This window comes from Abrus precatorius, unplaced genomic scaffold (assembly GCF_003935025.1).
Source record: "Abrus precatorius isolate BTA unplaced genomic scaffold, Abrus_2018 Scaffold8, whole genome shotgun sequence".
NCBI lineage: Eukaryota > Viridiplantae > Streptophyta > Magnoliopsida > Fabales > Fabaceae > Abrus > Abrus precatorius.
This window is the reverse complement of record NW_020874428.1, coordinates 32,374,058-32,435,005: the sequence shown is the minus strand read 5'-3', so window position 1 is coordinate 32,435,005 and position 60,948 is coordinate 32,374,058. Positions and strand designations below refer to the sequence as shown.

Here is a 60,948-nt window from a genome sequence, read left to right as displayed (position 1 = left end):
TTGCAGGCTTCTCACAAGCTTCACTAGCCATCAAAACCACGCACCTCAACTACCATAGTTACATTAAAGTCTTTGCCTGCCATCTTTTTTTTCAATCTCAATAGAATACAAAAGGCATTGTGAACACATAAAAACAGAAGCCCGTTTCTCTTATTCCCCCTTCTTATCTATTGTAGTGTTTTTAAATGAGTGAAGGAGACAAAAGTTCATTGCTTTGAGAAACAGACCTGTTATGGGTTCACGGGTGCTAATGGACAATTTACTGCTGAGGGGAAAATTTCACATTCTTCTGTTATTTTTGTATGTTTGTGCAGTCACAGCCTCTGTGACTTATGATCACAAAGCCATTATTGTTAATGGGCAGAGAAGAATTTTGATCTCTGGTTCCATCCACTACCCAAGAAGCACACCTGAGGTACTCACTCACTCTGGCAACATATACATATGCTGCTTCAAATTTATTTTTCTGAATTATTCTTTCTGTCACAAAAGAATTTTCACCTCTCTGGTGTTCACTGTGATGAGTTTCCTGTTTCTCATTGCCTCTGTGTGGCTGCAGATGTGGCCAGACCTAATTCAAAAGGCCAAAGATGGAGGCTTAGATGTTATACAAACCTATGTGTTTTGGAATGGACATGAGCCTTCTCCAGGAAAGGTGGTGCAATTTTTTTTCTGCCTTTTATTTTTTTCCCACTTGTCACATGTTTTTTCCTTCTCTCAACGTGTTTTTTTTTTCCAAGTGATATATGCTTGATTTGACTTAAAATAAGGTTTTATTTCAACTTTATGTACAGAAAAAAAAAGAAAAGAAAAAAGAAGCAGCTAGCTCTATCTTGTTATGTATAGTTTAAGTTGTACAGGGTTTCTTTAGTCTAGACCAATAAAATAAAATAGAAAGCTCACTCTTTCCTTTTTTGTTTTATGCAAATTTTGGTTAAAAAATTGCAGTATTATTTCGAGGATAGGTACGACTTAGTTAAGTTCATCAAGCTCGTGCAGCAAGCTGGGCTTTATGTTCATCTCCGCATTGGTCCCTACATATGTGCTGAATGGAACTTTGGGTAATGATTTTGATTATTTTTATAACCCGCCTTACAATTGTATATAATATTCAGAATATAATTCATATTTAAATTTTGCTATAATATTCAGGGGATTCCCTGTTTGGCTCAAGTATGTTCCGGGTATTGCTTTCAGAACAGATAATGAGCCTTTCAAGGTTGGAATGGATTTTCGATTTTGGGTCATAATTAATTTTATTATTATTTTTGTTGTCATTTGATTATGAAATTCTGTCAATTTTGTAATGATGTAGGCGGCAATGCAAAAATTTACTGGGAAGATTGTCAGCATGATGAAGGCAGAGAAATTGTTTCAGACGCAGGGAGGTCCAATAATTCTGTCTCAGGCGAGGAAATGGGATTTAAATAAGATATTAACTTTCAATTTTGCAATTTGTCATGTTATTTTTTTTTAATTACTGGAAAGTTTTAGTTAGGCCAACGGCCAACCAATTTTTCAATTGTGATGATTAAATAATGTTTTATTTTGTTCAAATTGAATATGACAGATAGAGAACGAATTTGGACCAGTGGAATGGGAAATTGGTGCTCCAGGAAAAGCTTATACACAATGGGCAGCTCAAATGGCTGTAGGTTTAAATACTGGTGTCCCCTGGATTATGTGCAAGCAAGAAGATGCTCCTGATCCTGTTGTAAGAAACTCACAAGAAATCTTATTTTTTCGAATAAAATTATGTGTCCCACCTATGTTGTGTTTTTTTTTTGGGGGTACATTTTTCAACTGTGTTTTGCTTATTTTGTGGTGTTATTTTGTTGGGTTAAGGTTGTTACATTTACTATTGATATTGATATTTTGATTTGGTTAATCGGGCCCCTTGACTTTTCTCTGTTGTAGCCTTTTTTTTTTTTAAAAGAAAAATCAGCAAGTCCTTTTTTTAATTCACTTTTTTCTCTTAACTTATGGGTTATTCTATAGCGGTAATTAACGTTCATATGTCTCATCCACCCCTGAATGTCTTGGGAAAGTAGCAAAATTAGTTGCAATTTAACTTTTTTTGGAGATCTACATCTTGTTGCAAATTGATTCTACTCCCTTGCATCTTTCTCTCTCTTATGTGTTTACCCTGTGCAATAGATTGACACTTGCAATGGATTCTACTGTGAAAACTTCACTCCTAACAAGAAATACAAACCCAAAATGTGGACAGAGAACTGGACTGGCTGGTATGGTATACAAATAAATGATAATAATAGCTGATCCAGATCCTGTGTTTAGTTTTATTTTCCTGTTTCTATAGGTACACTGAGTTTGGTGGTGCTGTCCCGCGTAGACCAGCAGAAGACTTGGCATTCTCTGTTGTGAGATTCATACAGAATGCTGGTTCATTTGTTAATTACTATATGGTAGGTTGACCCATTGCAATTATGAATGATTTTACCTACTGTTGTTTTCAATAAATATTTCCCACCTTTTTGTGTGCTATATGTATTAATGCTGTGGAAACTATGGTTGGAGTCTAATGTGTATCATTTTTGGATCCAGTATCATGGAGGAACTAACTTTGACCGGACATCTGGTGGCCCCTTCATTGCCACCAGTTATGACTATGATGCTCCCATTGATGAATTCGGTATGCAAAGGATATTAAGTTATATTTGTAAACATGCTGGGGATGATGACAGCATATCACATTTAAATCTTATAAAAACATATACAATTTTAAAAAGAACTTTTTTTTGGGGGGGGGGGGGGGGGAGGAGATGATCACTATTTTTTTAGCAAATTGAACATATCCACTATAGGTTAGGCATCATTATATTTTTCACATCACTCTGAGGTTATTCAACTATATCAGGGCTTCTAAATGAACCAAAATATGGGCATTTGAGAGATTTGCACAAAGCAATAAAGCTATGTGAGCCGGCTTTGGTGTCTGTAGATCCCACAGTGACATGGCCTGGAAATAACCTGGAGGTAAAGTCTAAGCTAAGCTGTGTTATGAAGATACTCAACGGGCTCAATTTTTAAAATTTATTTACTTATTTTTATTAATGTCATCTTAGGTACACGTGTTCAAGACTTCTGGTGCTTGCGCTGCGTTCCTTGCAAATTATGACACCAAATCTTCTGCAACAATTACATTTGGAAATGGACAGTATGACCTACCACCTTGGTCTATCAGCATTCTCCCTGACTGCAAGACTGCAGTTTTCAACACTGCAAGGGTAATTAAGACAATACTGCTTGCCATGTTAAATGTTTGTGTATTTTTATTTTATATTATATTTAACAATACTGCTAGCCTCATTTATTTAATGATGAAATCTAAGCTAAACTTCAAAAGTTGTGCTGTTCTTCAAGGACAGAAATATATTAAATAGTATTTTGAGCAAAAATCCTTTGTATTTACCATATTGAGATTTGTTTTTTCAAATATGAACATTCATCATACCAATTTTATACAGCTTGGTGCTCAAAGCTCCCAGATGAAGATGACTGCCGTAAACAGTGCATTTGCTTGGCAGTCATACAATGAAGAACCTGCATCATCTAGTGAAGATGATCCCGTCACAGCATTCGCACTTTGGGAGCAGATTAATGTCACCCGAGATTCTACCGATTATTTGTGGTATATGACAGAGTAAGTATCTTTCAACTGATATTGTCTTTGACTGCTAAAAGACATTGGAATATTCATCTTCTTGATACTTACTGTTTATGTGTTCTCCCCATCTCATAAATATTAGTATCTCTTGTTCAGTGTCAACATTGATCCAAATGAAGGTTTTATAAAGAATGGAAAATATCCTATTCTCACCGTAATGTCAGCAGGCCATGCTTTGCATGTCTTCATTAATGGCCAACTTTCAGGTGAATGAATTAGCAGTTTTTTTCTCAGTTTAGTGTTGTTATAATAAACTCCACTTTTACCTATCCGTCTCTTGTATGAATGCAGGAACTGTGTACGGGGGATTGGAGTTTCCTAAATTAACATTTAGTGACACTGTTAAGCTGAGAGTTGGCAATAACAAGATTTCTTTACTTAGTATTGCTGTGGGTCTCCCGGTTAGTTCAATCACATTTCTAACATCTGTGTGATTTCTATAACAATTTCAATGTTCAGAACTTTTTAACATTTTTAATCGTATATGTTTGATTAATACCAGAATGTTGGTGTGCACTTTGAGACATGGAATGCTGGGGTGTTGGGGCCAGTCACACTGAAGGGTCTTAATGAGGGGACCAGAGACTTGTCTCGTCAGAAATGGTCTTACAAGGTTTGTTTTGTAGCATTGTTTTGCTTAGTAGTTACATTGAATGGTTTTATCATAACATGAGTGCGTACAACCCGCAAAAAGGTAAAGATAAATACTGAGGTGAAGACCACAAAATGAAATGAAGAATGAGATCATAGAAAAATAAGCATCTGTGCCATCTAAGGATTCACTCGATTAGGAATTTAGGATGTAACTTCTAGGATGGATACGAATGCATGAGTTAAACAAAATTGAAAAATCGTGTTGGAACTAACTTGTGCAGCCTTTAATAGAAAAAATTTTAAGCATTATGTACATTCTTGCATCCTTTTGGCCTTGAGCACTATGTTGTTGAGCATATTTTGGTGCATACTTTTATTTTCATTCCTCTTTTCATGTAATTTTTGCTTTCTGGAAATAGCAGCAGTTAGAGATTTTCACATTTTCATGTTGTTTGGCAGGTTGGTCTCGAGGGTGAAGCCTTAAATCTTCACACTGTAAGTGGGAGTACATCCGTTGAATGGGTCGAAGGATCATTATTGGCTAAGAAACAACCTTTGACATGGTACAAGGTGAGACCAAATTTTCAACATATGTTGTATTTCTATCACTGATCACTTAAGTCTAAATTTATTCTGACTCATTTTTTTGCTCTAATGTCATTAGACAACTTTTAGCTCACCAGCAGGCAATGATCCATTGGCTCTAGACATGATTAGCATGGGAAAGGGTCAAGTATGGATAAATGATCGAAGCATTGGACGCCATTGGCCAGGATATATAGCTCATGGTAGTTGTGGGGATTGTTATTATGCTGGAACTTACACTGACAAAAAATGCGGGACAAATTGTGGAGAACCCTCCCAGAGATGGTAAGAGTTGACCCTAGTTGTTTACAATAGTGAATGATGTAACTTAAAATTTCGCATGATTCATGACAACCTATATTGTTGGCATTGACTAGGTACCATGTTCCTCGGTCTTGGCTGAACCCAAGCGAGAACTATCTGGTCGTGTTTGAAGAATGGGGAGGTGACCCTACTGGAATTTCTTTGGTAACAAGAACAACAGCAAGTGTGTGTGCTGATATATATGAAGGGCAACCAACTCTAAAGAACCGGCACATGCTAGACTCTGGTAAAGTTAATAGACCAAAAGCTCACTTGTGGTGTCCACCTGGGCAAAAGATCTCTCAGATTAAATTTGCTAGTTATGGATTGCCAGAGGGAACTTGTGGAAACTTTAGAGAAGGAAGCTGTCATGCTCACAAATCATATGATGCTCCTGAAAAGGTATTTTGAACAAACAGGAATTATTAGATATGTTATTTGGTTCTGATTCTTCTGATTGATTATAGCTTTTCTGATTAGCTTTAACATCTGTTATGCGTTATGCATCACTTTCTTGCTTTAACATTCTTCTTCTGATGCTTATTTATTGTTCCTGTGTTTACTATTATTATTTTCAGAACTGCATTGACAAGCAATCTTGCTTGGTGACTGTGGCTCCTGAAGTTTTTGGGGGAGACCCATGTCCAGGAATTGCAAAGAAGCTCTCAGTTGAGGCACTATGCAGCTAGGATCATGTTCATGTGATGCAACAAGTTGCCAAATAAATGTGGAGCAGATTTATTAGGTTCCGTATAGAAAGTATTTGAAGTCCAATAACGATACTCCTTCACTTTGGGTAGTTGAATTCTACACATACAGAATGCGAAGAGCAAATCATGCACTAAACAAATGTAGATAGAAGAATATGGGCTGCAAATGTTGTACATAGGCTATTCTGCTGATTATTACTTCATACACTACAGGGCTTTGAACAAAGAAGCATTGAGCCCCTCATACATATTTTTTCTATAAAAGGGTAGTTGGACATGGGAAAGGTGTCACTACAACACCTTCATTCCACCATAAAACAATCCCTTTATTTTTCTATTAAAATTTTATGTAAGAATAAATTGAAAGTAATAAATAGTTGATTCCAAGTGGGATTTGGAATATTTACCCCATTCCTTCATAGCAGAATTTTAGTTCTTAGTGTTTTATACGCTTTGTGTACGCGTCAAGAAATCTTAATTGAAGATTTGAGGTTGAATTATGTTGTAGATGAACTAGATCAAGGTACATGCCAGCACAAACCAAACCTGCTAAGGAAAAATTAAGTAAAGATATTCTTTCAACCATATATATGTGAACCCATAGTAAGATTCACCCAGACAACCAAACTGCATTCTGTGTGCGAGATTATGTTTTTCTAGAAAAATAATCAACTTCACAATCTTTATGAAATCTATTAAAATAGAATTTGGGCTTTGGCGTGTTGCTTTTGTTACAATAGCTTTCACATCTTGTTTTTTGTGCGATGATTAATATTTTGATGATAAAATTTCGCATGTTACTTAACCTGTTTATTTATAACCTCCTTGTCCCAGCTATGCAACTTCGTAGGTTAGAATAGAAAGGGCTGAAGCTTATGCTGAAATCGATTCAAGTTGGCCCATCATGGAATATAATATAATATTATTGAAACTGATAATAACTGCGTAGAAAACTGAGTTCTGGATAAGGGACTTCCAGTGACTATAGGATGAATTATTAACATAGACTCGTAAAACATAGTTAATGCGATTAAATGCTGCGGCTAAAATGTAGAGCTGGATTTATTTAATTTATTTGGATTTGGTTTATATTATATGATATTAGTTTGGAGAATGAAATTATCAGATGGTACTAAATGCAAATACATATTACAGATAAATATATCATTTGGGAAATTTCCCTTTCATTTTCATGCCAGTAGAGAGGCAAGCCCCCAAAATAAATAAATAGCCTATAGTAACACCCTCATTCTACCTTCCATAAGATGAATTCTGCGATTACTGTGGGCTACTGGCTATTGTAATTTTTTTTTCAGAAGGCTTAGTTGATATTGGTGTATAATAAAAGATTAATAGAGATTGTTTTAGTTAAGAAGTGTATTACACATAAAGCAACAACTTATAATTTAAATATTTGTTAAGAAAGACATTCATATTTAATATTCGACTATGAAATTGGATCACCTGTGGTTATATTTTGACTGCACTTCCCAACAGTTGAAAACTAAGGGCTGAAAGTTTTAGTATTTTTGTTTTTTTAACTTATAAACATAAAACACACAAAATTAAAGATGAGAATCTATCCAATTATCTTTTAAAATTGCAGAGGATCCTGATCCTCCAACTATTCCTTAAAAAAGATTATCTTAAGAGAATACTTATGGAAAAAATTGAAAAAAGGTGTTGGATATAGGCCAATCAATCAAGGGATTTGAGAATTATTTAACCCACAAGACTTTATTTTACTTTCTTGTACTTACTTGGAAAAGAAAATAACCTTTGTGTTCCACTGAGCTTTAGACACAGGAAAACCCCACTACCCATTACCCAACAAAGTAAAAAGGGGAAAAGGAAAAGAACTTTGGTTCATAATATTTTTTCCCCAATATAATACTAACTGTGTCCAAAATGATTGGATTATTGCTCGTCATATCACAAATCAGATTTCAAAAAGAGACTGATTCTCAACTCAATTACGGTCAAGGACATGTCCACTTGGCAATTGTCATTTAAAATACAATTTTATTAACTTTAATTCTCCAATTTATTTTTAAATATTTTCTAAATTTATTAAAACTTGTTATACTTTTACTTTCAATATGATAAATATTTTTAAATAAAAATATATTATTTTAATTACTTATAATTAACTCGAAATTTCTTTAAATACTGTGCTTTGTTTCAACTTCAAGTATCTTAAACGTTAACGCGGGCGAGAGATGCTTGCACATGTTTACGTTTGATTAATCTTTAGAAAATTATTTCACGCATTACGAAAAAGTGTGAAAAAATGACATTGGACTAAAGGTTACTAAATTTAATTTTAATGGAAAATTAAATTTGATTAATCTTTAGAAATTATATTGATTATTTTTAAGGGTAATTATGGTTAATTTTTAAAAAAATATTTATTCATATTTTAATTTATGCATAATTTTAATATTTTAAATTTTAATGACTTAAACTTGATTTTTATATTTTTAATTATTAAAATACATCTTTTATCAAAATATTTTATATAATAATTTATAAAAGTATAACCCTATGGATTTAAATATGTTCACTATATATATGTGTGTAAAATACTAAAATGTCTTGTAAAATATAAACACAGTCATAAACATGCTAGAGTATAATAATAAAAGATATAATCAAATAAAAATATGAGAAATTTTAAAACACTGCACTAATCTATAAGTAATAATATCTCTAAATAAAAGCAATTATTAAATGATTCAGAATGGTGTGGTATGACCACTTACATTATGTTATGTATTAATTTTTGCATAAATTATAAAATTTATATACATGATGTAATATGACTACCAGAAACTACATAATTTTATTAGATTAATCAGAATATTTTCCCTAAATTACACTCTGAGTGGCTACTACTTGATCTTTTTTTACCATTAAAAGGATTTGAGCATTGGCCATATCATCACGAAGGGCTTCCTTAAAGCAAATTCCAGATCTTCAGTGTGATCTTTCTTAAATCTGTCATCATTAGATCCCCAAAAATTAAGAAAAGGCTATTCATTTAGAAAAGAAAAAGGGGTGAGAGTCATAGAGACCTCCAATTCGTCTATAATTAAACTTTAAATTTTGCCAAAAAGTAAAAGTAAGCTCATTATGATAAAGAAGTTGGAAACGTAAAGTTAAAGAAATGTTGATTTGTCCAAAGGTGAATGTGATAGTAACCATACTTTTTGTTAGAGAATGATTTTTAAGTACATAAAACCGAATAAACATAAGACCAATAAGCTATGGGGTTGAGTGACATGCACACTGCAATTTGCATCATCACTTGTGAGCTCCCCATTTAAAAAGGAAGAGAAACGCAGAGATTATCCACAACATCAATTACTGTTCTTCATTTCCACGTGGAGATTAAATCAGAGGGAAAAATAAAGAGACTAATAATAAATATATTTTTAAATTGTAATTATCTATTTAAATTATAATCTATAAAAAATAAAATTAGACAAATATTATATCTACAAGATAATAATAAAAATATTATAGGTGAAAATCATTACAGTGCATAGAATATCAGTACAGTGTGTCCAATTTGAACGTCGTCAATTCAATGGTCGTGCCAATCAAATCCAACGAAATCAAAGGCTTGAACAGTTTTGTGAAGCATTAATTATCCATAAATTGAATGGTTGCCTGATTAATTCAACGTCATGACATTAATTTAATCACATCAACTCGATTTATTTCATAACAGACACAAATTTTGTGGGCAAGTGTCTTAATGGGGAAAGAGAAGGGCTAATATATCGGTGGTCATAATGATTATTAGAGGCAAAAGGGGTAATGTTTTACTTTAGTAATTAACATGTTGGAAATTTTTATAGGCACTTAGTTGGAGTAATTACATTATTATTTGTTCTTTTACGTGTCAGACAAAGACTTAGGCCACGGATTGCCTTTTCATATGCCAAGAAAGGGACAGCAATTGGGCCACTTCAACACTATGTAATTTTTATTTAACACTCAATTTTAATTATTATATTAAGTATTTTATATAATTATAACATAACTATTTTTTAATTTATATAAAATGTATGATATAAATGTTAGCAATTTTTGGGTCACACATATATATTATATAATTAAATGTGTTAGGGCCATTATTTTATTAGCCAAAATATTTAAGTAGTCTAATTAATATAAAATTTATGGCTAAGAGCATATATGTCATGAAAGACTGATTGTGTAGATACCATTAGTGATATTACAATTTAATGAGGGGCTAAATTATAATTATCAGTTTTGGGGTAACTGATGGAAGTTACTAAAATAAGGGGTTATGATCTCTATTTGTAGAGCGCAATAACACACGTGAAAACACACGACTCTTTTCTCTTCATCCCCATCAGGAGAGAAATCCAAGAAAAAAAAAGGCTCTCTACATTTGGAAGATTATCAAACCAATCTTAAATCTCATCATCTTGTTTGTTCCTAATAACAAATTCAGGTACGCTTCCGCATTTATTTTTCATCATGATCTTGAGTATGGGATAGAAAGCATGTGATTAGGTTGATTGAATGAATTCCTACAATTGGTATCAGAGACTCCTATACTTGATTCATGTATGAATTTGGAAATTTTGAAATTAGGGTTCTAAATTGGAATTTTTTATTTTAATTGGATAATTGATTTGACGTTGTGCATCTAAGTTTGTTATTGTACTGTAATGTGCACCCAATTGCAATTTGAATTTGCCGTAAAGCCGATTGAAATCGTATTATAATAATAATATTATAATAAGAAATCATGATTTTCTTTAATTGAAATTGTGTGCCACCGATGCAAATGTTTTCAAATGTCTATTGATACTATTTAAATAGCGTGATTTTAAATTGGGAGTGCACCACATGTTTTCAATGTCCTGTGAATATGCCATATTTCTTTCTAATTGAAATCTGTGTGTGGTATGAATATTATAGTACATACGAACCAAAATAAGGCACATGATTTAGCATTCTAAAATATCGTTTTATGAATATATCGTCTACGCTATCCATTGCAAATTCAGAGTCAAAATTGAAATTACTAGTCCAAATTGGTATTTGGGCATTACGGGTCAAGATTGGCAATAATGGTAATCACATTCCTCGATTTTTATGCATAATAGTATTTGGCCATTACGAACAAAATTGAGTTTTGGTTTTCGTGCATATTCAACGTATCCAGATACATATATTGCTTTGCCGTCTTTCAAAATTAACAATTTTTATGTAGTGATCAAAATTTTATTTTAAATTTAATATATTAATGTTCAAATTTTGGCTGCTATTTAATATTTTAACTGAATTAATTAAATCAAGAAATCACCAAAGTGACATCTTTTGTGTAGAGTATTCGTAAAAAATGTTAAATGTTAGTATGTATGTTTATCCATGCGAGTATTAATTGGCCTAAAGGAAGATTAATATTTGGCCGGTTTGCATGCACACTTGTGATGGTAAACATGTGATAATTATGAGGTTTTGCTTGTGAATGATAAATCAATCCAAAGAGAGGTTTATTGTTTGACATGTTTTATTATTAATGTTTGATCATTACAACAAGGATACCACTAGCAATTAATATTACTGTCCAAAGACTTAATATTGATGATGCACTAGGTATCTTGAGATGGGTTATGCCATTATTTGAACATATAGATTAATTTTTATTTCATTTTGTGTGAGCATAATTGTATTATTTGTTTTATTCTCATTTCAGCTACTATTGCTTCAATATCTGCCAATCTGAATTCGGTTCCAGTTCTCAATGGCACTAATTTTGAGGACTGGAAAGAGAACATTGAAATTGTTCTTGGTTGCATGGATCTAGACCTTGCATTAAGGATTAAGAAACCCTCTTCTCCTACAGATTCTAATACCTCTCAACAGAGGACAGATTATGAGAAGTGGGATCGCTCAAATCGCATGAGTCTTATGATCATTAAGCGCGACATTCCTGAGGTCTTTAGGGGTACTGTTTCAGATGAAGTAACAAGTGCCAAAGAATTCCTTGCTGAAATTGAGAAGCGCTTTGCAAAAAGCGATAAGGCGGAAACAAATACTCTTCTTCAGAACTTGATTTCCATGAAGTATCAGGGCAAAGGAAACGTTAGGGAATACATTATGGGCATGCCTAATATTACTTCAAAACTTAGGGCACTATAAAGCTTGAACTGTCGGAAGACTTGCTCATTCATTTAGTGCTGATTTCTCTTCCCTCACAGTTCAGTCAATTTAAGATATCTTATAACTGTCAAAAGGATAAATGGTCTCTTAATGAGCTCATATCATACTGTGTGCAAGAAGAGGAAAGGCTGAAGCAAGAAAAGACAGAAGGTGCTCATTTTGTAAGCACCTCCAAAGACAAGGGAAAAAGAGAAAAGAGTCGTGTGTTTTCACGTGTGTTACTGCGCTCTACAAATGGGGACCATAACCCCTTATTTTAGTAACTTCCATCAGTTACCCCAAAACTGATAATTATAATTTAGCCCCTCATTAAATTATAATATCACTAATGGTATCTATACAATCAGTCTTTCATGACATATATGCCCTTAGCCATAAATTTTATATTAATTAGACCACTTAAATATTTTGGCTAATAAAATAATGGCCCTAACACATTTAATTATATAATATATATGTGTGATCCAAAAATTGCTAACAATCTCTCACTGGTCACAAATATATATATCCTCACAATCCTTATAAATGTGTTAGACTTTATGAGCTCAAAATTTGCCATTACATACCTTGAGCATATTCCAAAATCTCGTCCATTGATTACATCCGCATATAGAACCAAAATAGTTTTCATTCTATCAATCACAACTAAACCCATCAATGATTACTAATGTTGACAGAATCAAATGACATAGACTCATCATGAAATGAGTAGCATGAAAATTGCGTGAAGGTGGCCTGTATACGTCTATTTTCAACTGGTCCTACTTTACCTCAATGAGATCATTCAATAACCTTAATGTAAAAAGTGTAATAACTGAATGATAAAACATATATATTAATATATCCAAAAGTCAATGTATGCATACATAAAATCAAGCATAGAACATAAAATACATAAAAGTGACTAACTCCCACTAAATTAAAGATTTCTCAAACTTTAGAACACCCATATGAGCAATATGCTCATGTAAAACATTGGGTGGAAGTCCCTTAGTAAGAGGATCTGCTATCATGGAGTTTGTCCCTAAGTGTTCTATGAAAATCTGTCCACTCTGTACCTTTTCCTTAACAACTAGGAACTTGATGTCAATGTGTTTTGACTTGGTCGAACTCCTATTATTGTTAGAATACAATACAACTGAGAAATTTTGTCACAGAGCTGCAAATTGTGGAAAGAATTGAAAGACCACTTAAGTTATATTGTGACAACAAATCAGCTGTATTGTATTCTAACAATAATAGGAGCTCGACCAAGTCAAAACACATTGACATCAAGTTCCTAGTTGTTAAGGAAAAGGTACAGAGTGGACAGATTTTCATAGAACACTTAGGGACAAACTCCATGATAGCAGATCCTCTTACTAAGGGACTTCCACCCAATGTTTTACATGAGCATATTGCTCATATGGGTGTTCTAAAGTTTGAGAAATCTTTAATTTAGTGGGAGTTAGTCACTTTTATGTATTTTATGTTCTATGCTTGATTTTATATATGCATACATTGACTTTTGGATATATTAATATATATGTTTTATCATTCAGTTATTACACTTTGTACATTAAGGTTATTAAATGATCTCATTGAGGTAAAGTAGGACCAGTTGAAAATAGACGTATACAGGTCACCTTCACGCAATTTTCATGCTACTCATTTCATGATGAGTCTATGTCATTTGATTCTATCAGCATTAGTAATCATTGATGGGTTTAGTTGTGATTGATAGAATGAAAACTATTTTGGTTCTATATGCGGATGTAATCAATGGACGAGATTTTGGAATATGCTCAAGGCATGTAATGGCAAATTTTGAGCTCATAAAGTCTAACACATTTATAAGGATTGTAAGGATATATATATTTGTGACCAGTGGGAGATTGTTAGTAATTTTTGGGTCACACATATATATTATATAATTAAATGTGTTAGGGCCATTATTTTATTAGCCAAAATATTTAAGTGGTCTAATTAATATAAAATTTATGGCTAAGGGCATATATGTCATGAAAGACTGATTGTGTAGATACCATTAGTGATATTATAATTTAATGAAGGGCTAAATTATAATTATCAGTTTTGGGGTAACTGATGGAAGTTACTAAAATAAGGGGTTATGGTCCCCATTTGTAGAGCGCAGTAACACACGTGAAAATACACAACTCTTTTCTCTTCATCCCCATCAGGAGAGAAATCCAAGAAAAAAAAAAAGGCTCTCTACATTTGAAAGATTATCAAACCAATCTTGAATCTCATCACCTTGTTTGTTCCCAATGACAAATTCAGGTACGCTTCCGCATTTATTTTTTATCATGATCTTGAGTATGAGATAGAAAGCATGTGATTAGGTTGATTGAATGAATTCCTACAATAAATGCTAAATTGAGTGTATTTTTATTATTTTAATTACAAAGTCATAACAATGTTTGTTAGTTTTATTTTTTAGACAGGCTTTTTATGTGTCTGAAACCAAAGGAAAACAAGTATCGAGTTTGGTTGATTTGGTTTGCAATAAAATCCAATACCTAATGGTTGGTAGGGCACTCTATGTTAGACGCTGTCTGTAGAAAATCTCTCGCCACTGAAACTATGCATGTGATGTGAGTCATTGCCTCATTCGATGAAAAGGAAAACAGTAAAACCATATATCATATAGGCTATACATTAAAGATTATGAATACAGGGGTTGTTGTTATTAAAATAAAGCATTGGGACTAATTTCAACAATGACTAGTCAAATCAATTATATATAAGTTGAGAATATGAGAGGGATTTTAAAACATAAAAAGTAATTTGAAGTTGGTGTAAAACAGTGATATCGATATTAAAAGGAAAAGAAAATGAATTTGGGTACGTGAGAGTTAGGACTACACTACTTGGCGGGGGTTAAACGAAAGTTGTGATGTTAATGGAATAATGTGGCCATAAGCACATACCACAAATTTGTCTCATTGCTAAGGACATTTTGGTTACTGGTCTGTTTGACTGCTACTGATCATGCGGGCAGAAGAGGTGCCACATGGGACCCTATCATTGGTCATGCCTCTAATCTCTATCTTATTTTCATGTGAATTATGGCAACTAAATCTTCCGTACATAATCTTTGTGTGTGACAAATTCATGTAAACATAAATGCAAGAACTTTATTAATTTTGGCCAATAATCACTTTGTAGTGCAAAACATGTCATTTGTACGGCAACAAAGGTCAAGACTCGAGATTTTTCTTTTAGATTCTAAATAATTTAAAATCAGTTAATAAGATAACTAAGCTTAATAAAAATGACTCAAGCAAATGAGTGGTTTGCAGTGTCCTCTGAGAGGGTGTTGCTAGGCCATATTTTGTTTTAGTAAAGAGCTAATGAGGGGTTTCCAAGCTGGAAAGACCCTGGTTTACCGGATCCTGTCCACTTGGGAAGCCAGAGAATACACATGTCGGAGTGAAACTTAATTCCATATCACATTCTGAATACAAGTAAAAAGGTTACATTCTACTTTGTTTCAATGATTTACATGCGATCAAACAAAAAGAAACTACACCCAACAGATGAAAATAAAATAACATTAGGAAAATTTGGCTTCGTATAGTACAGTTATGTCCCTATCTTCTCACTTTTCATCCCCCTTACAATTTTTATTTTTTTGGCAATCACTTATTATTATTAATTTCCTTAAAGAGAAAAGTGAAAACAATATCATAGAAATTAATGATCAAGACTTGAAAGGGAAGAAAAATAAACAAATACTAGTTGTTATATTATAAGTCTCAACACAATGAATAATATTGAAGAAGCCTATTAGCTTCCCTAAGGCCACTGAAGTAAGCTCCATGAGTTGTAGAATAATGGGTTCTGTGGGTTGCTTCCCCTGCAAATAAAATTTGAAGTGATGGTGAAGTAGAATGTTGACAACTGATATTTTTGGGCAATGGTTCTGCCATTGTATCTAAATCATCACCACTTGATCCAACTGCCACATGACTGTATGAGCCTAAAAATAATGGATCTGTTCCCCATTTGGTCTTCAAAATTTTACTGAATTTCACCTCATTCCCTTGAGAGTTAACCTCAGAATTCACATTCCCGTTGTAAAACTCATGTGAATCAGAACCATTTTGCAAGTGGGAATGTGATAGAAAGCTTGAAAATGTCTCAGTAACCCCTTTGATGATCTCTTCATCTTGGAGTGATTCAAGTGCTAGTGCTTCTTCCCCGGCAAACCAAGTCAAAAGAACACTAGAATTGTTGTATATGGGACAAAGGGTAGGTGTCCTCCTCATCCACCAGGGTATTTTCTTGTGTCTCAACTCAGAGTGAGGTGAATGAAAAACCATTTGCAAAAAGGGGAACCCTTTGGAGTGTTCATCTTTTCTTTCATGTGTTGGACTCAATTGCATAAACAACTTATCAACAACACCAAAGCCGAGCCTTGAAATTGCCTCAACCTTGAAAGAAGGTAGAGGGGGATGGAACATACCTGAATCATCACTGATAGCAGCTTTTAATACTCCTAGTGAAACTGTGACAATGACATGATCCGCAGACATAGTGGAGCCATCACAGAAATGTAGCTTCACAGGCCTAGAACATGATTCATTTTCCTTATTCATTTGGCCATGTCTTCCGGGTTGCCATTCAATTCTTGTGACTTTTCTACCTAACTGAATTAAACCAGGCGGTAGCACAGATGCTAAGGACTGAATTATGCTCAAGTAGCCCTTAGCAATTGTGGTTTCTTCACCTGGAAACGCTTGGTATTCACTCTCAGCACTATAATCTAGAGTAAACAAGTCACCAGCTGATGTATAGGTCCTCTGTGTGTTCTCATGCATGGAAAAGATGGCTTCATCAAGTAACTTCCTGCTCCATTTCCCATATCCCTTGAGCTCCTCTTCCTCCTTTGATGAATCCCAATAAGCATGGAGTCCTTGTCTGAGAAAAGAGCCAACACTAAGGTTTCCACAGTCACCTTTGGTCGTTGTTGTTGTTGACTTGTAGGCTAAGGTAGCGAGCTTATAACTTCTATGAAGTTCATTTTTTGCACCATCTTGAGTCAGCTTCCCCTGAGCATGATCCATCAGATTCTTGAAAAGCCTTGTGATGGGGTCAACAACGGAAGGGTTTAGCACAAAGCCACCTTCAGCAATGGTGGTGGCTTCATCCCAGTTACCATTCCCATCCATGCACTCCCAAGGCTTCTGAGACTCCAGTGCATGGATTTGCTGAGCTATTTTGTGAATTGGGCTGCCTCCAATTCCATGGATCCAAGTAGCACCCATCTCAATCTTATCACCACCAAACTCTGAAGTGCTGATTCTCCCACCTATCCTATTTCCACCTTCCACAACACACAGCTCAAACAAGTCCTTGGAGCCAGTGACAGTGTGAAGCTTGTTGGCAGCAGTGAGACCTGCCATTCCAGCTCCAATGATCACAATCCGTGGCTTCTTCATCACCATTTTTGCCACCTAGCTCTGCTTGTCTCACAGAAATTATAGCCAATAAAACAAAAATAGAGTGAGGAGAAAAAAAAAGATACACTGAATGGTACAATACAAGTGGTATGAAGGTGAGGTTTGAGTCACTGACAATGAATTTATAACTGGGCTATGTGCTGCGTCACTGAACGTGGTGGCTCTTTAGTGTCACATTATTTGTGTACAATCAAGCAGGCCACTTTGTTGTTTTCTTAAAATTCAAATGTTTATGTTTTCTCTTTTGAAAAAGAATGTTAGAATTACAAACCAAAATGAATTCCAAGTAACGTACTACTAAGTTTCAAGAACAGATACGTAATCATATAATTATAAAGTGACTTTATTCACTCTCCTTTTGCTAGTGACTTCTTTCCGCACACTATAATTTATTAACCCTAATAAAGACACGGCTCTACTTTTCTTTATTATCGTTCTACAACTATAAGCAAAGAGTCTCACTTGAACAACCAAGAGTGTAAAGAATCTGGTTGTGATTGTTTTAACTTAATTACTCATTAATTTCGAGTTAAAATAGTAGAAGAAATTTATATTAGAAATGCATGTAATATATAGAAAAGTCTCACTTGAAATTGCTAGTCGTGTATTGGAGAACCCCTCTTCAATAATTAATATATATTGAAAGAAGCCCCACCCAAATAAATGCCCACGAGTGAGTAATAATTCATACAATACATAACCAGTGGGGAAAACAAATCAAACAAATTGTACGATGAAAACAAAAATAAATGGAGAAAAAAGGAAGATAGATACATTGATAGTGCTTTTCACCGACCTTAGATTACATGTATATTGAGATGGAGAATAGGGGAGTCGGCTATCGTTAAGTCGTTAGCAGGATGAACTACAAATCAAATAATTACAATCTTTTTCTTTGTTATTATTGATACTACTTACTTTGGTGTATGCCAAAATCCCTCCTCAAGCGTAGTCAGCTTAGACCTAGTAATTACAAAACGATTCACATAAGATTTTACTTTAGTATATTTCATTATAATAATTTTGCTAATAAATGTTTTAATAATGAAAAGTTACTAGAAATAAAGCTTAATCTTTTATTAAAAATTCTGCTAAAAATATATTAAAATTATCATAAGAATGTGTTTTTTACGTATATAAGCCTGTGAGGTTAATAAAAACAATCAACATTGCTAGCAGTATGATTTCTCATAATATCTTCCAGTATTTCTTAAGTAGTTCAAAGAAGGTTTATTCAATTAGGGTAATCTTGTTAGTTTAATTATTAATTGTTGAACTTATAGGGTGTATTTTTTTCTCACTCCGTATTCATGATTCTGCCCCATTCAAAACTTTATACGGAGAACCGTAAATTGGGATGATTGAGACCCGTGTCTCCCCTCAAATTTGACCTGTTTACAATATCTTTGCCCGGTTGCTGCATTTGTTGTGCTAGAGACACATGATTGTGACCCATGTCTCTCCTCAATTTGACATTGAGTGATTCATATGAGAACGATCGTGTTTGAATGGGTACAAAAGTGGTAATGGATTCGAATCATAAAGATCATTACTTGTTGGGTCTCACTTTCTTGGCTTACACCATCAAATTATCTTTACACACATCATGTAGTGAAATCCAACAGATATGCCATGAGAGCCTCAGAAGTTTTTCTTTCCTTATCTTTTCTGGACTTTTCAAAGCTCTTTCCTTTTGTTAATCAATCAACTTAATTACGGGACGAAACTGATTCTTAACACAAATAATTAGATAAATAATTCCAGATAATAAAAAAAGTGTAAGAAAGGACTTGGACAATAGTACATAGATAAAATCAATCATAGAGAAATCTAACCAAAGGATAGGATTTACGAGCCACAAACTTTTTCATTCGACCGGCTTTGGTGTCTAGTACTAGTACACATCCTCAAGTTTCCCATGTTTAGGGCCAGTCAAGCCCTTTAAGTTAGTAAAGGCTTATTAGAAAATTTCAAATTATTTCATGATATTTTAATCTTATGTATTTGGTGTATATTAAAAAATACAAAATATTTATTATATTTCATTTAATACTTACCTTTTTAAATATTCAAAGCACTTGAGAAAAATGTAGTCAATGTCCTTTAATCTGTGAAACTGATATATGATATAAAAGGTGTTAACGTAAACAGAAGTCTAGTTACATATTTACATCTTAATAGTTACATATTATCAATAGGGAAAAGTCTAAACCCCCTCATAGTTTCTTTTGGTTTACCGTGTTTATCCAAATTTATCAAATGGTCATAGTCGAACGTTGTTGTTTTCATACTTCCCTTTCATGCGAATCTTAACATATTCATCATACCAAACACCACCTTATGAACAAAATCCCATATAATATTTAACTAATTCTTTCATTTGTTCTTAGTAATACTTATAAACACGAAAACCCCGATGCGAAAATCAAATATAAGAATTTGTGACCAAAAAAAATTATAAATTTTGCTTTTTATGTTTACAAAAATTTCTAATTATTAAATGAATAAATTATTCAATACTTTTCATATTTTTAAGATAATACATACCTATTCAATATTATTTTATAATACACACACACACACACACAAAATACCATAGAGCCATTTAGTGGTTGATTACACATCTCTGTTATGGAAACATATAATATTTGTAGGCCCAATTTAAAGTTGTTCAGCCAGCAAGTTTGTGGAACCATTTGTATGAGTCCATGAGAGTAGATGGGGAACGGTCCATTAAAAAAAGTTAGATGGGGAATTAGGAGTTCTCATCGATAGATTTCAGCGAGTATAACTTGGATAAGACAGTGGCGCCAAGTGCATAACCAATACCATTCAGAAATTAAAATTATATTCAAATATACGATTAATGTATTTTTACTTGGGTTTCAATATATTTTTAATGAACTTTTTAATATTTATTTATTAGTGTCTACTAAAATTTAAATGCAATACCCATTATTTTTATGTTACTTTTTAATTAAAATTTTACCCCAATGACAAATGCCAATCTTTAATGTCAATTTCTAGTTTACAAATTCGTAAGGTCAAACATAAGTCTTAATTAAAAGATACACTAAAACCATTTAAAATACTAGACTTGCTCACAACCATACTTCAATTGGATTTGAATGATCACAGATTGTCCTAACCATTGGCAGGGATGACAATGAAATTTATCACACTATCGAATACCCACAAAATACTCAAAATGAGTAAGTTAAATACCAACTCAATGTATTAATATCAAGATAATACCCGCAAAAATATCATGGAACACAGTATAAGTATTATTATCATATCTTACTCATTTATTCATACTATAATAAATTGTTTCAATTTTTTACATAATGCACGTAACAGTACGATCCACGTTCCACGAGATAAGAACAAGTATGATATGTTTAGATATTATTTATAACTATATTCTTAATCTAAAAATTTTCATAATATTTAACATAAAAAAGTCAAAAATAAAAATATTTACATAAAAAGTATTATTTCAAATATTAGTAAAATTTTTAATGATAAAATTATCAATCCTAGTAGAAGTGAACAGCCCTTTCCGCTTTCTTTAACGAGATCCCCATAAAATGAGATTAACCGCTCGACACTTCCAAAAGATACAAACATGAAAACATCAATCGGAGGGGGTAAATTGTCCCCGGAGCCGAAATGGTACACACACAAAGTCATAAACAAAATGCCCAACCCGTCTATTCAGGGAGACCACATATAACGCTGTGTTCATCAGCATTCAGCAAATAGAAATTACCCGAGAATCATGCCTGAAAACGATCTCAGATATTCATTAATCCTCTTTTGCATTACACATAACCAACACTGTTTATAATAGATTAAGAAGAACTTGAGTCACATGTAAAACTAAAACGTCCAATGCAAATTTTCATTTAAAGCTATCTGCTTTGCAAAAATTTCATCCAATTCGATCAATTATACATAAACGCCACAAGCAAGTAGGAGGAACAAGGACCCAAAACCCTGCCATGGAGATTTACACACATAAGTTTACAATATTATACCACTTTCACGTCAGAAAAGGACAGAACAAAGGAAATACAAACAATACATACCAAGAAGACTGATGCCACTGCTCCAGTTGTCAGCTCCTGAACAAGGGAACGAGTTTTTCTAGAAGAGGTTGCTTCATAACTGCAAATAACACATCCATTTATTTGAACGTCTAAAAGAGGAACCAAGATACAATATAAGCCATGAGTGTGGCATGACCATTCATAGTTCATGAGAGAACTTCTGATATCTTTAAAGCTTCAAAGCATCATCACATCACAAAAATATAAGACAAAAGGCAAGTAAAACACACACCTATGATCTATTACTATATGTCACCAAACAAAATCAACAATAATATTCAGTTTTAGGGTTCACATATTCAAGTAAGCCTGCCTCAACTACAGGCCTACTTTTCAAAAAACCAAAATTTTGTTATCCGCACTTTGCAAGGCTCTCTTAACATTTTTTTTTTCTAAAGGAGAAACATTCACTTTCCACCACAGGAGGTGCCAAATGCAGAAGCAAACACGCTCTACACAATTTTTTTGTCCAACAACAACCAGCTTGGTGAGGATGATAAAGTTGCCCATTTTGACACAACTATGGACATGTGTCAATGCCGGTTTAACAAAGACACAACTACTATTTAAATTGTCTACATACTTGTACATTAGCTGGTAAACAACAGATGGGCGAAGGGGCGGATTCAATCGAAGGGATGTATATCCTGATGGCCTAAAGTTGAAGACAAATTTCGTTGAAATAAAAACATTTCAGCATCTTAAAAAGGATACCTAATTAAATTACCTATAGTATTACCCTTGGCATGGAAGAACATTCTTCCGACAGCACTTAACGAATTACATCCTACATTAAACTTACTCCTACACAGGCAAGAACTCAGACCAAATCAGCCAATGGATTTGGCACTCATCAACAAGAAAAACCTGCATGTCCCACAAAGAAACACTCGCTACTACAAACAACTCATCCTTCATTTGGTTATCACTTAATTAGATACGAATCAAGCGCCGTTTACGTTGACTAAAATTCCTAATATTAACCTATCGAATCAAATCCGCTCAGAATTTGCAAATACAAAATCGAAATCGAGTGTGAATGTGGAAAAGAAAAGGCAGTGAAAAGAAGTTACATGAAGAAAGAAGCAGTTAAGAGGAGGCCGATGGCGAGGGTGAAGACGGAGAGTGTGGGATACCACGAATCAGGAACAGGACTGGTTATCGCTGTTGGAGCCTTCCACAGAAAATTCAAACAAAACCAAAATCAGAAAATTGAAATTGAAAAGAGAGCATCAAAATGAAATTGAAATTGAATTACCATCACAGAATCTGGAGATTACAACACTGGATCTCGCTCCTTCCAAACTTCAACTGCAAACCCCCCTTCCTCACGCTGACTCTCCTCACTCTCTTCAGCGTCAGCGCCTTTTAGAGCACCTCACAGTTCCGATGAGCCCAACTTTCAAGGCCCAAAAACTTAATCTCGGCCCAACATTTTTTAAGTTTTAGGTTTTAATACGCTCACTGGTTAGTGGGCTCGTAGAGACAAAAAAGGTTGAATACATGAATACATTATAGTAGAAGCTATATGGTATATTATATAATAAGGGGAGGAATGAGTAGAATTAGCAATATAATTGGGCGTGTAGGTTTAGGCAATTAGCTCTGTCCCTAAGATTTTAATTTCTAATATTTGTTAATATCCTATTTATCGAAAAATTAGGGTGAAGCACTTTGCTATCTTATCTTGACTACTCATATTATTTCAATTGTTTAAATTTTATAATTTATAAAAAAAAAATGCATACATTTGTTACATAATTGATCACGATCACATAGTTTCGAACTATAGAAAAATATCTCTTGTTTACCAGCATATTTACAGAAGATTAATAGATAATAGAAATTAATTAAAAGTTTATAATGTCACCATTCACCAATTTATGAAAACGTAGATGGAACCAATTGCTTGTACCCTTTTGTTTATCCTTCGCTGTTCCTAATTTTTGTGCTGACATGTTCTTTTACATGAAGTGAGTGCGACTCTTTTTCACCTGAGGACAAGCTTTGGTGCAGTGTTTACAGTGTAAGACAGTTCGTTGATACAATTTCTAAAAGTATATTTTTTATATGATAAAATATTATTAATTCATTCTCATCATTATAATTTTTATTAAGTTTAATTTCTTAATCTTTAACCAATATCCTTAAATCATATCCGGCGTTGGCGTGGAGTAAAGCTTTCACATTGAAGTTGTTCTCCTTTTTGAGCTTCACTTTTGTGGCTTGTCTCTTTCTATTTTCTCACGCTGTTTCATTGAAGTCGTACACAGACCATTAGCATACAATCGATTGCTTCAAAAATCTGGGGACTGTAATGTTAAGAAATGCACCCATGATATATAAAGTCCAACACAAGTATACAACCAAACAGCTATGTTTTGACAAATTTAACATTACAAACTTCTTTGACCCAATTTTATTGATGATGCAAGTGCAAAGACTATGTTTTTATTGTTTTATATGTTGCATAGGACAACGAAGCAAAAGATCAACTTCAGTAGTCAAAGAAATTCTTGGTTCCACCCACGAAAATGCTCCTCTTCCCTTCACACCAATTTAAACATGACAATGCACCTTTTTAACCAAAATATCTATAAATTTCAGTTCAATTATGCACCCTTATTTTGGATTAACCACTTATATCAATTAGACTACACAAATTTGGTTACAAGGTGAATGCAGACAAAGGTGAGTTGGAATGTTACTAGTGGTGTGGAGGAAGGGAGAACATTTCTTCTAGGAAGAAGTAAGGAGCCCTCTTCAGTCTTCTTTTTACCATCAAGGCAGATTCACATTGCTTCCCCTCTTTAGGGTTGGTACCAGTTACGGAATATGTTTGCAGGATAGCAGCAAAGCATGGAACATCCTATTTACAACTTGCTTCTATTCCCAAGTTGAGCCTAATAAGGCCCTCAAGCTGAGGAGTGGATGCCTCTTGCAAAATTGAGATTATGAACTGCAGATTCACAAATCCAGGGAGTGCAATATCCACAAACATAGTCCAAAAAATGCAATTGCCCTATGAGAACCTGATCATAACTTCAACATGGTTCCATGTTCAGTGACGCTGCCACTAGAAAGACTTCTAATTATCTGCCACAACCGCTTGCTTCTTCCAGTTCTCAGAGGACCTGAATAAGAGTTTCTTCTAAATGATCCAGATTCCAGCCTGCCAAATCTTGCTGATGAACTGAATAGTTCTGATGCTGACAAGCCTCTTTCAATATCAACTCCAGAATCAAAGTTAGTAGCTGAGAATTGGCTTTGGAAATTATCTGGTAGTTGACCAGAAACAGTCCTCATTCCTACATCTAAATCAATAGATAAATCTTCCTGGCTAGAACTTCTTGAACCAGCTTCTTCTCTCGTTTCATCACATTCATTACATACAAGTTTTAAAGCCTGAACAACCTCACCCATGAAAGGACGGTTTGATACCTCTGGTTGCACACACATTGAAGCAATGGCAGCAACTTTTGCCACACTATCAAAAGGCACATCAGCTCCCAGAGATGGGTCTATTATTGTTTCCAATCCTTCTTTACTTGTGAGAAGTGGACGAGCCCAAGCAACAAGATTCTCTTGACCAGGAGCTTGTGATAGGTCTACAGGTTTTCTTCCAGTCAAAAGCTCAAGAAGAACAACACCATAGCTGTAAACATCACTCTTAACAAGAAGATGCCCAGTCATTGCATACTCCGGAGCCACATAACTAAAACAATTTTCAAATATCAAAAATATGTATATATATATTTATCAGCATGCATGATAGTGAAAATCAGCCAGAAAAACATAGGTTTCAATGAAGTGAAGATATTGCCAAAATTCAATGGTTAATCCTATACTATTGAATGTAGATGTTTAGAAACGAGGGCTGCAAGTGTAGCAGACAAGAACAAAGCAGGATTAAATATCATGTGTATCCTCTCAAATTTTCTTCTTTGTGATGAATCATTTAGAAAAGTTTATATTGGACTGGTTAATGTACTAGCGTTAAGGCAGAATTTTGGAAGATAGTTTTGTCACCTAGATTTTAATATTGAGCATACTTCCGTATGGATAAGTTAGATAGAGTTGTGGCTGGATAGATAATTCCCATGACATATTACCAGAAATAGTACTTACCTCTATTATTGAAGGATTACAGCTTACAAGACTTAAATGAGACTTAAAATAAGTGACTACAGACGCAAATGCCTTTTGGCATGGTCACGAAATTAATTCATTTGACTTGACTAATCAACAGCTTTCATATTTAATATGTTAAAGAGATAATTTTTTCTAAAACAGAAAAAGAAAGGAATAAAAGTTTGTACCCAAAAGTTCCCATGACTCGTGTTGATATGTGTTTGTTCTCCTCATCTGTTGCCGTTCGAGCCAAACCAAAATCAGACACTTTAGGTGTAAAATCATCTTCCAACAATATGTTGCTAGACTTGAAGTCCCTATGTATAACACGGGGATTTGAATCTTCATGCAGATAAGCTAGACCACGAGCAGCACCAAGAGCTATCTTCATTCGGGCACTCCAGTCAAGTGTGCTGTTTTCTTTGTCAATCCCTATCAGAAGACAATAAAATAAGACATACATTAACAAAACAACTAGCATGCTACCTCAAGGATGAAGTAAGAAAAATATCAGCAAATTTAAGTACCATGTAAATGAGATTCCACGCTTCCATTTGGAATAAGTTCATAAACCAAGCAGCGGAAGCTACCCTCAGTACATATACCAATTAACTTGACCAGATTTCTATGGTGAAGACGACTAAGCATCTCAACTTCAGCTAAGAATTCACGGTCACCATGATGATCCTCTCTCTTTAGAACCTTGACTGCCACTTTCATTCCATCTTCAAGAATACCATTGTAAACAAACCCAGAACCGCCTTCTCCAAGTATTCTTGAAGCATTAAAAGTATCAGTAGCTTTCTCAATGTCATTCATATTGAAAGTCTTAGCAGATCCTGTATAAGCAGCAATGCTAGATCGAAATGATGTGGAAACAGAACCGACTCCCCCACCTCTAATTGTTGACCTAGCAGTACCTATGAAATTCATGTTTTGTGAGCAAAAGGGCCCAAAAATGATAAAACAAGTAAGTTGTTGGTAATAATTATGCAATAAGGAAATATTCAAAAGTGTAGATCTTGAATAATTATATTTCAAAATACCATTTTATTTGAATCCTTGAAATTGAATTATTCTATATCTGCAAAGAATCCTTCCAGTTTTTCCTACTTCTATTAGATTAGATACAAACCAAACAGTTAATTTGTAATACATAAATACAATGTTGCTTTTAGTGAACCACTAAGACAAGGAACTGACAGGAAAAATTGCAAGAGCTACTTCACCTAGTTCTTAGAATATTAGTTGTCTTACCTGGTTCTTTGGTAAGAGATGGTAATGAAAGCTGAGCAACTGGCTGACTAACATGGTCTCTGAGCTTGAACATGACCCAGGCAGCACCAGCACCAGCACATAAAACAACTGCTACAGAAACTGAAACAGCAATAGTGGCAATTATGCCTCTGCTAAGTCCACCTTTATGCTGCCTCTGCTGTATGTCAACTCCAAAGGGCTTTATTGTCCTTCCATTATTGTCATCAGTGGAATATGGACCACCATCTATCATGGTAATGCTTGAAGGAGGCAAAGGAGGAGAAGGAGGTAAACCTAAATATATAGGATTAGGACCCCATAAAATTTCTCAATGGAAGAGTCAGAGAAAAAGAAGGTAGACAAGAAATTAAAATTTATATATACCTGGATAGCTCACATATAACACATCATAGTCTCCAAAGTAGGAAGCTTTTATAAGAACCTTTTTATGCCAAAATCTGTCAGAAGTCATAAAGGCTGTGGTATTATCAAACTTTTCCCCAAATGGCACCAAATCAATAAGTACAATAGTTTTCTCAGGTTGCTGGTTTGCTGCATTTGCTCCCATAATCCGCACTTGATTTTGTTTCATGAAAACCCCCGTGGCAATTTCAGAAGCTAGTTCTGGAACCAAAGGGAAGAAGGTGTAAAGAGAAATGCTAAGGCGAAGACCAATTCGCATGGGCCAGACACATCTGCAAGGTGCTCCAGGTGGAGAATTTGTATAAGGTTCTGTGCAGATAGTTGATAAACAATCTGAAAAATATATATTTCAGTATGATGAATAAGGCTGGTAACAGTCAAAGAATTTAGATAGTGGTAGCTACAACTCCAGCATAAAACATATTAAGCAAAGAAAGTGCTAACCTTCATTAGGAGGTGGGGGAGGCAGTGCTTGAATTTGAGGCAGGAGGGGCATCTTAGGGCTCTTGGAAAATGACCGAGATGGAGATACTTTAGGAGGGAAAATGGTACATGCAATAGCAAAAACAATGAATAACTTACACTAGTAAGTAGTAGATGATGATGATGGGACATGATTTTCTAAGCTTTTTTTTTTTTTTAATGAACTGATAAATATGGAATTTTGGTAACCGAGAAAAGGATGTTCAGCCTTCATACTTCCAGTTGGGTGAGATGCAAATTTGATTGATGGAGAAGGAGCAGGTGAAACTTGGCTCATGTTTGAATAAATAGGGGAAGAGAAGGGGGAAACTAAAGAACATACCATGCAAAAAAAATGTAATTAGAAATGCCCTTTGTTTACTTCTCATTCTCATAAAATAAACATCTAAAAAAAGATTTACAATACCTATATATGTACCTGAGTTCATTGGAGGTGGAACAAGATGCCTGTGTCCATTTGATGGTGGCAACAAGGGAGGAATTGCTGCTTCTATATCAAAAGTATAAACGAAAAACTGATTATATATTCCATTGTAGCAAAGAACTTTGTTTTGGGCACAATTTAATGAATTGGGGAAAGCCAACCTTGGTGTTTTGAAGTGAGAGGGGAAACGACATATGATGATGCAGGAGCAGGGATGTTAATTATCTCCTTTGTATGAGGATGACTATAGAATGAGGTTGAAGGTGAAAATGCAGGAGAATGATATTCTTTATTGGAAGGAGATTTAGGAGATGAAATCAATGGATCAGGAGCATGATGTAACTGCCTTGCTTTTTGTGCGGCAGGAGCTACAGCAGAAAAATAAAGGTTAGTTGCATATAAAGTACCATTTTAAATTTGGTAAGTGGTAACCACTAACTACATTTCCAACAATGTTCCAGTATGATGTCAATTTTGTGTTGTTTTTCCATTTTTTAAGTTTAAACTCCCTTGTTAGTATAATCTTTCAATAGCTTGTGCTCTTGAATCAATGTGCATTCTTTAGATGAAATTTTGCAACTTTTGATATAATAGTGTTAGCCTACCTTGAGCAGGGGAGTGTATTACAGCTGGAAGTGGCTTTGGATTTTCGTACAAAGGTGCAGAAACTGGTGCTCCTCCTTTCTTCCAATTGACCCTTCTCAAAGGAATGGGAGAGGCAACAGGTGCTGCACCAAACATGTTTTGTTATACAGGAGAGAAAATTTTAATATTGAGAATGAAATTCTAAAGTAAAATATAAAATAAAACAATATTTTTCATTCTCAAGGTAGTACCTGAAAATTGAATGCTGACAGTAACAACTAAACTCAAGTGATGCGTAAAGGCATCTTAATGATTGCATATTCTCCTACATGTCTGGCGGCAAATTTTCTTTCTTTAATTATGTTGAACATCTTGCATGCAAACATCGTGGAACAATTTTTTGTGTCAAACAGCATTGTGACCATTTTTTTATTATTCCTTTACGTAAGGAGGAAAGATTATGCACGTTAAAGAAACATATTACTGATATTAGTCATGATTGTCCTTTTTAATCTCAATCTGATAGTTAAGGTATCTGAATTCATAATTCGCAATGTCTTATTATCAAGTGGCATTGGACGGGAGAGATACAATCACACCACTTTTTGGATTATCAACGGCAATAGTAATTCAAATAGGCGGCAAATTATACGTAAGATCTACATTTCAAAACTTTGTTATTTGAAGTGAATCGTGGCGAGACTTTAAAAGTGGAAATGAAGACACAGAATGATTTAACAGCAAAATGAAACTGTATAATATTTTAAAACAAATGGTAAAATAAAGGGAAGTTAAGAGAACAATATCCTTTCTTAAGAATTTCACCTGGTAACTTTGATGGAGATACTGCTGGAAAAATTGGATGGACCAATGGTGGCTTTACTGGAAATGCACTTGGTGGTGATGTAACTGGTGCTGCATGAATTCCACAGAAGAATAATGAGAAAACTGATAACTTTGACAAGTTTAAACTTTATCTTCCTTTCTTCTTTCATCACATAAGGTAATAAAATTTACCAGGTAATATGGATGGAGTTGTTGTTGGGAGAATGGGGTGGGCCTCTGGTGGGATATGTTCAACCTTCCATGGTGGGGATGCAACAGATTCTGTAATTCAACAAAAAGGAGAAATTAAGAATCATATAGTTGAATTTCGGACATGATTTGATAAGATTGTTACCTACCTGGTGAAACTGGCTCAGAGGTGTGACCTTTATTTGTATTCCTTTCATGAACATTAGGTGAATTACTTCCATGCTGAGTTGGTTCACTGACTGTTGAATTTTTTTTATAAGTTGTGGGAGGTATAGCAACTGAGCCTGTAAAAATACAATAGAAAATTAAATTTAAGGATCAATACATGCTGAAAATTGATAATGAGGAAAAAAAAAAAAAGAATAATCTAGTAGAAACCTGGAGAAACAGGCTCCAAGGTGTGACCCGTGCTTGCATTCCTTTGGTGAAGAATTGGTGGCACACCTCCATGTTCAGGAGGCTGGATGAAAGGTGATGCTTTCGGCAAATTAACTGCTACAGGAACTGTTCAAAATTCAATAGAATAGCATCTGGTTGCTCAATACCAATGGAAGCTGGAGATGATGGAAGGAAATTTTACAACTATGTAGAAAGAATTCAGGTAACAACTTTTGACTTTTATCACATGCCTGGTGAAATTGGTTTTGCGCTGTGACCTTTATTTGAACCCTCTTTAGGAGGAAAAGTTCCATGTTCAGTCGGTTGGCTACCTGATGAATTTTTGGGCAAATTGGTAGAAGGTTTTGCAAGTGGTGCTGGTCAAATATTTAATACAATAGCATATTTGTGTCAAAAACCAATTTGAAGCTATTAACTATGAAAAGGAAAGCCATCTAGTGCAAGTTCTAGCTAGAACATGACAAGAATTTTATACATGCCTGGTGAAAATGGCTCTGCTGGGTGACTCTTATTTGCATTTCTATTATCAACATTAGGTGCCAAATTTCCATGTTCAGCTGGTTGGCTGACTGGTGAAGTTTTTGGTGATCTGTCAAAAGGTATAGCGATTGGAGCTGTCCAAAATGCAATAGATGAACAAGAATCAAGGTCAATAAACTACCCTGGCCAATAAACAAGAAGAAACAACACAATCATGTACCTGATGCACTTGGTGTGGACACAGGAGGCCTAGCAGCAGGTGCTTTCCTTTGAGGTGGACTTGCTTTTACAGGTGGCGGTGTGTTCACTTGAACTGCTGATGGTGAAGGAACAACCTCATATGGTGGTGACAATGCTATAGTGCTTGGACTAGGAGACTCGATGTCTTTAATCTTCTGAGGGGTTGGAGCTGATGTACGAGGTGGTAATGTATCTGGAGGCTGAAGGAATGACCCTGGATCATGAAAACCTAATCTTTTGGTTAGATGATCACAACATTATTTATTGAACTAAAACAATGGGATTACCATTTGGTACTGCTGGAGAGCTTGGGGCAATGGTTCCCCATGAATCTCTTGGATGTAAAGAAGTACCTGGTGTTTCACTTGGGGAATGATACACGTGCAAGTTTGAAGGAGATGGGGATATAAGAAGCCCTGAAAGAAGATATATAAGTATCAAATAGCAGTGGAAACTAATAGAGATGGTGAATAATTAAATTTAAAAAACGTAAGCATCAAGGCCATTCTGTAATATTTAGATATATACCACCTCCATCTGATGGTAGCTTTGGTGCTTTGCTTCCCTCTACAAGATCGATAGGACCAAGTGCTTCTGTTCTAGGAGGAATGACAGGAAGAAATGCCGGAGATGGAGATATAATGGACCCTTAGAGAGAAGATATTATCAATTAGAATGCCAAAAATTCCATGAAAAACAAAGGAGAGAACAATTTATCAGCAAGGTAAAAAATTTATCACTGATTAATCAAGTAAGCACATGAGCTCATTTTAGCATTAGTTTAGCATTTTGGGATCTTGGTATTTATTTCAATATTTGTCTCCTGGTTAATTTTGAAGAGTGATTTAAAGAATCTTTGACCAATTTGGAAAATAAAAAATTGGTTGAATTCTTCATTCTTCTAAATCTACAGACAACTGCTTAATAAGGATTAAGGAATGTACTAGCTTCCAAGAATGGCTAATTACAAGGGTACAAGAAATCAAGACATAGGCAAAAAATGCCCTGATTAGAAAACCTCCATGCCTTAATATGACTTTGGGAATTACAACTATAAACCAGTAAAATGTATAAGCAGCTATGCTTTGCAGAATACGGCAATTATATCATAGACAAGAGGACATGACTAGCTGAAGAAACAAATCGGTAAGTCTCAGCAATTTCAGCGTCTGGAACATTGTGAACCTTACTTGAAAAGCCCGGTTAAAAAAAATTTAACTCAGCCACATTGTTCTAAGTTACCAATGCCATTGGTTCTAAACTTCTAATAGCTTCTCATCTTTCAAGAACTAGAATATGAGGAAAGATAATGGTTTCAAAACCCTGTACACCTTATAATCAAAGGTACATGTCAGCAATGCAAGGGGATAATAGAAAGATGAAGAATGGTGCTCAATTTGGTTGCAAAATTGAGTTTATAAAAGAATCACCTACCTTTGGTATCTTGGGCTGCCACAACAAAGCCAACGATGCAGAGCTTCAACAGTTGCAGCATCAAAGGCGAAACCACCTCCATCCCATTCCAATCTCCAAGTACAAGTGTACGACTACAACTTCCTCAGTAATGATTCAGAATAAATGAGAGAATAAATTATAAACTTTGAAGAAGTTGGTAGCTTGAAGCAAGAACAAAAGGATACTAAATTGAAGAAGGCCCACATATAGTGGCACCAAAGCAATGAGAGAACAAGCCAGAATTGTTTTTGGTGAAAAGGACAAGACCTAAAAACACATGTTTGTTGAAAACAATAGTTCTGGCATTGGCAGGGTTCAGAAAATTCCATGGGCGAAGAGGTAAAAGTTGAACTCTTTTCACCGTTAGTTAAACGAGGTTAAAATTGATCCAAGTGAGAATATGTTCAACAAAACATGTGAATTCACAATCCACATATTGTTCAGATAAATAATAAAAATTAAATAGCAAAAAATAGATTAAAGTGGTGACTCAGTGGAGATTATTATTATTTATTAACAAATTGTCATTGCTTCGTGCTTCAGTTCAATGGGGGTTGCCTAGTTGCTTTTCTCCATTTTTGGTAGCTCCTATAGGCCATCTTGAGATGGTGACTTATTGATAATAAGGTGTTTCAGGTGTCTTGTATCAAAATTTAAAATGAAAAGGTATGCCATGTGGCGAAGCCTTGTTATGCCACATCAGCAGTCACCCCTCACGTTTTCAGATTTTAATGGTTAATGTGGCTTCAGCGGTACATAACAAATAATCATACAAGAAGGTAATACAAGTTTTAAATTAGAGATCCAATCATATCTGTCTGTGTAAAGATGAAGTGACAAATGACGAATTTTGGGTGAATAAAATGTCTACACGCACAACTCTATAAAAATTCTAGATGTATTAAAATCACAATAAAATTGTTATAAAAAAGTTTACATTAAAGTTATTTTAATATCAATTTTAATTAAGGAGAAGATTTTTTTTATATTGATATAAGTTTAAAACTTTTTATACTCAATTTAATTTTTTATTTAATTTATATTTAATAGCTAATAAAATAATAAATTATAAAATGATAAATATAAAATAAATAAAAAGTTTAAATCAAAAGAGTTTTTAAATTTAACTAATGTAAGAAGATATAACCCTTTAATTAATTATACTTACAAATACTATATTTAGTTCGGTCAGTTATTGACTCCATCTCACTCTCTTGAATCTAAGAAGAAAAAAAAATTGAAAATTGTGTAGTGGAAGTTGGTGAGAAGAATCCATCGCTCCTTTGGGAGACAAATGAAAAATTGTGGCACCCGTGACACTCTTTAAGTCTTTACAATGGATAGGAAGCAAACTTCAGATTTTTATAAATAGTTTGGAAATTAACAAAATCAGAAATTACGAGGAATTAGTAATTAGTGCGTTTGAATTGATACTAAATTTATTTTAACACTTTAAATTATAATTTTTTATGTGAAAAGATTTAACCGATTTGTTCCAAAGAAGCACTGTGGCCCCTTTAAACCAAAAGTTTTTGTATGAGTTTAGATTGCAGCATCTAATGAGCTTTTTGATTAATGATTATAAACCCAATATTGGTGAGTGGATTTACCGAACATTGCAATTATAAAAATGAGGTCTTTTTTTTCTTTTTCATGGGACAACCGAAATGAAGTTGGAAGACGGGGAAATGAAGATGTTAAAATTTGATTAGCACTAAGTTATGAAATTAACTGTTTCCATCACATGAAAGTTTCTGATAAGGTGCTCGATGTATGTTATGAGAAACAAAGCATCCAAATACTGTTTCATCACCACCAACAAAAACAAAAAATAAAAAATGGGGACCGCAAGAAGACAAAAGCATGGTGGGGTGAATAGAGGGTTGAGAGAGAGAGAGAGAGAGAGAGAGAGAGTAAAACAAGGGCAGCTCAGCATGTCACCAAGGGCGGTGCAGATTTGACGGCTGATTGTTTCATCACCCACCCACCAACAAAAACTCTCCGTGATTGTTTTTTTGGACTGTAGTCAAGGGTAGTAAGTAGTAACCTCACCATCACTGCTATCTAGTCTGTAATACTTCAAAATATAAATTTATAATTAATAATGTTAACATAAATATAAATTTATTATCAAATTAAGAATTATGCTTGTTTGGACTTATATATAAATAATCATAAATTTATATTTATGTTAACATTATTAATTATAAATTTTACATTAAATTTATATTTATAATATTTGTAACATAATTATAAATACACGCGTTAAAAGTAATCAAGTCAGGCGGTGGAAGCTTTGGTGGCCCATCCACTTGCACCATGGTACTGTAACGGGATTCGTAGGGTTCCATCGGTAAACTTATTAAAAACAGAGGTACATTTATGAATTGATTTAAAACAAAAATAAATGTATTATTTTAAAATCAACAAATTAAATTATGTTAATTTATCAAAAAAAAATCATTTAATTTTTTTCATATTAAATTTAAAAAAAAAACTCCTTATTTCTTAATAGTGATTTACTCTTTTTAAAAGAATCAAATTTAGAACAATTTTTTGCCCACTTAACCTAGAGTAGAAAATGCACTATTAATGTTAAGTTAAGTTTTCTACACTTAACCCATAAGAGTGGGACATTTTAACAAATAATTTTGAAGGTAGGTTGTTGATATTTACGGAATTACGGGCAAGATCATGAAGATAGAAATATGTCTTAAGAAAATTGTTGAACCTGGTGTGGACTCCCAAAACATTCTTGACACCCACCGACATCTTCACTCAGGCATCTTCAAAACAGTATTTTGACATTGATGTCAAAGCTATCCAGTCAACAAATTTGATTTGCAAGCTTGTCAATTTAGGAGAAAAAATTGTCCCGACTCACAATGCACAGGAGAATACATGTTCCTCCAAACCCCACAGAATATCCATTTTTCATATTTCGGATCCTGGACACAAACTTTTCTGTTTTGGGCCAACCGTGCGCTACCCTTGATTTTTGCTACTTAATTAAATCACCCTCTAAATTCATGAGTCTTGGATCCTTACTTTTCTTTAACCTTCGGCACCATTCCTTACTGTTTCAGCAAACAATCTTTAATAACTTTCACAGCATCGCCTCTCGGGTAAACAAGATTCATCCAACTATCGAAAACACAAGAAGATAATGCATAGCAACCTCCGTTCAAATATATTAAATAAAAACCTTTCTGATCTTTCCTATGGTAGCTTTGTTAGGTCCCTTATTTTGGGTCCACACTTCCAACAAAGCCTAACACCTAAAAAAATTGGGTCTTCAGCAGACAGGGATCTCGAGTCCAATCATATGAATTAGTTGGTCCACAGAAGCTGAGTGAAGTGGCTGAATATGATCCTCCAGGGCCAGTGTGGGTTAACATTTAATTAATGACATCAATACAGCAAAGGTTTACAATTAGGTAGCAGCAGGTTGAAAATGCAGTAAGTCATTGTCCTCAGATTATAACATACGACCAGAAAAATACAAGTAAAAGAGGCACAGTAATTTAAGAACAACCAAAAAACAAAGGTCAAAATACCAAAACCACTAGCGTCTACGGAGTTGAATTCCCAAATTATACACAAACTATACAAACTTAAACTCTAGGAGAATGTAAGTATAAATCTTGTAAGATCTCAACATTGAACAAAAGGATACTGATTGACTAGCTGAAAGTTGAAACAAACTCCCCTCACCCTCAACCTCCCATCCTGCCTCTAGAAATAAATACGAATACCTTCTCAATTACGTATATAAAGCAGGTGAAAAACCAGCCTGTTTCAAAACTTGAATTCAGAAGCTGCTTGTTGACTGATGCATATAGCCTGAGTGCTAAAATAGATTCTTCGCCTGACATGTACAGAACAGCAAAGTTGAGCCGTCTAAATAATGTACATTATAGTCTTGTAAAAAAAAAAAACCACCCACATTGAGAGAAATGAGCTATGGGAAGTTAAGGACAGTAAAGTGAAGCTCACCACAGGAACTGGTGATAAAAAATGTTACCAATAGAAATTCTGCAGGACTACCAAGTCTCCTAAGCACCAATCCATGGATAAAAAAGAACAATTACAAAATCAGTTGGTTCCAATAATCAAGCAAACAAGTGAATGATTACAAAATTAAACAAGGATGCACCTTTTAGTTTTGGATTCAGCACTTCAAGTAACAGGATAAATAACCATATGCGCGAAGAATAACCATACTAGTGATGGCATTGCTGTAAATTGAAAATTCAATGTATGAACAATCAACAATTAGGATCATATTCTTGAAATCGGCTCTTGAAATCCTCAACAATTTTCATTTCCTCATCTTTGTTATGTTTGTGATTCCTCCAATCTGCATTATCTGCCATATTAAGTAACCCCGCCAGAACCTGATTCATGTTTACAAGTTTTAACACGTACTGATAAATACAAAAAGTTGTAATTTTTATAAGAAAACGTGCTAATCATTGATGATCTCTTCCTGAAAAAAAAAACTGTTAAGAAATATATTGCTATGATTTTGTATTTACTCAGCGCATCACTTCTGGAAGGCTACCTCGCGTCCAAATTGCGCTGGAAATCTCTCTTTCTCTTCAACGTGATGCAGCAGAATTGTGCCTCCAGGGACTTCAGCATAGAACAAGCTTGAATTGCCATCCATTTGTGCCTTCAAAAACTTTCTTCCATCAGAAATGCTTTCAACTGAGTCACATTAAAGAACAAATGAGGATGTAGCAGAAGCCCAAATGATCCAAAACAAAATAAAAATGTAGAGCATTTTCCAGAATAAATAATTGAAGCTGATTTCTTTCAAGTCAGGTAATCAGGGAGAGAGCTAGTAACAAGGCAATAAAAAACAAGAAAGTAAAGGGGAAAGAAGGGTTAATAAGACTTGATGGATCCAGGTCTGAAGCAGACCACATAAGCAATCAAATATGATGCGTGCTTTGGAGACTAATACTTACATCTCTTAGCCACAAATTTAAATCCCAACTTTTGTGCAGCTAAATTGAAAACTTTTTCAACAATAACTGCTTTGGAAGATGGAATGGGAATGGCCTACATAAAACAGTAGAATGTCAACAGCAGTCAATCAAATAAAAATTGAACTAATATAGTCATTCATGAGGGAAAGACAAGAAACTTAATTAACAAAGTACCACTGTTAGAGCCGAAAATAATTAAGCAACAAAATGGACAACAGAATGGATATCTAAAGTGGAATTAATCAAATTATAAACAGGGAATGCAGACCGAAAAGAAAGATAAGGAAGTCATTAAATAAACAAAATGCAAAGACCATGTACCCACGAGAATTTCAACGAGCAACAGAAACTTCTACCTGAAGATTGGCATGGGTGCCACGTATGGAAGCCCACTCAAAAAAGATGACTTCCTTCTCATTGTTCCTGCAGTACCTCTTGAGACTGTTTTGAAACTTAAAGAGCTCAATTTCAGATTCCGAAGACAGAGATAATGTATTGGGCATATGCTCAACTGGTATTATCAGTACATGGTCATCAACAAGTGGACCTTTAGCCAGAGCCAAGTAGTAATTTTCCCCAATGCTTACGATTAAATGCGACTCCACATTCGGGCTTGACAAGCAAAACCAGCATTCTTTTGATCTGTAGTTGTATTTTAGGATAGGTTCATCAATCACAAAGAGCCCAAAAGCTTGAGTGAATAAGGAAGAATCAAATAAACAAATATGAGGAATAACAAAACCAAATTTATATTACATTAGTATTAACATAATACATAAACTTACAAATCTAAGTATCATTTTTTAACAGAAGAAAAATACTAAAAACACACCCTCTAACATACTCTTTCAAGAACGCTATTTATTATTAGTTGAAATTTATTAACAATCACAAAAATTATAAGTGTCTCACTTCACACCAAATTTAATGAGTCACACTCATGTTTTTGTTGTTTTCAATAAATTTTAGAGAATAACTAAGAGTGTGTTAGAAAGTATATCCCTAGCACTTCTCCTGACAGAATGCAAATTGATTACCAAATATAGCAAGTCCAAAGAAAAACCTGCTAGACCTAGTATTTTCAGATCCAGGTCTCCTGGAAAGATGCCTGTCACCTTCATCCTGCAAGCTGTGCTTAAAATTGCAATCTGGACCCCTTTCACATTTTCCCTTGTTCAAAAAGTCAAAACAAACACCTCTCATATACTGTTCCCTTGCATCTATATCATGTCGAAAATAGCACTTCTCTCCCCGTGGACAAGAGCCAGAAGATACAAATTTGAAACACATCTTATCACCATCTCCACCTTCATGTTTCTGTCGCTTTTGAGAAACATCATATCTCCAATACTGAGAATCAGAGACAGAATCACTTGATCTCTTTGTGGCATCCTTTGGAGAAGTTCTTTTCTCCACAAAGGTGTATGGCGATAAGGTGGTATTTGTGGTTTTCATGCCAATCTCAGTTGAAGACATAGTGGATGCAGGTGTAGGGGAAAGTGCATGAATAAATTTCTGGAATGCAGAAGCAAGCAAAAAGTCACAGTACTGAAAAGCTAATAACCATTTAGAAAGAGTGAGAATGGGCAAGTTTATTTTCAAAAATAAAATAAAGTACTATATGAAATGACAAGTCCAAATTTAAGTATTTACCAGATTAGGTCCTCCATACCCTCCTCTCCAGAAAGTATATTTTTATATAATAAATGGAAACTAGTCACACTCACAGGAAAAACACACATGTATAGCAGTTCATGGGCATTCCTTAAGGCATTTTCTATGCAGAAATTTTCAAAAGTATGACCAAAAGAAGAATCAAATGGTCATGCAACAACTAATTAACAATCACTATTACCATATGAAAATGAAAAAGAAATATAAATTTCAATCAAATAAATTTAAAAAAAATAAACAGATAAGTAGTGAAGTATACTGAAGAAAAATAGTCAAACCTGCTTATCTTTATTTCCAACAGATGCAAGCCCTATGAAACGAGTGACATGCACAGCATCAACATTGGAATATGGTTCACGGGCATAGTATATGCCTTTAGTTCCTGCAATATGATAACTGGCAAAAAAAGAATCATAAGAAATAAAAAATCCAATGGTCAGATTTGGGCCTGCTTTTACAAGGCCACAAGATATTCCACAAAAGGCATATTTGGCATACCAAATTCCTCTATAATATATGACACAAATACCAATCACTAGTGGATAGGAGTTAAAATCCTACATGAAAAATCTTCATGATGTCCCCTAGTTCCATAATTTTAATTAGTCTTCTGGTTACCAATCCAACCAAATCCCATTTTCCTTTTTACCACTCATGGTCATTCCTAGTTACAAGGATTTCAAATACAATAACAAAATTTACTATCCTATAACAGATATAATAAACATGGTGTAACACAAAAGTCACTTAAGCGAACATGGAACCAGAGGCCTTACGCTGTCAAAGCTTAAGTTGCAGAATCCAACTATATATTATGAAGTGAGGTTTATGCCTACATTTTCATTTTACTAAATATAAAACTCTTAAACCATTTACCACCATTAAGGTAGTTGCACATGAAACTTTCAGCAAGAAAAGTTAGCTGTTTTCTATCTAACAATTACCGTGGTTTGATCTCTTGTACTAACTCTGATACAATCGAATCACTGCCTGTGGAATCCGAGAGTCCAGCAGGAATGTCTGAAGCAGCTGCTCTATTGGTGAGCCCAGTTGGCCATTCATTAGTAATAACGAATCAAGGAAGTGAACAAACAAACAGATTACTTGCTAGAAAAGTAAGAAGCAAGTGGCACTGAGGCCAGTATAGTGCATGAGTGATGCACATCAATTGAAGGATATGTCAAGAACAAATCAACAATTCCAGGTTCCTCAGCAATTGCTCGCAATGCATCTACATCGTCTTGAGTGTAACTTCCAAACTGTTGAACACTGGATAATTTCCTCCCAGATAAATAGACCACGGTTAATCCTAAAAATAACTGCAATAGATAAGCTACCACATTCGAAATGCCAAATTAAATAAACAAGGAAAAAAGAAGAAGATCGCAGTGAAGCAATGTACCGAAGAGAGTGAATTTGCCACCGCCTTTCAACCAATACAAGTTATCGCAAATCTTGAAGCCGTCCATCTTGAAACCACGATTGGAAGAGTCCTTGGAAGCTTGCGACAAAATTTTAGGGGCGGCGACGCCGTAGTCGCCGATGAAGTAAGTAGGGAGGGGAATAAGGGAGCCACCTTGGATGTACGCCGTCAACTCGTCCACCAGCTCCGGCGAGTCCGGGAAGAACTGACCCACGCAGAATAGCGCGTCGAAAGGACCTGCAGATTTGTTCACCTACAACAACGTGAACTGGACTCAGCGCTGTGGCTGCAAGTCGCGATAAAAACCCTAGAAAGAAACGGAGAAAGAGAGTCACCGATGAGACACGCTTGTAGAGCTGGTTGAGACGGCCTAAAACGTCGCCGCATAGAAGGATTCGAGGGGCCATGACGGAACTTCCAACAGAGAAACAGTTTTCCCCCACTCCAATCAACTCCCGCGTAGCACTTCACTCTTTGCTTAGCCTATGTTCAGCTGTGCTGGAGTGAAGCCAAACGGAGTATAATTATTTGATGGAATGGAATTTTCAGTTTGTATTACTTCAAAAGAATCAATATTATTATATAAATAAATAATAAAACAAAATTTTAAAAAACTAAACGAAGTTAGGACTCAAAAGATGTAAATGTCTGCAATCTTGTATCAAGATGATTCAGTTATTCCATTCATGATGTAAAGCATTTTATTTGTTAGGAAGCAAAGAAGGAATTTAATTATCCTTCAAATTATAGAAATTAGTATCTTTAGTTGATGGTGTCACTTGAATTAATACAATGGTGCGCCAATGATATAGTAGGTGGCATTTATTTTTCTTTTTCATTCACACGCGATAGGATTTGGTTTCAGATCATAGAATGCTAAAATCCTATTATGTTTCTAAAGAGAAACCCTTCATAAATTGCATGTCTCTGTTGTTTTGTGCTTTCATTCTTCTTGTGCGGTATTGTCTGATTTTCTATGAACTTGTGACGATCTTTGGGCCAGGTCCAATGGAGAAGAAGGAATTGATTTTAACAGTATAAAAAACATAATGACTGTTTTAATGTTAGATGTTTTGGGCCTAGGTCCAATGTTGGACTTGAGTGCTGATCTTTGGTGTTTGCTCTTTATTTATATAACTAATTTTTTACAAAAAAAAATAAAAATCGTTATATAAATAACTAAAGTTAAACATACAGTATTACATTAATATCCGTCATTTTACTTATTTATTTGCTATCAACTTTAACAAAAAACGGTAGAAAAAATAAAACCCTCGGAGTGATAGTGGCCATTGGTGCGATCATAAAATATTTTTAAAAGGGATGCAATTATTATGTGAGGATAAATTGTTTGAAAATGAGTATAGGTAAAAATAATAATTAAATTAAAATTATTTGTACCTTATGTTTAATAATACGAGCTAAAATTTGTTGTGAGCTAGTAGTTTTTAGTCGAAAGTTATTAATTTATAATTAAGGGTTTATAATTATATAAATAATTATAAATTTAGATTATTTAATTAGCTAACTATACAATTTATGCTAAATGACTTGAAAAAAAATATATAGATATAATTTACTTTAACACAAAAATGATATTAGTTATTCAAATAATAACTTAAATTTATTTTTAAAATTATTAATAGAGATTACATTAATTGATTTAAATATTTTTTTTTAATTTTAAAAATATTATTTATTTATTTTATTTTATTTTATTTTAAAAGATATACTATCAAATATTAATAATAAAAATGATTAAAAATTAGAGAAAACAAAAAAAATGGTAATAAGAAAATCAATGTACTAGAGTTTTAATTATATATAAATAAAATAATTTATTTTTTAAATAAAAAATATAAATATTAATAACTAACTTTTTGAAAGTTAAACACTTCTTTAAATAGTTTAAAAAATTAAAAAATATATAAATTTCTTTCATTTTATATTTACCAAACAGTCTTACAAATTTATTAACCAAAACAATAGATTAATTTAGAAGCTATATTTTAAAATATGCAAGTTCTCTTAATTAATTATTTTATCAGATCACAAATACTAATAACAAAATATTTATTATCAAATTAAATTTATTTGAAATCACAACGTATATTTATATATAAATTAATAAATATAATTTACAATTTTATATTTTTAAATAAATTTTAATCAATATTTTAACATATATTAAACTTTTGTTAAAAATATATATTTTTATTAAACAACTCTGCTATCTTATTAACCGATCAATAAACATAAACATAACGTATCTGTGTTACTAAACAGAAGGTTCAGTTCTACTATATCCTGTTTCTGGTACAACATTAATGCAATTTATCACTTTTTGTGTGTGTTTGCTCTCATTAACCAGAGTCTCTTGTTGAGTTTATTTTGGCAAGAAAATTTGAAAGGTTCGGAACAACAGTCAACACCTTTTAATTTTTTACAAACTTGTTTTCTTTAATATTATTTTAAAAAAGTGTGTGTAGCATCGTTAATATCAAAACGTTTTGAATTATTATTATATTATTATTCTTTTGAAAAAGTCGAATCTTTTTTTTTTCTTTATGGGTCAGATGAGTCATTCATACTTCATTGTCTCTAAACATTACAGAATTATGAACACTTTGCAAAACAAAATGTAATGGTTTTCATCTTTAAGCCAAGAAACCATGTGAGCGGATGGGGACGCAATTTCGTTAGAAACTTCTGGTTTTTAACAAATATGCTAATAGCACTAGCGTTTTTAATTACTATATATATATATATATATATATATATATAATCAATACATTATGACATATTTTTTAGTAAATTTTTTAATTTTTAATAAATATTTAAAAATAATAATAAGGAATTTTTAAGCTGTTTTTGTTTTACCTTAATTATTGATTTTTGAGTGTATAAATACATAGGAAAGTTTTAGCTTTTTATGGTAGCGGTCGGCATAGGATGAGTGTGAAGACACTGACTCTGTTGGTGCAGTGGGTGGAAGGAGCATGTGCCAAGATTGGTGTGTTAACATGCAAACATAGACAATTCGACATCCCAGGTTACAAATCAAAAGCTCAAATCCAAGTTTCTCTGTAGTAAAATCATACAGAATTATATAGTTCAAACCACTCAAATTCAATATTTTTTATCCTTTTTTTAATTACTTTTTAATATGCCTGCATTTTAAAAATAGAAAATACCATTAAAATTTTCTTTAATAATACAAAAACATTACGCTGCCACAAATTTCATTTACCGAAAAGAAAAGAAAAAAGAAAACATGGAATCATCCTTAAATGGCCGCAACGAGTTGGTTCGGTGCATTGCAACATCGATTGTTGCGGAAAAGCGTTTTTTCACTAAGAAAATGTTATTTTACACAATTTAGGGAGAGTTTTTGTTTTTATTATTTTAAAATGTATTTTTATATGTATATAAAAACATTAAAAAATATAATTATATATAATATTAATTTATTAATGTTTAAAAAATAAAATTGTTTAGCAAAAAAAAAAAAACATTGTTTTAATTTTAAGAAATAGGTTTCTGCAAAAGGCAAGTTGTCTGTTAAATCATACCTAATTTGTTCAAGTGATTAAAATATAACACGTGAGAGATATTTTAAAATGTGATAAAATTAAAATAATTAAATTCCAAAAAAAAATAAACTGATTATCATTACTTAATTAAGTTATGTATATTTAATTTCTTTAAAATAATACTTTAGATTTAGGCCTTGTGTATATATATTTTTTTCGTTGAGAGAATAATCTCATCAAATTATATATGTTTTTAACAATTAAATTTAACTTTAAAGCTGAGTTTAAATATCCACAAATAAAAAATTTATAAAAAAATATAAAAAATTATAAAAATACAATAAATATTTTTTTAATAAAAGTTTATTATTATTAATTGTTTAACCTGAACCTTAAGGGTTAAAATTAATAAAATCTAAAAAAATATATCAAATATCTAAAGCCTTCGATATTCAATTTTTTTTTTAAAAAAAATTCAGTTAGTTAGAGTTAAGTTTTGCATACTTGTTTGTCTACGAAGTGTATAAAATTCTCTTAATATGTAAACTTTATTCATAACCCTTAAATTCACAAAATTAGGTAAAAAGAAAATTCATATTTCTTAATCGTCACTTAAACCAACGTCCAATTCCTTATGATTTAGAATAGGTGCTAGATATATAATACCAGCTACATGCATGTATAATTCATATACCTTCATGTTTAAATGAATATATATTTTCATTTAGTATCGGCTCACAAAGTTCGTTACCTAATGTCCCAAATACTGATCATGTGGGTAGTCTTTAATGCATTAAAAATGCTATACATCTATAGCATGTTGCAATCAGGTTAATTGGTTTGTAAAGATGAAAAATATTAATAGGGAAAGAAAGGGGTCCTCATGCAACTACTTTGGGTGAGAGTTAATGGAATAACGAGTGAATTTTTAAGAGTAGACTATAACGCATGGTTGTGATATGGTCAACAGTAATATGCCGTACTCATTCACCATTTCTGATAGAAACAAAATCACATGACACGACACTGGGATAGCACGAACATGCATCGACATCAAAACATCAACTCAGCGATTACATCATTTGATAGAAGGGTATCCATATTCCAGATGTAAACCCAACCAATTAATTCGTTGCACAACAATACTCTATGAATGCTTTTGAACCAGAGCATATTCCCGTGGCAGAAAAATGAAGCCTCGAGGTTCATTCCTATGCTTATGAATCGTAATTTTTTTTTATTGATAAATGGCATAAAACAAGATAAAATATTCATCCAGAAATTAACTCAGTATATAATAAACAAATGAGATGTATCTATTTTAGCACAACAGAGTTTGCTAACTTACACTCTACCTTTTTTCAGAATAAATATTTCAGCAAATGCCTTGTGTTTTTTGAAAAAATCAAAATAGTAATTTTATACTAGTTATATATATATATATATATATATATATATATATATATATATATATATATATGTGTGTGTGTGTGCATTGTAATTGAATAAATGACATAAAACAAGATAAAATATTCTGCCGAAATGTATTTAGTGTAAAATAAATAAATGAAGACGGTAGAGTTTACTAATTAACTTTCATTCACACATTTTTTGGAATGAATATTTTAATTAGCAAGTTATACCATATATTTAAAAATAATCAAAGTTAAAAATTTCTAAAATACTCTTTTTAGAAAATATAAATGTACATCAATTAGAATTTAGAAACTATGAATGCTAATATACACTAACATATTTTTAAATGTGATTGTGTTAGTAAATTACACCTTTAATATATTTTAATGATCGAAATCACAATTAAAACTTACTAAAATACTTCTAAAAAACAAGTGTATATCAGCAAATTATAATATAATATACTTCAATTTTAAACCCATATATGTACTTTATTTGTCTTAAAACAGAAACTCATGTATAATTTGCTGGGGTTTATGAAAGACGACATTGACAATGAGGGTTACATGCATCCTTTTCTTCCTCTCTTTTCCATACGGCACTAGGACAGTCTTTGGATTGGTTATTTCTCCCTGGCTGCATGAAGACATGCAGGCGAAGCAGAAAAACAACCCTTTAAAGGGAATATCTAGTTGCTTTCATGCTCAATTCTCTCAATCTACACAAATATATATATACATGATAAAGAAAATCTGTGTTGCCAATTATTTATGGTTGTTGATGATTTAAAAAGTTTTGTACACGATAGCCTTTAAATACATGCTTTTTTATTAAAAAAATCGATCACAAACATATAAACAAAATAAAGCCTTACACTTATGTATAAAAAGTATTATATTCTTCTGATTGTTTATAAAAGAAAATCATTATTGTACCACTAATTTTTTTCTACTGTGAATTTCGAATTATTCGCTAACCAAGTTTCTTTCTATAATAACTTATTTTGGGCTAGTGGTTAGAAGCATTGGAACATCATTTTCATGAATAATATTTTTTTTCTTCGATCAAACTAGTCAATGGCCTCATTTCAGCAATTTTTTACTTTTTTTTTTTACCATTGCAATCACAGCTAGAATATTGTGCATAAATAAATGCTTCATTTTGTTTGCTCCATCAATTTAAATTGTTCCTATTAAAAATTTCATGAAAGATTTTTTTTTTCAAACAATATTCTGAAAATGAGTTAATGACAACAATTCACCTTTAAAGATTTTTAGTTGAAGTATAAAAAAAAAGTCATTATTTCTAATTTTAGTAAAATTTGCTTAAACAAATTTAAATTTACTTAAACTAAAATAGAAATAGATGTTCAATTCGTATTATATAAATTTAAATTCATTTAAATAAATTTTGTTAAGATTAAGCAAATTTAAATTTATTTAAAATAAAATAAAACAGTCCAAGGAGGATCCGAAAGATACGCATGAAAAATATTTTTATAATAATTTTACTTTTCTTACATCTACCAAACAAAGGTGATATGAGTGTAAACAGAAGAAGAGAAGAAAAGGACAGAGACTAAAAGAAAGTAAACGTCAAGCAGCGAAGGTACAGTGCTTTATATCTATTTATTTACAGACCCCGTTTCTCTTCGCATCACCGTTCAGTTCACCAATGCCATGGCAGACTCAGCCACCCTCATAGCTACCTGGTTCACACCTTCTTCCGTCTTCATCGTCGTTAACCTCGTCATCGCCACCATAGCACTCACTTCGCGCTTCACTAAGCAACTCCACCAACCCCAACCCCAACGACTCGTTCGAACCCCCTCACTATTAGAACGTGTCAGCTCCTTCAACTTCGCTCTCTACAAACACCAACCAACCCATGCAGAAATAGAACACATCCAACCCCAAGGACCCGAACCCGAACCTGAAAACCCGCAACTAATTCGGACTCCCTCGCTTCTGCAGCGGCTTCAGTCCATGAACTTCTCCCGCTTCTACAGATCGGAGGAAGAGGATCCGGGTCGCGATTCGGGTAATTCGGAGTTAAGGAAATCGGCGAGCGAGAACGCGGGTTCAGTGAAGGGAGAGTGGGAGGATGAAGGGTCGACGGTGGAGCAGCGGAGGCCGGCGACGGCGAGGGGTGGAATGGTGTCGTGGAGAGGGGACGAAGAGGTTGACGCGAAAGCTGATGATTTCATTAACAGGTTCAAGAAGCAGTTGCGGTTGCAGAGGGTTGATTCCGTTCTTCGTTACAGAGAGATGCTGAGAAGAGGTAATTGATGAGATGCGTAAATCACGAACGATTACTGCTCCAAACATGTTTCGGTTTAGTCGACATAGTTTTTGCCAAATATATAGGAGTATCATGCTATATCGTATGCTTTTCGAGTCCTTCTGTAAAATCTTTTTAATGTAATCACGATTACATGTTATCGTTGCCGGAAACTAGGGAGATATTGTTAAACGCTTCTTATTTTTTCGTCTTCGTCGAACATTTAACAATTTGCCAGCTGTGTGTCAATTCTATCCTTTGCTCTTTTATGAGCTAAATTATTGTTAGTGAATCAATTTCATATCTCAATTTCGCAACTACCGTAGACTTTAATTTTTGAAATGAAATGCGATTCTAACTCCAGAAATAGTATTATCATCCTTCTGTGCTTCTACAAGTTCAACCCTAGTCTACGCACAGTAATAAATAAATAATACTCTGAACATCATTTTATATAAAGTACTTATTTACATATATATATATATATATATTTATTTATTTTCCTTTTTAATCGCATCATTTATTATAATATTTTTAATCCATTTCACACTTTTAAGGTGGCTTTTACGGTGGAGAACAGAATCTGATGACCATAGGTGGACATAAACTACAGTATTAATGGTTAATATTGAACAAAGGTTACCGGATGACACGTGTTTTTATTTAATTATTTGAAAATTTCAGTCAAGTCCCTTAATTAAGATGAAAGTTACTGGGCACGCTAGGTAAAACCCTCCACACATCCGCCAGGAATGCGGCAGTGTTGCCGGCGGAGATAAGCTGGCGAAAAATCGCCGACAACAAAAATACTACAGTTTTCTTGCCGTCGATGAACTTAACCGCCTTGAAAAAGAGCATCTCAATGGTTCGAAGCAGCGTTAATTTAACCTTCGTTGTTCTCCTCGTCGACGCGCGATTCGCCATCATCGTCACCGTTCATTGCGGAACCTGTGACTCCGCCTATTTCTATTTCTTCTCCGAGGGATGGACCACCGGCAACATGGGGTTGAAGTTCCCAAAAGGGTGGTGTTGACAATATTAAATACAAAGACACTTACGATATGACTTTTTTCTTGAAAAAAAGACTAAAAAAATTAAATTTAACCCCACTACAATAAAATAATGTGTAAAGTTAAAATTTTATTATTAATTTAAAATCAATATCTTTATAAAATGTTTAAATTAAAATCAATGATAGACATACATTCATATTTTTATTTTACATATCTCTGCTTTAATAAGCTTAAATCCTTTAAAGTTATATTTTAAAGGGTTTGGGGGGAGGGGGGAAACATCAAGCCAAACATCTACTAGATATGCCAACCATTTGCTTTATATGGTTAACAACTCTAATTTATAAACATTTTAATAGTATCATCCTCTGTTTGATATTCTTCATTTTTTTTGTGTTATATTTTATATTTATTGCATTTTTATTTTTATTTTTTGCATTCTTATATCTTTTTTGGGTATAATTCCAATCATTTCCCAATGGCTACTACTTTAGCAACTATGTCATCAAAACTCTACTTATGCCAAGGTTCCGAAGTCAAGTATAAGGAACCTTTCTTCAATCTTCTATAACGGAAATTGCAATTTTCGGGACCCGCAGGAGGAAGATTACTTATCATTTAAAAGATCCAAATTATTAGACGAAAGGGTGTAATGAATTTCAAAATAAACAGCGACGTTCATGGACACAGTTAAATGCACAAAGATTAGGCATAGTTAAATGCACAAAGATTAGGCACAATATGCAAAACGACGACTCACTTAAATCAATTGTACAAATAACCTACCTCATGTTAAGGAAAATGATTTTTAAACTCGATTTTGAGATGTCAAACAGGTAGAAGTAGAGAGATATAGGAAGAAAAAAAGAAGAAGAGAAGAGTGAGAAAGAAAAAGATGAGAAGTTTATTCGTAAATGTTTCAAAATCAGTTCTCTCAGAATCAAAATTTTATCATCATCGTATAACCTGTATGAGAAATCTTGCACAACTTTTTTTATTATTGATTTTTATTAAAAATAAATTTTAACTTGGTAAAACAGGAAACACAAGAACTACTTGATGAATGATGTGATGTACAAAAGATGAGACTAGACCTCGATTGACCTGATGTTGTTGGCACTGGACCTCCTTCGCTATATCAAATGAATACGCAAAATTTTATTATTGAGGCTCTTGGGCCTATTGTTTGGGCCTTTGGTGGTTGAAATTTTTGGCATTGAGATGAAAATTTTCTTTCTGTTCTTCTATATGAAAAATTAAGCACTAGAAATTGTTGGAATTAATTCAACAAGAATATCAAGAAGACAAAACTACACAATCTGACGATCACTGTTTGCAAGGATTAGCTGTAATATCAAACAAATGAAAATCAAAACCTCAGAGGCCATGTTTCGGTTAAGAACTACTCCAAGATATTACAGGTTATATCCCCTTAAAAATCAATTGTGCTCTTTCACAGTTACTGATAAATGTCAACGGCACTAATAATATTAGGAAAACTAAAAATGCATAAACTGAGTAAAGGTTCTTGTGAGATGTTGATTATCGTTTTATAATAAATGTCTGTCCCTTTCTGTTAGATTCTGAAATTGAATTAGACTTGAAGTTTATTTTCAATTTTAACATATTATTATAGCTTATTGTTATTTTGACACATCATATCATTTACGAAAGTCAAGGTTAAGATTTCACATCAGCTAAATATACAGTCAAAATAATTCTTTTAATGACATAAAAAAAATTTGGATTGAATTAGATATAATTTAATAACTCTTTTTATGAGAAGATATAATTCAATATTAATTTGAAAAAAATATTATTTAATGATTGTTTAATCAATTATCTTTGTTGTGATGAGTAACGAAATTGAAAAACCAGGAGGGAGGTAATGCCCCAATCGGAGAGAGAGAAATTTATAAACATAAAGGCTTGAACATTGTGTTATTGGGCTAGTCTAGTTAGGCTGTCAACATTTACACAACATTATTAAACACTTTTGTTTGGTATCGACAAAAATTTAGGTTATGCAAATGAATGATTTATCAACATTAAACTATTATTATTAGCCCAATAGAGACTTTAATCAGCTCCACAATGGTCGTGGTTGTACTGCTACCAGAAATATTTTGTGCAATCCTATATTTGGCAACCATATGAACATTTTCAAGAGTCGAAAGTTTAGTTAAACTCTGAGAAATTCCCTCTATTGTCTCCACACGAGATATCATATGACTATACATACTACTAAGTCTTTCTTAATTGCTGTCAGCAAATATAGCAACGCATCGGTGGTTGTTGGCAACAGCTACATAATTAGGATTACTGTGTACCGAAATTATGCTTCAACTTTTGAATAAATAAGCAAACCAACGCCAAAATCAACAGCTAGCTCCCTTTTGGCTCTCTTTTTGTTTTTTCTAATGGGAAACTCTTCCCAATGCTGGAAGACAATTCGCAGCTTCCATGTAGCTAGTGCCATACGGTTCGTACAATATACTATACTTCTATGTTTGTTTTCGTTCATCTTCAGCTCAAGCGAGATGGTTTCTTAATTCTATTAAAATGCTAACAATACACGTTTAACACAATTTTTTTTTAATAAAATATATATGTTTTATTATCAATAATTTTATTAAAAATTATATGAATTTAATTTTTAATTTAATAAGTCTCACTCACAAAAGTATAAGTTTTAGTTAATAAATAAAATTGTATGGGAGTGTATATATCTTACTTCCTCTTAATTCTATTATCTAAAGCGCAATTCAACTAAATTAATTAACGTTTAATCCGTTTATACGTGATGAAGTGTAAAGGGTAGGACTTAGACTGGATTTGGCTTGTATAAAATCTCCTTGATTAATTGTTACTTCACGTTGCAGGATGAAGAAAAAGAGGAAAGACTACTTCAACTTTAAAATAGATAGCATTTTAATTAGTGTAAGCAAGATGGGTTGATATAAAAGTAGAATTTACTAATTGTGAACCAAAAGATTATCATTTTAAAAATAAAAGTCAATGTCTGAACCACATATGTACGTACTAATTAAGTGTGTTAATGGAGGTACACACACAACATTGGTGGTTATCCTATAAATATCACATAAAAGTTATTATAATTGGCCACGTATGTATTTATTTTAGCATTGTCTACACACGATTTTCTCTGACCAAATATTAGAAATGTTTTATGGGAAAGAATGTTGTAAGAAACTGATTTGCATACAGGGTACTTGGTCGCGTATCATTTGGATACATATCATGTCAACTATTGAACAAATTATTAGTTGACTTTGACAAATTGTCACACGTTACACCGTACATTAAATTAATATGAAGTCTCTCAAAGCTATAAAAGAAAAAACATTGTGCGATCTTCAACATTTGACTACGATTTTTAAATTCCGTCCAAAGACTAATTAATGATACGATCGGCTAAAAAGATATGGTAACTAAACAAACAAAAGAAAATAAAAAGTTCTGCCTAAAGCGTGCCAATGAAAAAGGAAATTTAGTTAATTTACATATGCAATATTACAACTTAGACGACGTACAAATCAAAGCGACACAGAGGACGGCGTCATTACATGCGCCAAAAAAATTCTCTTGGCCTTCCTTAAGTTTCCTATATATATATATATGTGTGTAACTAAACAAGAGAACTTTCATAGCGCCAATTCACGCAATAGTGCATAAACCAAATTAACACTAAAAAATGGCAAGTTATTTTTTAGTTTCAAAAGCTTTGATTCTGCTTTGGCTAACTTGCATAGTGGTCACACAGGCACGATCACAACCGTGGTCACCACTCCAAGCACCCAAAGAACTAGCCTTGAAGCTTATTCGTGACCCTATGACCCTTTCACTAGCTTCAACCGATTTTGGTCGCATAATTCACGATAACCCTTTAGCAATGTTTGCCCCATCATCCATTAGTGACATATCCAATTTGATAAAATTCTCAAATTCTCTTCCCATACCTTTCACCATAGCTCCTAGAGGCCAAGCCCACTCGGTTCATGGACAAGCCATGACAAATGATGGGATTGTGGTGAACATGACAGAGTTGAGTGGTTTTAGAAATGGGGCTGGGATTATTGTGTATGATGGGAAAACTCCATATGCAGATGTGGGTGGTGAACAAATTTGGATTGATGTGCTGCATGCAACCCTTGAGCGTGGACTTACACCCCTCGCTTGGACTGATTATTTGTTCTTATCGGTTGGTGGAACTCTCTCCAATGCTGGGATCAGTGGCCAAGCCTTCCGATTTGGTCCTCAAATTTCCAATGTTCATGAATTGGATGTTATTACGGGTATGAACTATATATTCTTTTCCCTAGCTAATAACTTTTAAAAATGAATTTCTTTAAAGCTTTATTTTAAGTTCAAGATAATTGGTCTTCCTAACTAATAAGAAGAATTTAAATAAAAATCTCCAAAAGTTGATATATACATAGAGATATCTCTGTCTCTCTTAATCACACATACATGTACATATAGGAAGGATAAATTTTTGCACCCGTGTAAGTTAAAATTCATGATTATATTAGAACTCTTTATCATATAAATCATATTTATAAAAAATGTAAAAGTATTTAATATTTTATTAATATATACTAAGATTAATGCAATATATATATATATATATATATATATATATATATATATATATATTTGAGCCCTTGTCTCATTGGTTTAATTTATAAAAGAATGTAATGCTCGTGTAAGTAAAATAATTTAGTGATAACTACTATTTAAAAGTTTATAATATTTAGCACAATCAATTAAGAAAATATAATAATGATAATGTAATAGTAAAATTAGTAAATAAAATAACAATGTTAATGTGCAAACAGATTCATCCTTTATATCTGTCTATCAAATAAAGAAGTTGGGGAAGGAATTAAACATTAGTTACTAGCATCTCATATATACGTCAACACTAATGGGACAAACATGTAATAAATAGTTTTTATGTGACTTTGAAATTTCATGAATACATCTATCGGACTAAAAGCACTTGACATCCTTTGTATATTATTAAAAAATTAAAATAAATAAGTTTTATTAAATCAAATGAAATTTAATCTAACAAGTTGATTAAGCCAACTTGATTAGTCACATCATATCTTTACAGAAGATTTTAAACTTGTCTCTTTATGAAGGGTGAATTGACCATGTCATTAAAAATTGATGTAGGGTTATATGTACCTAGCTTATAAGATTTATAAGTTCTTCGGAACTTGCTAGGTTCAAAATCTAATGATGTCTATTAGCTAAAAAAAATCTAATGATGTCAATATAGTAATTATAACTTGAATGTCTATCGCCAAAGTTAAATGAAGTTTGTTTAAAATATTTTTATCCCAACAGAAAACAAAACATTTAGTCCCATCTATATATTTTGTAGGTAATCTTTTGCTAACAACTTTAGCATAAAAAAAATATTTTTTACAGTAGTTTATTATCTTATGCTTTCTCACACATAAAATAATTACCCCAGTTAATTTTACATTAATAAATAAATAAGTTTAATCATTTATTTAAAAATTAAAAATATTTTTTTAATTTCTAAAATATTAAAAAAATCACAACATTCAATCTAGAAAAATATACAGTATTCTCTTAATTTTACGAGTGTTGTATCAAGTACTAAATAGGAGGTTCTTTAGCTAGATTACAACGAGAAAAACAGAAAAATGTCCTTTTGATGTTTATTCTTCAACAGTATTTGTTATTTATTCAGCGTGATACTTTGTTTATGGTCGTTTCCTTAATTAACATTCTTATAAAAATGGAACCCCAAGATAGACAAGAAATATATAAAATTAAAATGAATGTAATTGTCACGTGACTTCATCGTGTATTTGCCCAGATTCCATATCAATGATTAAATCATTGACTAGGACATGAAACACTACACTGTTTATTATCATATTCGACCGGCTTCGATTGTATACGCTAATAATTTATGTCGATCGCCAATTTCTTGGTCTTAAATAAGTCAGCCAACAAACTGTCAGCACGTATTCATTCTTCTCTTTCTATAGTATGTTAACATATCTTCCATTGTAATAAAAATTCTCTCTTCAAATTGGCGATTGAACTTAGTTTTGGTAAAATCCATTTTAAAATTAGAAGTCATCTCTCCTTTGGGTCTGAGAAAACTAGGGAAGACCTACCCTTGCATTTTCGATTTTTGCCATTTTGTAGTCTCGCAGATTTGCTGAATGTTATTCATTTAAATGTATTGCATATATACTTAATGGCTGCGGTAATACAATTGAGAAAACGTTTTTCAATTGGTAAACATAAATAGTGATCTAAAAAGTAATTGAATGTAATTAAAGTTTATGAGAGTTTGCTGTGCATTTAGCAATTAGCAATTAGCAATTTTAAACATTAATTCATGTAGTAGTGTAGTTCTTTAGTGCATCTGAATGTTTTTGATTTAAAAGAAGGGATTTTGGTTTTTATATATGGATCGGTACCAAATATGATTTTCACTAGAAACTGGGCACACGGTTTTCATAAATAATTGTAACATCTCTCAGTTTACATTACATTTGAATGTTTATACTGTGCTTCTATACAGGGAAGGGAGATCTAGTGACTTGTTCAGCGGAGAAGAACTCAAACTTATTTTACGCCGTTCTTGGAGGTTTAGGTCAATTTGGAATCATAACCAGAGCAAGAATAGCTCTAGGGACCGCACCAACCAGGGCAAGTATCATGCATCTTCTTCTATTTTGTTGATTAAATATTATTCACACCCTTTAAACTTTAATAAATTTTCATATTTATTATTCTTTTCTATCTTGACCTCTTCAATTCATAAATTACAAAAAGTAGAGATAATTTGTGTAATTAAAAAAGTGTATATAATTTATGTTATTATATATATATATTAAAAAGAAATTTCAGTAAGATAAAAACATTAAAATAAAGTATTGTTAAACCTCAAAAAATGTGGGTATAATTTATCATATTTATTTTGTAATACAGATCGTTTTGTATTCTGAAATTCTCAAAGCTACCAATTAATTATTGACCACTTGAAAAAGATTTTTTTTTATGCATACATCTTTATGGTTAGTAAGTCACGATCACAATTAGTTGCTTGCTAAGAAAAATGACACCAATAAATAAAAAAATTGACTTGCTTGATCGCGTGCAGGTGAAGTGGCTTCATTTGCTTTACGACGACTTCTCAGCGTTTTCTAGAGATCAAGAACACTTAATCTCATTCAATGGAAGAAACGAAACTAATGCTGCTGATTATGTAGAAGGTTTGCTTCTGCTAAATCAGCCACCACTGGACCTTTCCTTTTATCCAGCACCTGATCAGCCTCGCATTACTTCCCTTGTAACCAAATACGGCATAATCTATATTATAGAGCTTGTCAAATATTATCACAATAGTTCTCAAACGCATGTGGATGAGGTAATTAAGATTATTTAAATAAATAGTTTATTAATTATACACTTCTTTAATAAAAGATCAATTGTTAAAAAATATAACATACATTTGATCATAAAAGTTATTAGTATAAATAAAAAATAACACGTTTCGGTAAATTATATTAAAAGATATATAAATTTTCTTTTTAAACTCTTGATAAATTATTTAGAATTCTTTTTCTCTTAGGAGTCAATAATTTTTACTATTAATTTGAATGAGTTGTACTGTTGTTTCTCGAACAGGATGTAAAACATTTGTTGGAGGGGTTAAAGTTTGTTCCTACATTTATGTTCGAGAAAGATGTGTCGTACGAAGAGTTTCTGAACAGAGTTCATGCTAGCGAGGTTTCGCTTAGGTCACAAGGGCTTTGGGATATTCCTCATCCTTGGTTAAACCTTTTCATTCCAGGATCTCGAATCTCCGATTTCAATGAAGGTGTATTCAAGGGCATTATTTTTGAGCAAAATATCACTGCAGGAGTCGTGCTAATCTACCCCTTGAACCGAACCAGGTAAGTTTCATTATAAGATTAATTAACGATATATATTTGTTACATTAATAGGTCGTGACAAAAAGTGTATATATATATATATATATATATATTAATGAAAGTGCATTGAATTAATATTCATAGGTGGGATGATAAGATGTCAGCAGTTACACCTGATGAAGATATTTTCTATGCGGTGTCTCTTCTGCATGCAACTGGGTCTGATAAAGTGGAGGAATTTCGAGTTCAAAACCAACAAGTATTACAGTTCTGTGCAGATGCTGGAATTGGGTTCAAGCAATATTTGCCCCAAAACAAAACACGGGAACAATGGGTGGAACACTTTGGTCCCAAATGGAAAGTTTTCGAAGAAAGAAAACTTCAATTTGATCCAAACAGAATATTGTCACCTGGACAAGGGATTTTCAATTAAACTCTGCTTTAGTTTCGCATCTTTTATTTATACTAGTTTGTTGTACATCAATTTATAAAGCAGTTTACTAGTGTGTATCTTTTGTCATCAATATTTGAATGTCTGTATACGGTGTAATGAGAGATATTCAACTAGCTTAAAAACTTCATGTACCAAACGAAAACACACTATATAAGACATTTCATTGTATATTTCTGTTCTAATGTTAAAATCGAAGAGCCAATTTAGTTTGTACCAGATAATTCTTCCTGAAATTCTAACCGACTTTAATTTTAATTTAATACAACAACGGACACGTTCTTTTTACTCTAAATAATGAATTTGAATAATGAATGACCTTGTGACAATGTCGTAAACAATCTCAGACAAAGATATTAGATGATAATAATAAGGAAATGTAAAAATATAAGGATACGATTATTATTATATATTTAAAATTCAATACATTGGAGCGTATTAAATCTTCATTAATTGTTATATTAAGGACGTTAGTTAGTAAACTTTATTTATTTAATTTTGTCTAAACCAGTCATATTCTCTAGTATAAGATAATAAATAATTTTTAATACTTATTTTATAAAATAGTAAAAAAAAAATTAACAGGAGGGTATATAAAAAATATAACAAAACTCAACCAAAAATAAAATATGTCTTTAATTATAAAATAAAATATTTATTATATATTTTGACTAAATTAAGTTTTAATACTAGAACTAATTTTTAGAGATTAGTAAGAAAAATTTTAATTAAATGATATGTTTAAACATTTTAATACTTGTTCCTTTTTTCAAACAAATAAAAACCTCAATGGAAAACTATTTCAATGCTTTAACTTTTCTTAGAAGTTACAAGTAGTAACATGAATTTTTTTTCTTTAAAATGTATCATATTTTCTTTTAATTTTAAACAAATCAATCTTAAATTTAGTTTTAAACTCTGAATTGAATTACGAGGGTTCAAAAGAGAAAGGGGACAAAATTAAGTTAAGAAAGAGAGATATCACACCATATTTTAGAATTACTGGATCAATTATAAGAAACATAGGGATTAATGTCATTAGATGCTACATTAATTTGACACTCTTACTCGATCATACTCTTTTCCTATCTATTGTCAACATTAGTATAATTCAGTGTGTGAATGTTGGGATCTTGTCCTAGATTTTCCACAACAATTAGACATTGATCCGGCAAAGCATATCTAGTTATCTACAAATGTAGGCACCAAAAAAGTCAAAAAAAAAAAGACAAGGGGAAGGAGGAAGGGGATGGAATTGATGGGGCTGTTAACTTTTCTTGTCTCCTCATTGCCTGCAAGCTGGAATTAAGAGTTGCAACATATTCAAAAAAGACGAAAGTTGCAACATAATTATGCATTCCTTAAATACGCTGCCTAGCTCTGGTCCCTATGGAGGCCGCAAAAGCAGTTAATAATCTGTAATTAATTAATTAATCAACTTATTTATTCATTATCCTAAAGAAGTCATTTGTTCATTATCTTCAGACAGAGACAACACACAAAGTATAATATAAGAATTTTTATATTATTTTAATTATATTTATAGTTTTAAATCTGCGTGAATTTATAATACATTAAATTGTTAGAATAAAATTATAATTTTAATTAGAAATGAAAACAATAATAAACATTATATACGTAAATTTTGTCTTATTTGAAATTTGAAAAGAAAAAGAATTCACTTTACGGGGCAAGGAGCTAGCGGTCTTGGATCAGACAGGTTTATTATAAAATCTTCGTGGTTGATTATCAGTGTAGGATAACAAAAAAGTAACACTAGTATATCTTGTTAATATAATGACAAGAATGACAGCTAAATTAGGCTCATGAGCACTTTAATTTAAATTATGTTTTGATTAGTAGAGGAACTCATTGCTTTATACTTTGTGACAACAAAAGCACTCGTGGGTCTATCTGAATCAAAAGTCAAAAATTATGCCTATGCGAGAACGACAAATTAGAAGGCAACCTACATTGGTTCAGTTGATGTGACAGAAATGAAAAATGGATTATATCCTGTTATCCTTTCACATATTCACTGTACCAACTCCCTCTGGAAATCTTCTTTTGAGTGGTGATACAATCAACATGTGGTGCTATTAAAAAAACAAAAAGAAAAACTCCCAAGCTCTCTCTCAAATAGGAGATAATTGTGTCTATAATAAATAATGTATATTTCTTTTTTGCGTACTTGATATGCAAATATCCTGAAGTTATGAGTAAAACATCATTAATAGAATTAATGTTTTTGTGTGATATCTTAAATTTATATGAAACTTCTTTCATTTATCAATTTAATTTCTAAAGCGTTTTTCATAACTTTATAAGTATCCCACAATTAATTATATAACGTAACAGATGAGTTTTTTCTTTTATCAATACCATTGTCTTATTATTTACAATGAATAGTAACCAAATGTTAATTAGTATAAAAACATGATGTTAACATTTTTTTATATAACATTTGTTAACAACAAATTCCTTGTAGCATTCTTATTCTTCCCTTACGTCTGATGTGCCTTATGTGGAGCTACGGCTTCTCTTGTTCACGACTTTATTCCAATTAATCTCCCTTTCTCGTTTTTTTGGGGTGTTAATTTGATTCAGATATAACCATATATAGATATAATTTCCGTATCTTTCCTAGAAATATATATTTGCAGGCATACATATATAACGCGTTCGTGGAAATTTCATTATCGTTATTATTGTTAAGAGAGGTGTAAAAGTTTAAAATTGTGCTTAAACTTAGAAGTACAAGATATTGAGGTGAAATTTTTAAGATATTTTAATCATTATTTTTAATTTTATGCTACCTGCTAAAATTTAGTATATTGAATGTTATTATTTGCACTTTTCTTTTAAATATCCTCTCACTTAATAGTAAGCGGGCGACTATTATATTTTGAAGTATAATTTAATGTTTAAGTAAATATCTCTAAGACAGTATTTTTTGGTTCACTTTTTGTATTTTGTGTGGCTTTTTTTTTCTTTATTCAATAAAATTTATCTTCTGTAGAAAGATAAAAAAAAATGTTAAATAGAATTTGAAACTTCAAATTAAAGTGCTCATCGCTACCACTTGCACTTTGGATTTGGAGAAGAGATATTTTAAGTCCCCACAAAAAGGGAGAGACGTAGGATCTGTTTAGGCGTAACCTAAAATCAATGTCTAGGCTCCTTAATTATGAACTCTCTAAGGACTAGAGAACCGTTCATTTATTAATGTTTTATTGTCATTGTTGAGTGTGTTATGTGGTTCAAATATTACAAAGATAAAATCTTGCAGTGAAGATTAATTATAGTATTTAATGGCATTCGAGGCTATCATAATCCATATATATTTACCTAGCAACCTACGATGATGTATTGATTATGGAGTGCAGCATGGGCACAATCATGATAGTTGTTAATGTAGAATCATGACCATAACAAAAAAATGTAGAACCATATGTACAGCCCAGTGTTGTAATGCAAAATAAATTTTTAAAAAGAAACCGTTAAGCGTGTGAATTAATTGGCACAATGTGTTTTATCTTAATCAATAGTCTTAAATTGAAGTCCTGAATATGCATATGAAATAATATGTAGAGAATATTTGCATTCTAGACATGAATAAAAGATTAAAAAAAA

At 32.8% G+C, this 60,948-nt stretch overlaps 9 protein-coding genes across 15 annotated transcripts; 3 read left to right on the top strand and 6 right to left on the bottom strand.

Annotated features, from left to right (window-relative positions):
• The first annotated feature begins 229 nt into the window (after positions 1-229).
• LOC113845839 (beta-galactosidase-like) lies at positions 230-8,888 on the top strand. The gene is made up of 19 exons (XM_027473480.1): positions 230-415; positions 560-655; positions 949-1,061; positions 1,153-1,219; positions 1,316-1,408; positions 1,571-1,714; positions 2,158-2,246; positions 2,321-2,426; positions 2,566-2,653; positions 2,879-2,997; positions 3,087-3,248; positions 3,489-3,664; positions 3,785-3,894; positions 3,980-4,089; positions 4,191-4,301; positions 4,742-4,852; positions 4,947-5,152; positions 5,245-5,572; positions 5,749-8,888. Exons 1-19 carry the CDS (start codon positions 233-235, stop codon positions 5,857-5,859), a joined length of 2,523 nt encoding a protein of 840 aa, XP_027329281.1. The 5' UTR covers positions 230-232; the 3' UTR covers positions 5,860-8,888.
• Positions 8,889-15,557: 6,669 nt separating this feature from the next.
• Positions 15,558-18,365, bottom strand: LOC113846556 (probable polyamine oxidase 5). Of its 3 annotated transcripts, none has more exons than XM_027474973.1 (2): positions 18,349-18,365; positions 15,558-17,552 (listed from the first exon to the last, which is right to left on the bottom strand). In XM_027474973.1, exon 2 carries the CDS (start codon positions 17,535-17,537, stop codon positions 15,846-15,848), a length of 1,692 nt encoding a protein of 563 aa, XP_027330774.1. In that variant the 5' UTR covers positions 17,538-17,552; positions 18,349-18,365; the 3' UTR covers positions 15,558-15,845. The 3 variants fall into 3 exon arrangements, with proteins under 3 accessions (XP_027330774.1, XP_027330772.1, XP_027330773.1); XM_027474971.1 differs by lacking the exon at positions 18,349-18,365 and adding an exon at positions 18,140-18,285; XM_027474972.1 differs by lacking the exon at positions 18,349-18,365 and adding an exon at positions 17,668-18,120.
• A 2,836-nt stretch (positions 18,366-21,201) lies between these two features.
• LOC113848168 (transmembrane protein 258) lies at positions 21,202-23,019 on the bottom strand. The gene is made up of 4 exons (XM_027477567.1): positions 22,923-23,019; positions 22,738-22,838; positions 21,644-21,722; positions 21,202-21,551 (listed from the first exon to the last, which is right to left on the bottom strand). The coding sequence occupies exons 1-4, from the start codon at positions 22,923-22,925 to the stop codon at positions 21,504-21,506; spliced, it is 231 nt and encodes a 76-aa protein (XP_027333368.1). The 5' UTR covers positions 22,926-23,019; the 3' UTR covers positions 21,202-21,503.
• Positions 23,020-24,338: 1,319 nt separating this feature from the next.
• Positions 24,339-28,660, bottom strand: LOC113847078 (receptor-like serine/threonine-protein kinase ALE2). The gene is made up of 8 exons (XM_027475935.1): positions 28,544-28,660; positions 28,377-28,448; positions 27,920-28,006; positions 27,437-27,808; positions 27,053-27,346; positions 26,323-26,715; positions 25,984-26,227; positions 24,339-25,379 (listed from the first exon to the last, which is right to left on the bottom strand). Exons 2-8 carry the CDS (start codon positions 28,384-28,386, stop codon positions 24,701-24,703), a joined length of 2,079 nt encoding a protein of 692 aa, XP_027331736.1. The 5' UTR covers positions 28,387-28,448; positions 28,544-28,660; the 3' UTR covers positions 24,339-24,700.
• On the bottom strand, positions 28,521-30,510 carry LOC113874741 (proline-rich extensin-like protein EPR1; the record flags this gene model as incomplete). The annotated part of the gene is made up of 6 exons (XM_027512955.1): positions 28,521-28,750; positions 28,988-29,110; positions 29,793-29,882; positions 29,985-30,074; positions 30,152-30,280; positions 30,381-30,510. Coding segments are annotated over 6 exons (792 nt in total), but the record flags the coding sequence as incomplete, so codon positions are not given.
• Positions 30,511-30,623: 113 nt separating this feature from the next.
• LOC113874740 (vegetative cell wall protein gp1-like) lies at positions 30,624-32,637 on the bottom strand. The gene is made up of 6 exons (XM_027512953.1): positions 32,556-32,637; positions 31,650-31,769; positions 31,409-31,537; positions 31,102-31,335; positions 30,881-31,015; positions 30,624-30,757 (listed from the first exon to the last, which is right to left on the bottom strand). Exons 1-6 carry the CDS (start codon positions 32,635-32,637, stop codon positions 30,624-30,626), a joined length of 834 nt encoding a protein of 277 aa, XP_027368754.1.
• Positions 32,638-35,744: 3,107 nt separating this feature from the next.
• LOC113846244 (zinc finger CCCH domain-containing protein 64) lies at positions 35,745-41,667 on the bottom strand. Of its 5 annotated transcripts, none has more exons than XM_027474282.1 (12): positions 41,003-41,612; positions 40,647-40,920; positions 40,424-40,553; positions 40,189-40,308; positions 39,523-39,640; positions 38,643-39,085; positions 37,927-38,212; positions 37,550-37,643; positions 37,141-37,251; positions 36,733-36,973; positions 36,573-36,631; positions 35,745-36,444 (listed from the first exon to the last, which is right to left on the bottom strand). In XM_027474282.1, the coding sequence occupies exons 1-9, from the start codon at positions 41,072-41,074 to the stop codon at positions 37,214-37,216; spliced, it is 1,575 nt and encodes a 524-aa protein (XP_027330083.1). In that variant the 5' UTR covers positions 41,075-41,612; the 3' UTR covers positions 35,745-36,444; positions 36,573-36,631; positions 36,733-36,973; positions 37,141-37,213. The 5 variants fall into 5 exon arrangements, with proteins under 5 accessions (XP_027330083.1, XP_027330078.1, XP_027330082.1 ...); XM_027474277.1 differs by having other exon boundaries at positions 35,967-36,444; positions 37,141-37,286; positions 38,634-39,085; positions 41,003-41,667; XM_027474281.1 differs by having other exon boundaries at positions 36,007-36,444; positions 37,115-37,251; positions 38,634-39,085; positions 41,003-41,614.
• A 5,628-nt stretch (positions 41,668-47,295) lies between these two features.
• LOC113874739 (pathogen-associated molecular patterns-induced protein A70-like) lies at positions 47,296-48,929 on the top strand. Its single transcript, XM_027512952.1, has 2 exons — positions 47,296-47,896; positions 48,622-48,929. The coding sequence occupies exons 1-2, from the start codon at positions 47,296-47,298 to the stop codon at positions 48,927-48,929; spliced, it is 909 nt and encodes a 302-aa protein (XP_027368753.1).
• Positions 48,930-52,624: 3,695 nt separating this feature from the next.
• LOC113848196 (cytokinin dehydrogenase 3-like) lies at positions 52,625-57,297 on the top strand. The gene is made up of 5 exons (XM_027477599.1): positions 52,625-53,225; positions 55,508-55,635; positions 56,090-56,356; positions 56,617-56,885; positions 57,009-57,297. Exons 1-5 carry the CDS (start codon positions 52,625-52,627, stop codon positions 57,295-57,297), a joined length of 1,554 nt encoding a protein of 517 aa, XP_027333400.1.
• Positions 57,298-60,948: the final 3,651 nt, after the last annotated feature.

What these genes read in the sequence shown, in the direction of transcription:
- LOC113845839 (XM_027473480.1), top strand. Translation starts at nt 233, where the DNA reads ATGGGTTCACGGGTGCTAATGGACAATTTACTGCTGAGGGGAAAATTT. An exon ending in TGTGCTGAATGGAACTTTGG is followed by an intron (nt 1,062 to 1,152) that starts GTAATGATTTTG and finishes TATAATATTCAG; the next exon opens with GGGATTCCCTGTTTGGCTCA. An exon ending in GGAGAACCCTCCCAGAGATG is followed by an intron (nt 5,153 to 5,244) that starts GTAAGAGTTGAC and finishes GGCATTGACTAG; the next exon opens with GTACCATGTTCCTCGGTCTT.
- LOC113846556 (XM_027474973.1), bottom strand. Translation starts at nt 17,537, where the DNA reads ATGGTGATGAAGAAGCCACGGATTGTGATCATTGGAGCTGGAATGGCA.
- LOC113848168 (XM_027477567.1), bottom strand. An exon ending in TTAACTGCTTCTTTCTTCAT is followed by an intron (nt 21,723 to 22,737) that starts GTAACTTCTTTT and finishes TGTTATTTGCAG; the next exon opens with TTATGAAGCAACCTCTTCTA. An exon ending in CAGTGGCATCAGTCTTCTTG is followed by an intron (nt 21,552 to 21,643) that starts GTATGTATTGTT and finishes TCTCCATGGCAG; the next exon opens with GGTTTTGGGTCCTTGTTCCT.
- LOC113847078 (XM_027475935.1), bottom strand. An exon ending in ATCTCTTACCAAAGAACCAG is followed by an intron (nt 26,716 to 27,052) that starts GTAAGACAACTA and finishes TGAATTTCATAG; the next exon opens with GTACTGCTAGGTCAACAATT. An exon ending in CGTGGAATCTCATTTACATG is followed by an intron (nt 26,228 to 26,322) that starts GTACTTAAATTT and finishes GTCTTCTGATAG; the next exon opens with GGATTGACAAAGAAAACAGC.
- LOC113874740 (XM_027512953.1), bottom strand. Translation starts at nt 32,637, where the DNA reads ATGGAGGTGGTTTCGCCTTTGATGCTGCAACTGTTGAAGCTCTGCATC. An exon ending in GTCCACACCAAGTGCATCAG is followed by an intron (nt 31,016 to 31,101) that starts GTACATGATTGT and finishes CATTTTGGACAG; the next exon opens with CTCCAATCGCTATACCTTTT. An exon ending in AGCAGAGCCATTTTCACCAG is followed by an intron (nt 30,758 to 30,880) that starts GCATGTATAAAA and finishes ATATTTGACCAG; the next exon opens with CACCACTTGCAAAACCTTCT.
- LOC113846244 (XM_027474277.1), bottom strand. Translation starts at nt 41,074, where the DNA reads ATGGCCCCTCGAATCCTTCTATGCGGCGACGTTTTAGGCCGTCTCAAC. An exon ending in TGGCAAATTCACTCTCTTCG is followed by an intron (nt 40,554 to 40,646) that starts GTACATTGCTTC and finishes AGTTATTTTTAG; the next exon opens with GATTAACCGTGGTCTATTTA. An exon ending in TAAATTTGTGGCTAAGAGAT is followed by an intron (nt 37,287 to 37,549) that starts GTAAGTATTAGT and finishes AATGTGACTCAG; the next exon opens with TTGAAAGCATTTCTGATGGA.
- LOC113874739 (XM_027512952.1), top strand. Translation starts at nt 47,296, where the DNA reads ATGGCAGACTCAGCCACCCTCATAGCTACCTGGTTCACACCTTCTTCC. An exon ending in CAGAGAGATGCTGAGAAGAG is followed by an intron (nt 47,897 to 48,621) that starts GTAATTGATGAG and finishes TGGGCACGCTAG; the next exon opens with GTAAAACCCTCCACACATCC.
- LOC113848196 (XM_027477599.1), top strand. Translation starts at nt 52,625, where the DNA reads ATGGCAAGTTATTTTTTAGTTTCAAAAGCTTTGATTCTGCTTTGGCTA. An exon ending in TGAATTGGATGTTATTACGG is followed by an intron (nt 53,226 to 55,507) that starts GTATGAACTATA and finishes GCTTCTATACAG; the next exon opens with GGAAGGGAGATCTAGTGACT. An exon ending in TAGGGACCGCACCAACCAGG is followed by an intron (nt 55,636 to 56,089) that starts GCAAGTATCATG and finishes GATCGCGTGCAG; the next exon opens with GTGAAGTGGCTTCATTTGCT.